Source organism: Nicotiana tomentosiformis, chromosome 7 (genome assembly GCF_000390325.3).
Source record: "Nicotiana tomentosiformis chromosome 7, ASM39032v3, whole genome shotgun sequence".
Taxonomy (NCBI): domain Eukaryota; kingdom Viridiplantae; phylum Streptophyta; class Magnoliopsida; order Solanales; family Solanaceae; genus Nicotiana; species Nicotiana tomentosiformis.
The window spans coordinates 6,096,925-6,169,013 of record NC_090818.1 but is presented as its reverse complement, the minus strand read 5'-3'; the positions used below and the strand labels follow the sequence as shown (position 1 = coordinate 6,169,013).

The 72,089-nt window shown below is 39.1% G+C and overlaps 3 protein-coding genes and 1 long non-coding RNA gene across 4 annotated transcripts; 2 read left to right on the top strand and 2 right to left on the bottom strand.

Annotated features, from left to right (window-relative positions):
- The first annotated feature begins 1,743 nt into the window (after positions 1 to 1,743).
- Positions 1,744 to 2,073, top strand: LOC138895206 (uncharacterized). The gene has a single exon (XM_070179872.1). It carries the CDS (start codon positions 1,744 to 1,746, stop codon positions 2,071 to 2,073), a length of 330 nt encoding a protein of 109 aa, XP_070035973.1.
- A 23,587-nt stretch (positions 2,074 to 25,660) lies between these two features.
- LOC138895205 (uncharacterized) lies at positions 25,661 to 32,319 on the top strand. Its single transcript, XM_070179871.1, has 4 exons — positions 25,661 to 25,918; positions 29,292 to 29,492; positions 29,772 to 29,896; positions 32,064 to 32,319. Exons 1-4 carry the CDS (start codon positions 25,661 to 25,663, stop codon positions 32,317 to 32,319), a joined length of 840 nt encoding a protein of 279 aa, XP_070035972.1.
- Positions 32,320 to 39,408: 7,089 nt separating this feature from the next.
- LOC117278018 (uncharacterized) lies at positions 39,409 to 42,094 on the bottom strand. The gene is made up of 2 exons (XR_004508329.2): positions 41,729 to 42,094; positions 39,409 to 41,117 (listed from the first exon to the last, which is right to left on the bottom strand). It is a non-coding gene; the product is annotated as an uncharacterized lncRNA (long non-coding RNA).
- A 649-nt stretch (positions 42,095 to 42,743) lies between these two features.
- LOC138895204 (uncharacterized) lies at positions 42,744 to 43,668 on the bottom strand. The gene is made up of 3 exons (XM_070179870.1): positions 43,516 to 43,668; positions 43,045 to 43,325; positions 42,744 to 42,891 (listed from the first exon to the last, which is right to left on the bottom strand). Exons 1-3 carry the CDS (start codon positions 43,666 to 43,668, stop codon positions 42,744 to 42,746), a joined length of 582 nt encoding a protein of 193 aa, XP_070035971.1.
- Between the last annotated feature and the right edge of the window lie 28,421 nt (positions 43,669 to 72,089).

The window sequence follows — 72,089 nt, the reverse complement described above, 5'->3', positions numbered from 1 at the left end:
ATCAACATATACCAACTGATAAGGTGGTAGTGTGTATATAACGCCGTAACCTTTCCCCATACCCCATATACATATAATATACGTGTATATAACACCATCTGGTCATGTGTCAATGTACGTGTATAAATGAATGCAATGCATACGGAAGTAAGTCAATAAGATCTTTCAAAAAGCAATAAGATCAATATGCCTTAGGTTAATAACATGAAATAAACTTTATTAACTTACGTATTTTTCTGAGACCCATGAATAGATGATATAATAATAGGACACATGGGGAATCAACAACATAGGCACCCCTAGTACTTCTATGAATAGAGGTATTTATGAAATTTGTATGTTTGCTCGTTTCGTTGTATCATATGGATCATGCCAAAAGGAAAGAAGGGATATCCTTAACATACCTTTGTTTCTTGGCTAGCAATAGCTCACGAGTTCCAATACACTCTACAATTGATAATCTATATTGTATAAATGGTTTGGATCACATTTGAATCAATAAACCAAGAATTGGATTCACTATGACATTTTATCGAACACTTAGGGTGCATAATCTTCATATGATCCTACAATGGCAATTCAACACTACTAGCTCTTCGCCTCTACTCACAACACAACCACCATCACAAGCAACTATACTTCACAATTTTCAGCCATAGGATACCTTAATAAGCCTCTCAAAACCATTCAACAACTACAACACTTCATCAATAAACAAACTATGATCCAAATGACCTCAAATACATGGAGACGAGTATGATATCACCTTGAACAATGAGGATAACAATGCATAAACGTATTTATAACTATATTTCCAGCTCGTCAACACAACCAAATCCTCCTCAAATATACTACAAGAACCTTTAGTTTTACATCAATAAGAATTTAAAGTGGATTTCTCCAAGTTAAAGATTAACTTATCTAGAAGGATTGTTGAATTATTACCTTAATTATTTGAAGAAAAGGGATAGGATGAGCTGGAGATAAGCCTTCCCAATGCCTTTACAAATAAAACCTCCAAACTAAGAGGAAAATTGCAAAATAATTGCCTTAAATAGAGTTGCATGTATGGTGCAATTGTAAGAGCTTCTAATTGATTGAGATGGTGCTTATAAGAATTGTATAGTTATAGCAGCTCCTAAAATGACTTCCTTCCCTTTTAATACTTGATATATATATCCATTTGTAATGGCTAAAGTGCCTTGGACGGTGGAAGAGGCAATGTTTGTCTTTACTTGCTAATAGAACTTTTACAAGGAATACATATATACACATAAACACCTCAATATTTCTCTACTAATTATAGGACCTATATTATGCTAATCATGTGTATTATGCATATTTACATGCTAGCATATATTATATTAACATCATAACCAATCCTCATTTTACTACGGGGTATAACATCGACGTAATACTGCGGGGGGGTAACATCGATGTAATAATGCGGGGTATAACATCGATGTAATACTGCGGGGTGTAACATCGACATAATACTGCAGGGTTTAACATTGACGTAATACTACGGGATGTAACATATACTGACCATCAAAGTCTCCAACATATGTTCAAGCAAAAAGACCTTAATTTGTGGTAGCGGAGACGGTCAGAGTTGCTAATAGACAATGATATCACCATACTATATATTCCGGGGAAGGAAAATGTAGTGGCCTATGCAATGAGTATAAAGGCCGAGAGCATAGGCAATTTGGCATATTTACCAGCAGTGGAGAGGCCACTAGCATGGATGTTCAGGCTTTGGCCAATCGGTTCGTGAGATTAGATGTTTCGGAGCGTAGCCAGGTTCTTGCTTGTGGTGTGGCACAATCATTATTGTTGGAGCGTATCAAGGCTTGCCAGTTTGATGATCCTCACTTGTTGGTATTGAAGGATCGGGTGAAGCCGGGTGGTGCTAAGGAGGTTGTGATTGGAGATGATGGTGCTATGTGGTTTCAGGGCCGGATTTCTGTTCCAAATGTCGATGGGTTGAGGGAGTTGATCCTTGAGGAGGTTCACAGTTCACGTTATTCCATTCACCTAGGTGTCACAAAAATGCACTGTGACTTGAAATAGGACAATTGGTGGTGAGGGATGAAGAAAGATATTGTTCCTTATGTCTCTCGGTGTTTGAATTATCAACAGGTGAAGTACGAGCATCAAAACCTGAGTGGGTCGATTCAGAGATTAGAGATACCGGAGTGGAAGTGGGAACTCATCACTATAGATTTTGTGGTAGCTTACCACTAACCTTGAGGAAATATGACGCAATCTAGGTTATTGTGGACCAGTTGACTAAGTCTGCACACTTCATTCCGGTAATGACTTCCTCTGCTTCAGAGTGGTTGGCTCATATTTACATTCGAGAGATTATCCCCTTGCACGGCATGCATATTTCCATCATATCTAATCGAGGCACGTAATTCACATCGCATTTTTTGAGAGTCGTGTAGTGTGAATTGGCACGTGGGCCGAGCTAAGTACCGCAGTTCATCCTTAGATAGATGGACAGTCCGAGCATACTATTCATATATTGGAGGAGATGTTTCAGGCATGCTCGATGGATATTGGGGGTCAGTGGGACCAGTTTTTACCTCTAGCTCAGTTCGCCTATGAGAACAAGTATCAGTCAAGCATCAAAATCACTCTATATGAGGCCTTCGATGTCATTCGCGGATTGGTTTGTTTGAGCTTAGAGAGGCTAGATTATTGGGCACTGATTTGGTCTATGATGTTATGGAGAAGGTTAAGGTGATTCAGGAGTGACTTTGTACAACTTAATCTAGGTAAAAGAGTTGTGCAGATCAGAAAGTTTAAGATTTGGCTTACATGGTGGGTGAGAAGGTTCTTCTCAGAGTGTTGCCTATGAAGGGCGTGATGCAGTTTGGGAAGAAAGGAAAGTTGAGCCCAGGGTTTATTGGCCCGTTTGAGATCTTGGAGAGAGTTGGAGAGGTTTCTTATTGGTTGGCATTGCCTCCTAGCCTAGCAGGGTTACATCCGGTATTTCATGTCTCCATGCTTCAAAAGTACTATGAGGGTAGATCATATGTTTTGGACTTCAGCACGATGTAGCTTGATGAGAAATTGACTTATAAAGAAGAGCCGGTGGCTATTCTGGACCGGCAGGTTCGAAATTTGAGATCCAAGAGTTTTCCATTTGTGAAGGTGCACTGGAGAGGTCAGCCGATTAAGGAGGCTACGTGGGAGCCCGAGTCTGATATGCGGAGTAGATACTCCCGCCTTCCTACCAGTCCAAGTACTTTTTTATGCCCGTTCAAGGACGAACGTTTCTTTTAGAGGTGGAGAATATGACAACCCAATAGGTCATTTTGAGTACTATCCTTAATATTTGTATTCCATGACCTCCCATAGCTTCATTTAATATTTATTGATTTTCGTGCGTGGTCCGTGTCTCTTTTCAAAAAGCCTTTATGTGAAATTTTGAAGAAAATGTGACTTTTGACTTAATATGATGCTAGAGTTAATAACGGTAAACATTTTTGATCGGTGTTTTGACGATTCAGGTAGGTTAGTATGATATATTTGGACTTGTATGCACATTTGGTTGGGGTGCGGGGTGACCCGAGTACAATTCAACGCATTTTGCGAAAGTTGGCAAAAAGTTGTGTTTTAAGTAGAATCTTGAGTTTTGATGATCGATTCTTGTTATTTGATGTTAATTTGATGATTTGAGGAAGCGAGCAAGTTTTTATGGATGTTACTTCACTTGTGTGCATGTTTGGTTTGGAGCCCGAGGGGCTAAGATGAGTTTCGGATGCATTGCGGATGAGTTTGGGACTGCTGCTTAGCAGTTGCTAGTGCAAACTTGCAGGTCTCGCATTTTTGAAGACCTGATCGCAATTGTAAGCCTCGCATTTGTGATGTCATGCTCGCAATTGCAAAAATGGGCTGGGTGATAGATTATTACAAAGAAATGTTTGCTCTGCGGTTGAAGAATGGACCGCAGAACAGATATGCGGCCCGAAAAATGGACCGCAAAAGTGATGCCAAAACCTGGGCCAGTCTGGACAGGTCTACGGCCAGGTCTGCGATCCGCAGATCACTTATGCGGTCACGAAATGGACCGCAGAATCACCCTTCAAAATTCTTCTTGCTAAATCTGCGACGGCAGGGCAGACCGCGAAACAGGTATGCGATCGCATAATGGACTGCAGAACAACCTTCAAAATTCAACAAATTTTCTGTTGAACTCTGCGATAGGTATGCGGCCCGCAGAGTGGTTCTGCGGTCGCGAACTTTACCGCATAACTACCTTCTTCTACTAAGGATTTACCATCAACTCCTCAGTGCATTCTTCAACCCAAAACTTGAATTCCTTAGTGCCACAAAACTTGAATTCCTTGGCCAAATTTTACGGTGCCTTACATCCTCCCCCACTTAGGATCATTCGTCCTCGAAGGAGTAGAGTCCACCCAAAATACCCAACATAATTCATCTCTTCTTTCACACATCACAATCCCCCAAATTTCACTAACCCCCAAATTGTTTTCAGAAATTTCAGCAGAGTCTCCCCCGTATTTGGGTCTAACCACCTGCCAGAGAATCACCAAAACCACTCCTAAATACACATCCACAATCCAACAAAGCATCACAATATATCAATAACACAAATCTCGACATAACCAGTATTACATTATCAAACGTTGTACCTTGATATGAATTGTACATATTTTAAGTCATAACCCATAGACAGTACCTTTAGAACCACAACCGTTTGGCTATATATACAAGTGATAATATCTTCTATCCACAACACTCCCGACCTTCGAGGCGACCTCCTCGACTCACAGATATAGCCATAGCACTTGACAGAGGAAATATCAACTTTCGGACTTATCTAACTAGGATGACAATTAAGGACCTCGCATAAGCCAATTATCCATTACCTTCACCTTTAATGGCTTCCACCGGAAGGATAGATAAAGGATTTCCAACTACCTTATTTGACGTAGATACATGAAGCACTGGGTGCATAGAGGACAATGATGGGGAAACATGATACTCATAGTTTGGCCTATTTCCATCAAGATTCCATAAGGCCCGATGTGTACTACACCTACTTTACCTTTATTACCAATTCACATAATATCTTCATGGAGAAAATCTGAAGAATAACCCGTTCACTTTCTTCAACTCTAAATCTCTATGTCGAACACCCGAATTGGACCCTTGGCGACCTTCAACCCCCTCCTCCTCCTTATACTACAATATTACTGAATGAATAAGACCATGGGATTTCCTACCTGAATATGTTTGATCATGGAATGATGCTTCATCTTTGGCATGTGTAAAACTACAACTCTCTAGAGATCTACTACAAATAGGAACAACGAGGTCAAAGTTTGAGCTGGAATTGTTCATCAATCCACCAAGAGGTTGAGCAGGGCATTTCAGGAGGTTATATTCTAAGAGATATGAGGGTGACCACCCATAGCGCTAACATGGTTAATCATTGTGTTGAGATCATCATTTCAACAAATGAGGCATAGAATTATCTAGTACACATTGATAATGAGGGAACTATGTACATGAACCTGAGATGTAAAAGAAGTGGGTCGTTTTAGACATGTGATATATGGGAGGCATGATCGGGAGGATAAAGACGTTAGCATAATTTATTCTTGGGAGACGATAAGTTATGAAAGGGATAGTAACAAATAGTTTATGCCACATGTGTCACGTTCGCCAATGGTAAGTCTTAAGGAGAAATAGCCAAGTACGTGGCACCCATTGCCTCCTTGAGTGTAGGGAAAATTAGATTAATTTGAAATGAGAAGATTCTTACACCATGAATGTTATAGAAGTTTCAAAAATACACGATGTTGCATTACTCTCTTAATAGTATTTAACACCAGGAATCTATGCCACAAGCCCACGAGGTTGGAAAAGAGGTTGAACACTTGTGAGATTATTATCATTCGGACAACTTAACCCTTCCCGATAGTTGATCCTATATGAGAGGATTAGAGATACGACAAAATTGTCTTTAAAATAAATATGCTCATGATATGTTCCAGAATCTGGAACATATACCTTAAGTGGGGGGGGGGATGGTCGCGGTAATTCGGTCTTGACGGAGAGCCTATTAAGGATCCTTATGAGAAAGGAAGTGTTACAACAACATATGGGAGGATGTGATCTCTCATGGTTATCCAACAAGTGTCGGGAAACCAGCAAAGTGAATTTACTAACTAAGGAACACAGTCAGAACACGTTGTAGAGGTGCAAGAAGAAAACAAACACTTATTATGAGCAGGACATGTTTCTGCTATAGTAACGCTCAAACTAAAATACTAGCCCACGTCATGGGCAACTACAATACTAGGAACAAAGTGAGTTACTCACTGAGGCATGATCTAGGTGGACATGAAGGTTATACTGAGATGGACGAACAATAGATATTCCTACAACGAATTTGTGAAAATCTCAAATTTTCGAGAAACTTTACGTAGACAAGTGACCATTTCAATTGAGATGTACCCATATGATTGGCGATGAGACATGCCCTTATGTTACTAGATAGTGAAAATGGTCTATGATAATATTCATAAAGGAGTAAAGTGACTGCTCGAATCATAGGAGCCACATACACAAGAGAGAAAGAGAGTGGCTCATAAAACATCTCAACACTAGGCTTCCTTATATTAGATTTGATATCGCATAGGTAAACATTATGACGGTGCATGCATAAGAACAAGTGAATAGATGTTATCCATTTGAATCAAAAGGTTCTGTAAGCAATTAATCAAGTATAGTCTGTTGTTGAGAATTTAGGGAAGCAAGTGGAAAGTATTAGCCTAGGGTTATAACTCAATTCCTTAAGATATTGTAAGTAAGAGAATTGTGATATAGTGGCTTCATGAATAATGTATCTCGTTAAGAGTAGGTACATTCAATGTTTTGTGATTTAGCGTCTTGTTAATACCATATCTATGCAGTCTCTCAATATAGATGTACATATACAATAAGGAAAAGTATGTGGTGTTCAGAATGATGTACTAAGGATCGACTTACTTGGTAACTTTAGATTGACGGGGCAGTGCCTTAACTGATGCCCCTCGACTCCACAGCCGTAACATACACTGATACCATAGTGACATACCCCCGAATGACACCTCCTACACTTCACGCAACATGGATGAGGTCCGCTAAACTGACTCGCCCCACCGACCTGATATTTACCCTTCTTGCATAATTCATAAACATGCCCCTTATCCTTCCTCCAGGCCACCATGGCGGGAGTAACAATCCCTTTACCGATTTGCTATGTGGTCCTTTGGAATTGCCCAACCTAGGGCATTTGTTCTTCCTGTGACCCCTCTTTCCACAACCATAGCATATTTCAAGAGTCATCCAACATCTCCCCATGTGGCGCTTCTTACAAATCAAACAATCTGGCTCATTGATACCAACAACCCTCTTTCGTTTCTTAGGTGCTCTCACCATATGATCCAGTGATGCGAGGACATTGATAAGAACAAGGACACTTCCCTTAGCTACAAGTTATTCCAATCCCTCCACGGCTCAACACATTCTCCCAACGAACTCTCGTGCAATCTCCCCTGGATTCAATGGCGAGGTTATTCCCTCCTTGCTGCTTCGAACTCGTGGATTACCCATCTGGAAAATGAGACATTCGAGAAAATTAGCTTCCTATCTTGAGCTCTTTCGCACGATCTGGAGTAACAAAGATGGGTGAAATTCCTAAATGAACAAATAGCCTCCTAATTATAGATGTGGTCGACAACATACCCAAAACAATCAAGCTATGATCTTGAATCAATTATGCAAAGCCAACCCTGGCTTGCACCCCAAAACCCGTCAAAACTCATAAATCCTGAACACCCATTCCAATACGAATCCAAATATGTGTGTTTCATCCAAATCCAACTCGAAATCGACCCTCAAATAATCAATTTTCACTCTCTAGAACCATAGTAATAAAACACCCCATATTCTACCTTTATTTCACATAAACTAGGTGTAATAATCCATGGGTAATCAATATCTAACTTCATAATCAAGTAAATTTCACTTACCCTTTCAATTATAGTGAAAAGTCACCCAAAATCGCCCCTAGCCGAGCTCCACAACTTTAAATAATGAAAAATAATCAAAACCCTTGTAGGATATATCATTCCCAGCGATTCCGCATTTGTGGACCAATAACTGCATCTGCGCATTCACTTAGAGCCAACCAACCGCATATGTGGTTCGCCTCCGCACCTGCGTCCGCTTTTGCGGACCACCCATCGCAGAAACGCATCCGCTCCTGAAAACCACTGCATATGCGGACTTCCCCTTGCCGGGCCCAATCTCGTATTTGAGCATTGAAGGCCACATTTGCAGCTTCGCAATTGTGACCACAATTCTGCAGATGCGAAAACACCAGAACTCAACACACAACAGCAATGCGAACACAATCCAACATGATCTGAAATTCATCCAAAACACCCCCGAGACCTCTGGACCCCATCCAATCACGCCAACAAGTCCTAAAATACAACACAAACCTACTCAAGGCCTTAAATCATACAAAACAATATCAAAACCATGAATCGCACCTCAATTCAAGCCTAAGAAACTAATGAACTTCCAACTTCCAAAAAATCATGCTAAACCACATCAAATCAACTCGGAATGACCTCAAATTTTGCATACAATTCCCCAATGACACAACCGACCAATTCCAGTTCCCAGAACTAATATCCACACCCGATATCATCAAATTTAACTCCCTATGAAACCTATGAACGTTTCAAAACTTCAACTTTTCAACTTTCGCCAATTCAAGACAAAACAACCTAGGAATCTCCAAATTCAAATCTGGATATAGGCCTAGGTCCATAATGACCATATGAACCTATTTGAACAATCAAAACACCATTTAGAGGTCGTCTACACAAAAGTCATACTCCGGTAAAATCTTACAACTTAAGCATCCAACTTTAAGACTGTGTGTCCCAATTCAATCCAGAACTTCCACGAAGCCAAACCAACCACCCCGCAAGTCACATAACAACAAATACACATATGTAAAGCATCAAATAGGGGAAACATGGATAAAATACTAAAAATGACTATCCAGGTCGTAACATTCTCCCCCTCTTAAACAAACATTCGTCCATGAACGAATCTAGAATCATACCACGGGTCTCAAAAAGGTAAGGATATTTGCTCTGCATATCCTAATCAGTCTCCCAAGTAGCCTCCTTGACTGGATGACCTCTCCAATGAATCTTCACCGATACTATATTCTTCAACCTCAACATTGGAACCTACCGGTCTAAGATTGCCACCTGAATAGAGAGTAACTGCTAACGAAGATCAAAGTTGGCCGTTGATGAACCACCTGCATCCATTGAAGATGCAGCGCCTCCAGCAAAAGGGACGTTATTACATGTTGAATAGTACTAGTATGTGAAGCTAAATGTCCCCTTTAGAAATAGAATGCCAATATAAGAAGGGGAAAACCATGGAAGCAACAAGTAACAATTAATGATATCCAAATGTCAAGTTATAACAGAAAAATTTTCAAAGTACGAAAATAATATTATTTTTGGTTGGGAGATATCGTGATTTTAGCACGGAGTTCGATCACGGCTCGATCGGCTAGGCCGTCTCACCCAAAGATATCCAATCACAGTCACAATCACAATCTCTACACAAAGTTGCCCTGCTGCCTCACCCCAATGTGTGCGGGTGGAGGTGTAATCACAATCATAATCTCTACACAAAGAGGACCTGCCGCCTCACCCAAATGTGTGAGGGTGGAGGTGTAATCACAATCATAATCTCTACACAAAGCGGCCATGCCGCCTCACCCCAAAGTGTGCAGGTGGAGGTATAATCACAATCACAATTTCTACAAAAAGCTGCCCTGCCGCCTCACCCCATAGGTGGAGGTGTAATCATAATCATAACCTTTCACACCATATATATATATAGCTTTATTAGTCCTTTCAACCGTTCACAAAATCATTATTTTCTTGTCTCTCTTGGTCATACGTATAATTCTTCATCCATGGCACGTTGGCCGCATTTCATATTTCACACATTCATTTATTTACTTTCAAAGACCACCATCATAGACGATACATATAGAATATTCCGAAAATCACAATTTTAGGTTTATTAGTAATGAAGGCTTTAAACACAATAGATTCCTTTTCCAAAGAATTGAGCAAAATGACTAGCAATTGAAGCACGAGTTAAAATTGTAAACGAATGACACACCACTTATTCTTGAAATACTTTTTTCCAAAAGGGCACTACACACTTTCAACTCATGAGTATGAAAAAAAAACTCAAATTACATTGGAAATATTTATTAAGGAGAGCATGGTAATTTACGATTGAAACACGAATACAAATCAAATCAACAACCCTGGCCACATTTTACATCTCACTCTCATTTCTTTCACTTTTAAGCATATTTAAGATTATCATCAATAAGACCATTTGGAATCAAGGACTTAAGCATAAATATGAACAATAGGGTCTTAAGCGCATTGGGTTTTGTTTCACAATTGGGCATAACAACTTGCAATTTAAGCATGATTTGAAATCATACTATCTCGACATATTGGTCACACTAGGATACATTCCCGACGGAGAACATAAGATGACAGGAGACTTTGGTGCACAATTTTAGTACATATCTTTCAACATAAGACTATTCGTAATAGTCAAATATATATATAAGGAATAACTCGGAACATGGGAATTAGGAACTTGGGCCAACCATACTTAAAACTTACGGGAACATCATAGAATTCGATTATAGCAACATATGGAAGGATGTGATCCATCATGGTAATCCAATAAGTGTCGGGAAACCAGCAAAGTGAATTTCCTAACTAAGGAACACAGTCAGAACATGTTGTAGAGGTGTAAGAAGAAAACGAACACTTGTTTTGAGTTGGACATGTTTCTACTATAATAACTCTCGAACGGCAATACCAGGCCACGTCATGGGCAACTAAAATACTAGTAACAAGTAAGCTACTCACTGAGGCATGATCTAGGTGGACATTAAGGTTATACTGAGATGGGCAAAACAATAGATATTCCTATGACGAATTTGTAGAAATCTCAAATTTTTGAGAAACTTTATGCAGAGAAGTGACCATTTCAATTGACATGTACCCATATGATCGGCGATGAGACATGCTCTTATGCTACTAGATAGTGAAAATGGTCTATGATAATATTCACAAAGGAGTAAAGTGACTGCTTGAACCATAGGAGCCACATACACATGAGAGAAAGAGAGTGGCTCAAGAAACATCTCAACACTAGGCTGCCTTATATTGGATTTGATACTACATAGGTAAACATTATGCCGGTGCATGCATAAGCACAAGTGAGTAGATGTTATCCATTTGAATCAAAAGGTTATGTAAGCAATTCATCAGGTATAGTCCGTTGTTGAGAATTTAGGGAAGCAAGTGGAAAGTATTAGCCTAGGGTTATAAATCAATTCCTTAAGATATTGTAAGTAAGAGAATTGTGATAAAGTGGCTTCATGAATAACGTGTCTCGTTAAGAGTAGGTACATGAAATGTTTTGTGATTTAGCGTCTTGTTAAGACCATATCTATGCAGTCTCTCAATATAGATGTACATATACAACAAGGAAAGGTATGTGGTGTTCGGAATGATGTACTAAGGATCGACTTACTTGGTAACTTTCGATTGACGGGGCAGTGCCTTAACAGATGCCCCTCGACTCCACAACTGTAACATACATTGGTACCATAGTGACATACCCCCGAATGACACCTCCTACACTTCATGCAACAAGGATGAGGTTTGCTAAACAGACTCGCCCCACCGACCTGATATTTACCCTTCTTGAATACTACATAAGCATGCCCCTTATCCTTCCTCCAGGCCACCATGGCGGGAGTAACAATCCCTGTACCGATTTGCTGTGTGGTCCTTTGGAATTGCCCAACCTAGGGCATTTGTTCTTCCTGTGACCCCTCTTTCCACAACCATAGCATATTTCAAGAGTCATCTAACATCTCCCGAAGTGGCGCTTCTTACAAATCAAACAATCTGGCTCATTGGTACCAACAACCCTATTTCATTTCTTAGGTGCTCTCACCACATGATGCAGTGGTGCGAGGACATTGAGAGGAACATGGACATTTCCCTTAGCAACAAGTTCTTCCAATCCCTCCACGGATCAACACATTATCCCAAAAAACTCTTGTGCACTCTCCCCCATATTAAATGGCAAGGTCATTCCCTCCTTGCTGCTTCGAACTCGTGGATTACCCATCTGGAAAATGAGACATTCGAGGAAATTAGCTTCTTATCTTGAGCTCTATCGAACAATCTGGAGTATCAAAGAAGGGTGGAATTCCTAAATATCCAAGTAGCCTCCTAATTATAGATGTGGTCGACAACATACCGATAAGAAGGACTCTACAAGACATGACTTCGAGACTTTACTCTGATACCGAGTTTGTTATGCCCCGACCTCAGGGAGCGCGACTGGCGCTCAACCGAGATACCCCGGTCAAGCAAGCCTATACAATGCCTCTTACCCAAACTCACCCTTGAATAAAGAGAAGATATATTTCATTAATTAACCATTGAGAGGATTTCATAAACAACACCAATTCCATTACATTAGTTGCTTCATTGATAATTCCCAAAATATATTACACATACTAATTTGAAGTTGATCATGTGATACAATTACAACATATCTAGTTTGACTCGTCCAACACCACTATATCTACGGAGCCACTAAGTATAACCGAATAGTAATATGGAAGTGTCAGCGATAAGGCCCCATCTATACCTCAAAACATAAAGTACAACGTCAGGTGACATACGGCCCGAAATAGAGTAAGGATCACCAAAACTCGCTGAATAGAGTGTAACTGCTAACGAAGATCCAAGCTTCCCGCTGATGAACCACCTGCATCCATTGAAGATGCAGTGCCCCTAGCAAAAGGGGCGTTAGTACATGTGCAATAATACTAGTATGTGAAGCTAAATGTCCTCTTTAGAAATAGAATGCCAATATAAGAAGGGGAAAACCATGGAAGCAACAAGTAACAATCAATGATATCCAAACGTCAAGTTATAACAGAAAAATTTTCAATGTACAAAAATATTATTATTTTTGGTTGGAGATCATTAGTATCGATATACCGCTGTGATTTTAGCACAGAGTCCGATCACGGCCCGATCGGCTAGGTCGTCTCGCCCAAAGACATCCAATTAAAGTCACAATCACAATCTCTACACAAAGCGGCCTTGTCGCCGTGCGGGTGGAGGTGTAATCAAAATCATAATCTCTACACAAAGTGCCCCTGCTGCCTCACCCTAATGTGTGCGGGTAAAATTGTAATTACAATCATAATCTCTACACAAAGCGGCCCTGCCGCATCACCCCAATGTATGCGGGTAGAGGTGTAATCACAATCATAATCTCTACACAAAGTGGCTCTGCCGCCTCACCCCAATGTGTGCGGGTATAGGTTTAATAACAATCACAATCTCTACATAAAGCGGCACTGCCGCCTCACCCTAATGTGTACGGGTGGGGGTGTAATCACAATCACAATCACCACCATGTATGCTGCATGGAGTCTGATCTCGACCCGATCTGCTAGGTTGTCTCACCACTATACTGTGTGGATTGATATCACCCTTTGCTAGCAATTATCTCATCCCAATTAAGCAAAATATTCTCATCACATCAATCTCATCCCAAATAAGGGGAATAATCACAACGCACTCCTACACTGGCACATGTATTTCCAGGGTTAGGTTATTTCAACCTACCCTTCCTCAGTGACTAACGATACTCCCAAAAACATTTTTATTTTGCATGAAAAGGAAATAGAAGTACATTACATTCATCTCATAACCTTTCACACCTTATATATAGCTTTATTAGTACTTTCAACCATTCACAACATTATTATTTCCTTTGCTCTCTTGGCCATACGTATGATTCTTCATTCATGGCACGTTGGCCGCATTTCATATTCCACACATTCATTTATTTACTTTCAAAGACCACCATCATAGACGATAAATATAGAATATTCCGAAAACCACCATTTTAGGTTTATTAGTAATGAAGACTTTAAACACAATAGATTTCTTTCCAATTAATGGAGCAAAATGACTAGCAATTGAAGCACGAGTTAAAATCGTAAACGAATGACACACCACTTGTTCTTGAAATACTTTTTTCGAAAAGGGCAATACAACTTTCAACTCATCAGTATGGAAAAAAACTAAAATATCATTGGAAATATTTATTAAGGAGAGCATGGTGATTTATGATTGAAACACGAATACAAATCAAATGAACAACCGTAGCCAAGTTTTACATCTCACTCTCATTTCTTTCACTTTTAAGCATATTTAAAGATCATCATCAATAAGAGCATTTAGAATCAAGGCCTTAAGAATAAATATGAACAATAGGGGTCTTAGGCGCATTGAGTTTTCTTTCACAATTGGGCATAATAACTTGCAGTTTAAACATGATTTGAAATCATACTATCTCGACATATTGGTCACACTAGGATACATTCCCGACGGAGAATACAAGATGATAAGAGCATTTGGTGCACATTTTTAGTACATATCTTTCAACATAAGCCTATTCGAAATAGTCAAATATATATATAAGGAATAACTCGGTACATGGGAATTAGGAACTTGGGCCAACCATACTTGAAACTTACGGGAAAATCATGAAATTCGATTCTAAGAGAGAAGTTTACCCAGCATACCTTGTTTGAGCTTTCCTTAAGTTACAACAACATCCCAATACTCATAGCAATAACAATCTATAGGAAGATAGCAAAAATCTGATAATAATTAGAAGGACTCTCATGGTGTAACTCTCTTAGGAATTTTGTCAAACATCTATTATGCAAAAATCGACTACAAGGCTCTATAATGGTAATCCCTTCCTCCCTCAACCAATTTCAACAAGAAACTACCCACAATAGTTCAACAGCCCCACATACTACCACCTAATGTCACATGCATGGCCTATCTCCAACTCCACAATCTACTTAGACACTAAACAAACTTGCATCGATGATGTAAGACAAGAACTTACCCAGATAGATGATGTTCTAGTGATTGGCTTCCATGATTCTTGAAGATTGGTGCAAGAATAAGTGATTAGAATGCTAGATCGTCTCCTTCACTCTCTAAAACACTCTTACTTCTCTCAAAAACCATCAGACATTTGCCTCAAAATGAGCCCTAAAGGCTATTTATCAAAATGGGGTCGGGTTATAAAAATATAAAAATGGACCCTCAGAACTCAAGTCTGCGATTGCAGAATGGACCGCGGAATAGATATGCGGCCCGCAAAATGGACTGCAAAAGTGATGCCAAAAACTAGGCTGGTCTGGACATGTCTGAGATCCGTAGACTAGTTATGCGGCCGTAAAATGGACCGCAGAATCACCCTTCGAAATATTTTATGCTAAATCTCCGACGGAGGTGCGGACTGCGAAACAAGTATGTGATTGCATAATGGGCCGCATAACAACCTTCAAAATTCAACAAATTTTCTACTAAAGTGAAACCGTTCATGTGAGGACTGTATGTTTCTACATGTATCTCTTCGAGTAATCTTCTTGCTTCTGTAACATCTATACACCTTAACAGACCCAAGTCCGGGGTCCTCCTGTACATGACTTCTCTGTTAATATAAAAGTGATTTGTTAGTCTTCTTAGCGCTCACTTCTGACCACTGGTGGCATTCTCTAAGTATTCGCTTACTTTGAGGATCCTTTTGATGTCATAGTACCAAGGCATACTAGCTAGCTCTTCATTTACATAGAAACATTAAGCATGTTGATCTCAAACCTCTATCCAAATGGGGTCAATGTAATTCTTGTCTGGATGATGGATCATAGATGACAAGTTTGCAAGAGTGTCAACGAACTCATTCTGGATTCTAGGAACATGTTTAAATTTGATCTTGGTGAACCTCTTACACAACTCCTTTACGCAGTATAACTACATAAGTATTTTTATATTCTTGGTGGTCCATTCGCCCTGAACTTGGTGTATCAGCAAAAAAGAATCTCCTATGACCAAAAGTTCCTTGATGTTCATGTTAACTACCATCCTGATTCCGAGGATACATGCTTCATATTCTGCCATAATATTTGTGCAAGGGAACATTATCTCGGTTGATACCGGGTAATGCTGTCCTGATTCAGAAATTAGGACTCCCCCAATCCCTACTCCTTTGAAATTTTCTGCTATGTCGAAAAACATTCTCCATTATGGGTATGACTCTGCAATGTCCTCCCTTGCGAACAATACTCCTTCATAAGGGAAGTATGTGGCGAGTGGCTTGTAATCCTTGCCCACCGGGTTCTCCGTTAGATAATCGGCCAATGCTTGTCCATTGAAATATTTTTGCTTCACATACACAATGTCAATTTCACCGAGAAGAATCTTCCACTTTGCCAACTTTCCTGTAGGCATTGACTTCTAGAAGATATACTTGAGTGGGTCGAGTCGGGATATCAGATGTGTGGTATATGCTGACAGGTAGTGCCTTAACTTCTGAGCGATCTAGGTCAAAGCGTAGTAGGTCCGTTCTAACAAGGCATATCTGGACTCATATGGTGTGGATTTCTTGCTCAAGTAATATATAGCTTCCTCCCTTTTTATAGTCTTGTCATGTTGTCCCAACACACATCTGAATGCGTTATCCAAGACGAAAATGTATAGTAGCAGCGGCTTTCCTGGTTCGGGAGGAACTAACACTGGAGGATTACACATACTCCTTGATCCCGTCGAAAGCTTTCTGATATTCTTCTGCCCACTTTGTAGCAGCATATTTCTTCAACGACATGAAAATAGGCTCACAAATTACTGGTTACTCGGCTATGAACCTACATATGTAGTTTAATCTATCGAGGAAACTCATCACATTATCCTTGCTTGTGGGTGAAGGAAAGTCTTGAATGGCTTTGATCTTTGAAGGGTCGAGCTCTATCCCTTTCACGCTGTCGATGAAACATAACAATTTTCCTGCGGGGACTCTGAATGCACACTTCACATAATTCAACTTCAAATTGTACCTCCGCAAGCATTAAATGAACTTCTTCAAATTACTCAAATGATCTGCACTCTCCTGAGACTTGATGATGATGTCATCCACATATAACTCAATTTCCATGTAGATCATGTTGTGAAAGAGGGTCATCAGGGCCCTCATGTAGGTAGCGTCGGCGTTCTTGAGACCAAACGTCATGAACCTATAATAATAAACTCCTAGGCATGGTGAACGTTGTTCTCTCTGTGTCTTCTTCGTGCATAAGAATCTGATGGTATCAGGCGAAACAATCCACGAATGATTGTAACTCTTGCTTCGCACATTTGTTGATATGGATATGAATGTTGAGTAGAGAAAAATCATCCTTTGGACTGGATTTGTTCAGATCTCGATTGTCAACACATATCCTAATCTTCCCATTCTTCTTCGGTACTAGTACGATGTTTGCCAACCATATCTGCTTGGTGACTTCTTTTATCCTTAGACTCAAATCTGGCTTGAATTTTCTGGGTTTCTGCTTGACAGGTGGCCTGACAGGATCGGTGGCTGTTGACAGCCAATTTTTACCCGCCTTTTTTAAATTAATTTATTTATACTTAATAATTTGCAATAAATATTTTGAAAATATTTTCGATTTATAAATACCTATTTTATAAAATTAACTAAATATCAATAGTTTTGAAATTGATAATTTAGCATTAGTATTATGTAACTACAAATATATCTATTATTATTAAAATAACTTTTATATACATCACATAGGCTTTATAATTAATTTAATGAATTACTTCTGAATTTTTAGTTAATTAGACTACTATGTTAATAATTCCAAATTAGTATTTCATTTTAGAAAACAAAGTATTTTATCAATAATTAATTACAATAATTAGTAGTATATTTTATAATTATATTTTACTATATTTTATTAAAAATAATTAAGTTTATTTAAATTAATTTCAAAGAGATTAAAAACTAAATGGCTATAATTGCAATTGCACTGCTAAAAATAAATTGGCCATTTTCTAAATTAAAATTGGCCCAAACACAAGCCCAATCCGTAATTAACCCAGTCCAGGTACACCCTTATTTTCCACCTTGGCAATCCACAACCTCCTCTCTAAGCCAATCCTCTCATGCCACGTCACCTCCCCATAACACTCACAAAAGAAGCACAGTGAATCCAAGTCGCCCGTTTCTTAGATCAACGACTCACAATTTATCTCCATTTTCTCTTTAATTTAAAACACGCATTAGATCTCATCCCGACCGTCAAAATACAATAATACGACGGCCATCAAAATTCCTCTTCAAAACCCCTTAAGTGCCTGAATTATCAGGGTCGTTGATCATCAGATCCAACGACCCGGATCTCGTCTCCCTAACTTCACCTAAGAGACGACCCTAATTCCCTCTAACCCTAAATCATTTCCACTCAAACTCGGTCGCCCCTCCTTTCCCTTTTTTCTCTATTCTCTCAACTCCCATCACCCTAATCAGTCAAGAAAACCATGTACAAATTCATGCAAGGTCTCAACTCGCCCAGAAATCATCCTTACTGTCTCCTGCATCCGTGATTCCTGCTGAACCTTTCCTCTTTCACCGATCAAATTTGAAATCCCCAAATTCGAACCCTAAGACGCACAAATGAAATTTCGAATATCCAGATTTCTTTGTACTCTGTTAAATAGGAGCATGCATGAGCACACTTCAGAGCCTCATCATGATAATTCGAGGTCCGGAGGTCAAATGCAATGACCTCTAGACATTGGGGCTTTACTCGATGGTCCTTTCCCTCAAACGGCCAATTTCCACTCAGTTTGTTACTGGTTGAATTGCCAAGTATGAATTGTTCTGTTATTGAGTGATGTTGTTAATAATGCATTAATGGTTGACTGTTTTATATGCCTGTTAATGATGTATGGTTGTTAAGTATGTTCTAAGATCATGAATTTCCTTTGGTATTGATATTAGAATTATGTAATGATTCCTATGAATATTTGATGACCTATCTCTGTTTTTAAGTCTTAAGAACAACCTAATAACTCTCAAACTATCCTGATATTTGGTTTCTATTGGATTTCCTTGATGTTCTGTTAAGTATTGACATGATACAAACTTGCCTTAAGTATCATCTGTATTTGTAGTATCTCACTTGAAAAATCAGACTTAAACAAATATGAGCCTATTAGTGATATGATAAGATTGTCATCTTGATTTGGGAATGCCAGTTTATAATATCTGAACTTAATACTTCATTAATATTGTCAACTCTTAAAATACCATTGACTCTCTGATAAGTTTATGGCTGTTTGATCATACTGTATAAGCATGTTTTGAGCAGACTAGATTCGTGTACCATCTTTGTGTGTGTATTTTGAAGATTAATACATATTTGACTTATGTCACGAGGTTTGTGTAGGTTCTGGTATTCTATTTGTTATGTTAAGATGCTAAAACCATGTTCCACTATATTTGAAATCCTATACCTGACATACTTGGCTGATTTCTCCAATGTGATAATACCCCTACCCCTTTCTTGAATTCCATATAGTTACACTATTAGCTTGAGGATGAAAACACCTTCATTTTTGAAATAATGTGACTCCATACTAAAGTTCCCATGTATATGTGATCCTGCACTCATCTTGATTCATCGATATTTTTGCTTGTCTTCCATAACCATGCACATGTCTGTGTTATCCTTAGAACTTCATTGAGCTTACATGAATGAAGCAGACCTAGCTTGTCAACTTTGAATTAACCTTTTGTTGATACTAGTTGATTATACCATCATGTTTTGTTCTCCATAAGGATTAGTATGAATTAGAAGGTTCTTAGAAAGAAGTAATCATGTCCTGAACTTTAGAGTAAAACAAGACTGTTAGTTTAAGATTGTGTTAATACTCTTTTAGAGGCTTAATCTGAGTTATGAATCTGTAACTTTGATAATAGCTTTAGAAGTTCTAACTGTAGTTTTTAATCTACAATTCTGTAAAATACTCTTTAGAAGTTATAATTGTAATTGCTAATGGTATCTCTCTCAGCACCTTCTAAAGAATTCAATTGAAGTGGTTAACTTACATCTCTGTTAATATCCTCAGAGGTTTCAGCTAAAATTGTTAGCTTGTATATATGCTAGAAGTTAAGACTTAGGCTATTAAGAAAATGTGTCTATGTCCAGAAAGTTCATATGTTTAAGCCATGCACTTACTTCATTCTTGAGATGTAGGACCTAAGTGCTTGGGTTCCTAGCAATAATCTGATGATGCCTTTATCTCTATGTGTGTATGAAGTTTATTTCTTTTGAGCATTCCTAGTATATAATTCACATTGGATCATGTACTTGTTAGATGGTGGTTACATTAGGATGATTAGTTGTCTTCTGATCCTATAGTACTTTGTATTAACTGTTATAAAAATGTACATACACTTCTGTGGTATGGTATCATTGTGACATTGGGATTTACATTGAAATGCCTCATTGGCACTTAAACCTGTAGGGAAGATTGAGTGTGAGTAGTTAGGGGTATTTGGAAGTAGAGTTTTATTCTTGGTTGAGCTACTCACTTTAGCACAAGCACTGTCCTGGGCCTTAAGACCCTTGAGAACTTTGAAGTGTCAGGGGTCCAAAGAGAGCTTTAGCCATGAATAAAGCTCTACCCTTAGCCTCTAATCTATTGACATATATTATTCCCTTTAAGTTTAGTGTTTAATGATAATGAAAAATTCTCAATGTGAATCACTTTGCCATATGTGACCCCCACATTAGTGTAATTCTTATAATCTAAATTATCATTTATTGTTATAATTTGTTTAGGACATTACTAGTTTGTTTCATGCATAATTATATGCATAGAGTAGCATATCTAATGACCTTCTTTCTTTTTGAACATGTATTATAATTGGGCCTGGCCAGTTCCCAAAGAACTCAGGCCCAAACCCTATACCACCGCATTTGGGAGGTGTAAAGTCTGTTGATGTTTGTTCCTACTATCTGCTGGGCCTGCCTCTAATAGGCCCAAAACCAGAGTCCATCCTTTCCCTTTACATCTTTACTGCTTTACTGCATTTTGCTGTCTTTATTTCTCTCATGTATACAACATCTATCATATTATATTGAATGCTTTACCTTTCCTCTTTGAATTATGTAGATAATCTATTAGACTTAGTAATAGATAGTCTTATTTCCTTAATTACACATTTTTATATTAATCCCTACTAACAATTTTTATGAAGTCCTTTTGGGATCAAAACAGCTTTAGCAAAAGGCGATAATCCTCTCTTTTCAAAAAACCGGAATCTAAAATTGGTCTTCTAAAGTGTGCTTTTATACAAAATTAAACCAAATATCGTCGCCCAGTCAAATGATTTTCTTCAAAAATGAAGTTTGAGAAGCAAGGTATATCTTAAACCTAGTTTTTTACAATATTTTAGTTCATTAGTGTTACACAAATAGCCATAATCATTTAAATAAAAAAGTGTTTACAACTTAACCCTATCTCTTTTTTTTAAACACAAACATTATGTGCAATACCTTAAAAGCTTTCAATCATATGTATATATGACATTATCTTCAAAGCTTTTCTCTAAATCTATGACCTTTAAAAACCACACACCCTCTTTTCAAGTATTAAGTATGCCGCCTCTCTAATACTAGTTAAGATGAATACAAACAACTAACCCTTTAAACCTAGTCAAAGTCCTATGGAGCTACCTCAGGTAGATTTTAAGGGATGCCTAAAACCTTCTCCTTAGAAGAACAAGAAACCTTACCCAAAATCTCACCGGTTAGCAGACCAATAAAGAATATGACTTTAGTAGTTAAATAGGTACCCTAGTATACCTTTAAATATTAGATGGCGACACACTTTCATAAACAACGGAGAAACCACAAGTTGACTCTTGTTTTGACTAGTACAAAATAGGGTGAAAAAACATGGCGACTCTGTTATGGAATCACACTTAGGTTCTGACCTTAGTAGACTTAGACTAGACTTAGAACTTAGATTTGTTTGTACACTGCTTTACCTATATTTAAATTGCAATTATATGCTTACCTGCCTTACTTTCTCATTATGCCTGCCTACTTACCATGCATGTTAATGTTACATCGCTATTTGTTACCACTTTATATATACGGTCATCACATTTCTTTCTATCGAGTCTTGGTCGTACACTATGACACACAATGGCACGGGAGGGTTGTCTTTTACACCCCTCCGAACCTTCTTTACAAAATTCGTTAGTTTCAGAGAAAGGCTTTGTCAGGTCAACTGACATAACTTTTTGCAGTCTTCAGCCTAATTCAAAAGTAGGAAACACTCTACTCTAGAAAATAGAGGTCATATTGCATAAACCTTAGGTGAATCGGTCCTTGGCATGGACATATGATTAGGAAAGCCACCATAATGTCAACGGGTCATGCAACTAACGACATGACTTCAATGGAAGGATGAACAAACACGACGAGACTCTTAAAGAGCCGAAGCAAACACGTATCAAACCATTTCTTTACCCACTTCAGAAATGGAAATCAACCAAAACATCCCCAACATCAATATGGTGATAGGAAAACCACACAAGCTAAAGCAGTGGTGGAAGAATATACACCGAGAACACAGAGATGAAATCCAGAAACATATAGGAGAACTGACCTCTTTTCTAAATATCCAAGCTGACAATGTGCTTACTCGCCTGCCGATAGTATTCTGGGACCCGGCCAAGGTGATGTTAAAGTTTGTTGATTGTGAGTTAGTGCCAACATTAGATAAAGTTACCAGTTTCATGGAGTTGGCATTTACAAGGAGGAGACCAATATTTCATAGAGTTATAGGTTTCTCGATGCTCTGGGTTATTCAAACAGTCGTTGTTTGAGAAACATCGAGGACAGATGGGTAAGTCTAGATCAAATGTTCGATAGGTCCGGACATCGTGAAAGCTATGAATGGTACTTGGGAGAATTTTAGTGTGATCAGGCAACATTGAAGAGTCTCAGGCCCATAGCTTTCTCTTCGGTGCTATTGGGACTATTGGTTTTCCCACAAAGAAAAGGCTGGATCAATATCAACTTGTTACCCGTGGTTCTAACGAGATTTAGAGGCAACCTTCAAGACACTCTGGTACCGATGATGTTAACTGATATTCTAAGGGCTTCGTCTGCATGCGCACTAGGGTATGATTTCTTTAAGGGCTGTAACATGCTGCTTCAAATCTAGGCCACATAGCATTTCTTTCAGTGAAAGGCCACAGTCGACTACTTTGTGGGCACATCAACATGATCCGAAGCCACAACGAGAGGATGCGATATTGGGTTTCCCCACACGGGCAAGAAGATTGGAGAGAGATGCTGACTAACCTAAGCAGAGAATGGGTCAATTGGAAGCTGTCATGGCTAGGTTGAAGGGCAATACGAAGGACTCCTCAGAAATAGTTTATTGAGCTAATAGAACTTGAGGGAATCCAACCATACTCTCCCCTACGGGTTCACATACAATTCAGGTTGATTCAAGATGTGCCTCTCTAGACGAGGAAAATTCTATATGAGGACGAGTACAACGGGCAGATCCCAATACTGAGGATAATAAGGCTCCAAGAAGAGTGGAATGATCTGGTCATAATGCAATTGGTCAAAACCCGTGGTGCACTCCGGAATATTATGTCTGCATCAACGAGGAAGACGAGCTAGCCCGACCAAGCAGGGAAGGTATAGCATGGCTGGAAAAGGCAGTGGCGGCTTTAGAAATATATCATGAGAACCTTACACATTATCTTTTGACCACCTCCATGCACCGCCAAGTGGTCCCAGGGTCCATTGTTCACATGGTGCCACCACTAAAGATGATGACTGAGTAGTGGATTGCATCCAGATACAATCCGAGACATAGCCGGAGGAAGACCTAGAGGAAGAATCTGAGACCAATGATGATGGAGAGGAATTTAAAGAATATCTAGAGGAAGAACCGAAAGAAGAAGAGGAGACGTGGAATGATTCTAGGGATGGTTACTAGAAGTTGGTTGATTTTCCCTCCTTCCCCACTTTGTTTCTTTATCCTCAGTTATCTTGTTTTCCCTAAGGGCAAGTTGTTCAAGGCCATGCAGTTATGTGAATGCTAGAAACAATGATGTAACCTCTGCTCCTGCTTATCTCAATTCAAACACTATCAATGAAAACAAAATTTGTTTCGGATCTGAATATGTCAAATCTGATTGTTTGTCAAATATTCAGGATTTAGGCCTACCTTCGGCAAAGAGAGGTCCCACAAATTCTAGGAAAACGAGCTTGCCTAAATGCATGAACTAGATGCTTTAGGTGACCTTTTACTCGTATTAATGATGAAACTAACTTTTGTTTCTTTTTCTTTTTCTTTCATTTCTTACTTCATTATGTATCCCCAAACGAAAAGTTGGTTTGTGTCGACCCAAAACTGGCGTAACCACCGTAAAACCTAAGACTGAAGGGAAAGATGTCTACCACTGATAACCTGACCGAACTTGCTCTGGTAATAGCCGATAGCCCGGGGCGATCGGGAGAGAAGGACGATACAAGGAATGATGAACATGTGGCTAGGATCGCCCAAGAGATGGAATCTTTAAGGGAGGATGTACAACATATCAGGGAACTGGCACATCTAGCCGTGAAAATGCTCCCAAAACCACCTCATTTTCCTTTTCTAGATTCAATCCCTGACCACTTTCCTTCAACTATTCGCCAGACTACCACTCAAATCATATCTCCAGTAACCCCTGCAAACCCGCAAAATCCTCCTATCCACACTCCCTACCTACCACATTACGTTCGAATGTCAAAAAACCCACCCGTTACTACCAACGCAATTCACACATCTTCTTGTGACGAAGTCACCTTTACCACTCACCAATCCCAGTACATAACCGTGGCACATACCGCTGCACCTGAGCGATATGTTCCTCCAGTATATTCCATTTTTGAACCTACCTTTACAGCGCCTGTCACGGTTATGTTGCCTTATGAGATTGAACAATACATCGAGATGGAAAGGGAAGCTAGGAGGAAGGAGGAGGAATCAGTGTCCGAGTAGTTACAAATCTTGAGAAAACAAATGAAGAACCTCCAAGTCGCTTGGGGAAGTGAAAGTCTAGACTATGGGGATCTGTGTATCCATCTTGATGTAGATATGCCAGTAGGGTACATGCCTCTAAAGTTCGATATCTTTGAGGGGACATGTGATCACCCTGCACATTTAAGGGCATATTGTGACAAGTTAGTTTGAGTTGGGAAAAATGAGAAGTTGAGCATGAAGTTGTTCCTAAGAAGCCTGATAGGGGAAGCACTTACCTGGTATACTCGACAAGTTCCACGGAACTGGAGGATATGGCGGAAGATTTCATGAATAGCGTCCGATTCAACACAAATATCACTCCCGAAAGGTTCGCACTGGTAAACCTGCAGAAGAAGTCATCCGAGTCATTCCAAAAATATGCACGCCTATGGAGATCAGAGGCCGAGAGGGCACAACCTCCGTTGGATGATACTGAGTTGACCAAGTATTTCATCAGGGCCTAGGAAGGGATTTACTTTGAGAAACTGATGGGCATGATGGGACAGAAATTCCCCAAACTGGTCAAAATGGGAGATTTCCTAGAAGAAGGTATAAAATCCGGCAAAGTACAATCCATGGATGCACTGCAAGCAGCTAGCAAGGCAATCCAATTAGGGTCAATAGGTAGCAGAAAGAAGAAAAAGGAAGATGTATCAGTAGCCGTCCCTTATTATCAACCCATCCCACATCATGGAAACACATCTTATTCCCCAAGCAACCATTCACCACCACCGGCTTATGCTCCAGTTACCAACACAAAGCCATATTACAATCCCCAACCTCAATATAACCCGCGTTGAACCCATAACAATCCACACCCACCAAAACCATATGCTCCTGTCCAAACCACCACTCATCAAAACCAAGCTATTTATGCACCCCGACTTCGCCCGAATTTTGAAGAGAGAGGTCCCAAAAATTACCCCCCGATTGCTGAACCTCTGGCTCAACTATTTGAAAGATTGAGGAGAACATGTTTAATACATCCAGTAGAATAAAGGGTTCCTGAGAATCCCTCAAAGTATTTTGATGCAACTAAAAGGTGCGTGTACCATTAAAACATGCTTGGGCATGATACTGAAGATTGTTTCAAGCTGAAAAATGAAATTGAATCATTGATTAAATGCAGAGAAATTCAGTGCACTCTGGCTCCGCCCAATGTGAACCGCAATCCGCTGCCAAATCATCAGAATCAAGGGGTTAACATGATCACCTTGGATGAAGAATACGATTTGAAAGGAACCATTTTCACGATAGGAAACACATGCATCAAAGGACTCCGATGATCACAGTACAATTGAGATATTTGGTGATGGTTCAAACTTACCAACAACAACGTACCGCTGCTACCTGAGATGAAGAGGATCGGGAATACAAAACTATCTCGTGGATATATCAGCAAAAGGGAAAATCAAAGATAACAGATTCCGCGGTAGCCTACGGTATGACTAGGTCGGGGAGATGCTACGGTCTTGAGGATGAAAACTGAGGGAATCTGGGAAGGTAGAAGATTCTGTGATGAAACATAATAGATCCCGAGGCCGCATAGTTTTGGAAAAGGATGTCAACCAAAGAGTACTCCGTGGAGGAACAATTAAAGAATACTTCATCATAAATATCAATCATGGATTTACTGATGAGTTCTAACAGTTATAAAGATGCCCTGATAAAAGTGTAAAGTGGGGTAAGTATGCCAAGCAATACCACCAGTGAGGCACTGGCAACAACCATTGGGAAAATGGTCGATGAAAATATGATCACCTTTCGAAGAGATGAGCTTCCTAGCGAAGGCATGGGCCACAATGATGGTAGGCTATAATCTCGTGTTTTAGTTGCTTATTGCACTCCAATTCACTGTACTTTATTTGTGTTCGAGAGTTAATTGGTAGTGTTTTGCACTTATTGTGTGTTTTATGCCTTGTAGGAGTGATTTGGAGCTATGTAGATGTTGTGGAGCTAATTCGTGCTATTTGGAGCTTTGAAGTCTAAGTAAAAGCCCAAGAGATTAAGCCAGGATCATGTTCGAGGGTCGAGGAGCAAGTCTGGATGTCAAAAATCAAGCAAAAACCCGTACTCTAAGAGAACTCCGCAACAATGTCTTTGGGTAGCCTGTTGAATTGTGATGCTCTCTATATTTCCCCACTAATGCCCCGCATGGCACGTCGCTCCATGGGACATGCCTGTGTAAGGTTTACAGAGCCAATGTCCTATTTCGGCTAGGAGAAGGTGGTTTCATCTGGGCACGACCCTACTTGGTATAAATACATGGAAAAATGTTATTTTATGGGCTTTTGACATATCTTCCACCTAAGGAGGCTAAAGAGGAGTTGGAAGAACACAAGCAATAGGATTTCATCATTCCTTTCTCACTCAAGACCCAGGTTTGGATTGAATTTATGTTTTCCTATACTTAACTTTTATTTCTGATGAATTGCTCCATATCTATGGAGAGTAGTTCCCTGTAAGGTTTGATGGATTTGGTGTATTGATGATTGTTTGTGGATTATAACTCTAGTTTGTCTATTGAATCGTTTTTGGATGAATTAATTGTTGCATCTATAGTCACTTGTTCAAATAATCGAGAGATGCATAACTTGTGATATCTTTGCACTATATTGTTAATTGAATTCATTAATTCTTCTTAGTAATCAAAAGAGGCTAGGTGAATCATTGCTTAAACCTAGTTAGGAGGATAATCTAGAGAGGTTCTCCTAAAGACCAATCCACTACGCATTCTTGCATATCTTCAAGTGCTTAAACTGGTTCATCTTGTGAGGTTAAAACTTAATCGAGAGAAGAGTTTTTGCTGAACGTTTGAAATAATAATTGAGTGAATTCGAGAGACTCACTTGAACATTAGAAGTCAATTATCTAGAGTTAGATCCCAAACAATTATCCGGCACCTATCCTATTAAAACCCTATTTTCTCCCATTGATAACCTTCTTTGCTTATTCCTTGTTTTGATTGTCATTAGTCAATAGCTTTAGATTCTTAGTTAATTTGAGTTAGACATCTTATAAATCTCAAATGTTGATCCTCTTGAATAGCAATCAATCTAGAAACTGCAATAATACTTTTTAAATCGAATCCATATGGATATGATATTATACTATACGATATTTGATTTGCGAGAGTAATTTAAGTGTGTGTTTTGAGCTTGTCAAATTTTGGCGTCGTTGCCGGGGATTGGCAATCAATAGTGTTTGAAATAGTTTGTTGTGCTAATTCAAGATTTTGTTTTTTCAATTTTCTCTTTTTATGTTTGGTGTTTGTTGACTGTGAGCAGGTTACAGGTTTAGATTGATGCATGACTCGAGCTTCTGCGAAAGAAGTGCTACCATATGAGCCCGAGATAGAAAAAAACTACAACAGCTGAGGAAGGAAACAAATCTCATCGAGACGTTAGAAAAGGTTGGACAATCCTCAACCAAAGAGACTATGGTTGGAAACGGTGAAGATAATGCAGATTTGTCTACAAGAGAGGCAACCCAACATTGAGAAAAAGCTGCACGGGATGCTGAGTTTGAGAGGCACGGATTATCTATGAAGAAGAGAGGGGTCGGAGAATTGCTCAAAATCAACCCTTGGCTGCAGACCAGTTCGGAAATATAGCTCCCATGACTGGGAGATCACTAGGTGACTATGCTAGACCGGTCTACAATCAAGGCTTATTTAGTGTTAGACCACCAATTGCAGCTAACAACTTTGAATTAAAGCAAGGGCTGCTTCAAACCCTTCAGAATTATTGTGTCTTCAGAGGGAAGATGAACAAAGATCCAAATACACATCTAATAGATTTCGAGGAGATTAGGAATATATTTCAATACAATTGTGTATCAAAAGATGTAGTGTACTTAAGGGCATTCCCCTCCACACTCAAAGATGATGCAAAGAAGTGGCTTCGAAGCATGCCCACGGGATCGATTAGAACATGGGAGGAGATTACCAAAACATTCCTTGATAAATATTTCTCATTAGCTAAGACGGGCAAGTTTAGAAGAGAAATCCATAACTTCTGCTAGAAAGTGACCGAGACTGTTTTTGAAGCATGGGAGAGATTTATGGAGATAGTTAGAAAGTGTCAACACAGTGGAATTGAACTCTGGATGCAACTATAGGACTTTTGGGATGGATTGACACCGGTCGCATGTAGAACATTGAGCAATACAGCTGGAGGCCCTTTGATGAAGAAGACTCCAGAGGAGATAGTTACCATTCCTGATGAGTTATTTGAAGAAGCTAATCAGTGGCCCTCTGAGAGTGCTGAAAGAAGAAGATCAACTGGTGTTCACCAAGTTGATGCCACTACATATGTGCAGGCACATCTTGATGCTATGGCTAAATAAATACGAAAGCTGACCTTGGCCACATTACAAAGTGAGCCTTACACAGCGTGTGATATATGTGGAAGAAGACACCCTACTCATGAGTGTCAAGCCTCAATTGAGGAAGTAAATGCCGTGGGAAATTACAACTTTAATTCAATGGGTCAGAAGCACCCTGGTTTTGAAGGAGTTAACCTAGGGGAAACTGCAAATGCATGGCAACAAAATAATCCCAGATTTCAGGGACAATGAGCTTATGGGTTCATGAATCAGCTGAGGCAGCAGTTTCAGCCTCAACAGCCCAATCAGCCTGGTCTAGAAGATCTCATGAAGGCATTCATTGTGAAAACTAATGAAAGATTTGATGTACAAGGGGAAACAATTCGAAATTTAGAGAAGTAAGTGGGATGGATTGATACTATCTGAGAGGGTTTCAGGCACTCTCCCTGCTGATACTGATAGAAATCCCAAAGAAACAGTGAATGTTGTAACCCTGAGAAGTGGGCAAGTGTTGAATGACCCCACCCCGATCCAAAAAGATATGATACTTGAAAAAGAAAGTAGGGAGCGGCTGAAAAGTGATGACAACAAGAAGAAGAAGTGCCCGATGAAAGCTGAGAAAAAGAAGAAGCAAGAAAACCAAAAAGGGAGGAACATGAGGAGGGAAAGCATATGCATACGCTACCTTTCCCGCAAAAGCTATATAGAGAAAAGCTAGACAAGCAGTTTGAGAGATTTCTGCATGTGCTAAAACAGGTTCATATAAACATACCATTCATAGAAGTGCTCTCACAAATGCCCTCTCATGCTAAATTCTTGAAGGATATTCTTACGAAGAAGAGGAAAGTAGAGGAGACCTCAGTGCTAAAGCTCACAAAGCATTGCAGTGCGATATTGAAAAATAAAATCCCACAAAAGTGTATAGATACAGGGAATTTTACTATACCTTGCTCTTTAGGAACTATTAATTTTGATAAGTCTTTATGTGATTCTGGTGCCTCAATTACTTTAATGCCTCTATCTATTTACAAGAAACTAGAGAAGGAGATTCAAGAGATAAGGTCGGCCCCAATATCGTTGCAGCTGGCAGACTAAATGACTTTAATACCCGAGGGGATAGTGGATGATGTTTTAGTTTGGGTGACTTTAATACCCGAGAGACTCACTTGAACATTAGAAGTGAATTATCTAGAGTAGATCCCAAACAATTATCCTGCACCTATCAAGTCAAAATACTATCTTCTCCCATTGATAACCTTCTTTGTTTATTCCTTGTTTCGATTGTCATTAGTCAATAGCTTTAGATTTTTAGTTAATTTTAGTTAGACACATAATAAATCTCAATTGTTGATCCTCTTGGATAGCAATCAACCTAGAAACTACAAGAATACTATTTAAATCTAATCCCTGTGGATATAATATTATACTGTACTATATTTGATTAGCGAGCGTAATTTAAGTGTGTGTTTCGAGCTCATCACACAACAAAGCTCTACACGCCACTGTCAAATGTATAGACAAGGTAGTGTCTTGAGTACTGGTTGATGGAAGATCAAGAGTCAACATCTACCCGCTCTCTACTCTACAAGAGTTGGGTATCCACCTGACAAAAGTCAAGGAAAGTCGTGTGAGAGTAAGGGCCTCTGACGGATCGCAAAAAGATGTCATAGGAGAAATTTATTTGGCTTCGCAGATCGGACCAATTGAGGTTTCCATATTATCTTAAGTCATGGATATTTCCTCTTCATACAACTTACTACTGGGAAGACCCTGTATACACATGGCAGGGGCCGTCCCATCCACCCTACACCATTTCATGAAATTCAAGTTGGGTTGTCAAGAGATCATGGTCCACGGCGAATGGAGCTAATCAGCTTATCTAGAACACACAGTCCCATTCATAGAAGGGCTAGATGGGTTCGCTTTCCATGCGGTTTAGATCATGCAGACTACTGAAATAGAAGAAACTGAGTAAAACTTGCAAATGCAATCGCTATATAGATCAAAGACGGCCATGAGGGATATGATAAAATACATATATAGATCGAAAACCGGGCTGTGAGCCTGATCAGATGGGATAACTGAACATATTGAGCCAAATGGGTAGAAAGGAAGACCCGGCATAAGGTATCATCCTCCAATTAGGAAGACTTGTACCGATATCTCTGTGAAAAAGGCTTTTGTGCTAGAGCATGTTTCAGGTACGGGCCAAAACTCAGCGCCATAGGACGATATCGTCAATGGGATGGGAAGGCTATTCGTGACCATGATTGAGGAATGCCGCGAAGGAATTGATATCAAGACACCGACCATTCGGAATGCTGAACCAGGAGAAGACCTACGGAATTGGACTGCCAACCCGTCTTTGGTTTGCCAGGAGTCTTGGTAGTGTGGAATTTAAAAAGTTTTGAAAAAAGCGTCCGGTCAATTGAAGCCTGAACCGTGTCTGTACCTTTTTATCATTTTCTTCTTTGAACGCTGAGTCATTCCCCTTTTGATGAAATAAAAAGAATTACTTTCATAAAATTATTACAGCTTTATTTATACTTAGTTTTTTTTTTTCAGTAATCAAAATGATAAAAACCCGCATTTCATAATTGTGGCATGTAACGAAACCCTCAAGCAAAACGATCCAGATTACGAGGAATACAACAAGAGTGTGATGCCATACAATCTCCAACAAGAGATCGAACAATTGGAAAGCCAAAAAAAGCCTAATATTGAAGAATTAAAGGTGGTCAACCTCGAAAATCCAGGAAGACGTAAAAGAAACCCGAATCAGCATCCATCTAAAGGCAGAACAAAAGGAAGAAATGGTTGAGCTCCTCCGACAAAACATCGATGTGTTGGCATGGCAATATGATGACATGTATGGATTTAGTACTGACATCATCTCACATCGATTGCCTACCGATCCAGCTAGACCACCAGTCAAGCAAAAACCTAGAAAATTCAAGCCTAACATAAGTTTAGGATAAAAGAAGAAGTAACCAAGAAAATAGAGGCGAATGTAGTTAGGGTCACCAATTATCCCACTTTGTTAGCAAATATCGTCCCAGTACCTAAGAAAGATGGGAAGATCACGATATGTGTGGATTCCCGAGATCTCAACAAAGCTAGCCTGAAGGACGATTTCCCTTTACTAAACATCCATATCCTCATCGACAACTATGCGAAGCATGGATATTTTCGCAGGATACCACCAGATCCTGATGCACGAAAAAAATGCAGAAAAGACAGTCTTCACTACACCTTGGGGAGTTTACTGCTACAGATGATGCCATTCGTCTCAAAAATGCTGGTGCTACATACACGAGGGCCATGAAGACCCTCTTTCATGGTATGATTTCAAAGTGGTTGTGACCATGGTAGGCTCATAAAGAGATATCGGTTGGAGACTAAGAAGGTGGGTTATCTCTTGCGAGAAGGTTTGAGGTTGTTTGATTCTTGTGAGGGATTCTATGAAAAGTTTTCCTTCCACCCATTGGGATGTATGTGCAACGATCAGAGTTTAGATCACTTGAGGAAGTTCGCACGACTGTCACAAGGATGAGTATGCACTTAGTAGAGTCTTTGGAGTATTTTCTGACTAGTGTTACATGAACTTATGAAGTACTCAGCTAGATAACAACGCATGCTCATGGAATGATATGAAATAATAAGTATTGTGGGTTAGTAAATGATGCGTTTGTGGCTCCATGCCAAGTAGGGGAGTCTACTATCGACGAACGGGTCATTTGGGCATGTGTTGTTATAATCTTGGACTTGGGTGCACTGTGGATTGGATGTAATGTGAGAAGGTTGTCATTGAGGAGGATTTGTACCTAAGACTTACTAGATGCATGATGTTTTATACCTTATGGATATATGGGGGTTGCGGAGTGGTTCAGGTTTTATATTAGTTGTGGGTGTAGTGCTCAAGAAAGAGGGATTTCTTGTGGGTGTAGTGCTCATAGAGGGCCTTGCATATGGTATTAGACTTTAGATGGATATAGAGGCCGAGACTGAGACTTCTTTCACTCAGGTGGTTGAGATTGCTAGGAGGATAGAGCATATTTGTGGTCAGGGGAGAGAGGCGACATTTGATAAGACGCCTCATCATTTTGGTAGTTTCAGCGGTGCCTCATCTGGAAACAGTGATTCTTTTGGCAAAGGCCATTCCATTAGGCCGGTTTAGTCAGAACTACATGTCTCTCATGGTACTTTAGGTGGCAATGGTACTCGTGGTTCTCACCCAGGGCAGTCATTGTATAGTGCACCTCCAACTCAGTGTTCTATTAGTGCACCTCAATACATGGTATCTATGATGGTCATTCGGGTTGTCAGGCATAGTTCCAAGTTCAGCAGCAATGCAAGGCGAAGGGTAGTGAGAGAGTTTTTGGAGGTGTTCTCTATATATTTGCCGGGTATTATGATCGACAAGGATATTGACTTTTGCATTGATTTGGTTTTAGGCACTCAGCCTGTTTCCATTCCACCAAATTGTATGGCACTAGCTGAGTTTAAGGAATTGAATAAGCAATTCCAAGATTTTCTTGATAAAGGGGTTCATTAAATTGAGTGTCTCTCCTTGGGGTGCGCTGGTATTGTTTGTGAAGAATAAGGATAGTTCTATGAGGATGTGCATAGATTATCGGTAGTTGAACGAGGTCACTATCAGGAACAATTATCCACTTCCTCGTATTAGTGATTTGTTTGATCAGCTTTAGGGAGACAAGGTGTTCTCCAAGATTTATTTGAGATCTGGCTATCATCACGTGAAGATTAAGGCCTAATATAACTTTTAGAACTCGTTATCGTCAGTATGAGTTCTTGATGATGTCATTTGGGTTGACGAATGCTCTAGCGGCTTTCATGGGTTTGATGAATCAAGTGTTCAATCCTAATCTGGATTCCTTTGTGATTGTGTTTATTGATGATATTCTGATTTACTCTCGTAGTAGAGAGGAGCACGAGCATCACTTGTGTAACGGCCCGACTGGTCAATTTGTGTATCTGAGCCCCATTCCCCTATTTGACGCTACTTGTATGGTTCTTTATTGTTTTGTAACCTTCAGGGTTGGTTGGTTTGGCTTTTGGAAAGGTTTGTAGTGAGTTGGCACACTTACTCTCATTTTAGAAACTTATGTTGCTAGAGTTTACCAAGGTTTGACTTTTGAGTAAACAATATGAGAATCGGGATTTGATGGTTCTAGTAGGTTCATATGGTGATTTTGGACTTAGGTGTATATTTAGAATTTTACTCGGAGGTTCCGATAAGGTTTTGGACCCATTGCAAAAAGTTGGCAACTTGAAGATTTGGAGAGTTCATAGGTTTGATCGGGAGTTGACTTTGGGGTTACCGGGATTCGGTTGGTGTTTTGAGGCTTTGGATAGATTCATTTAGTTGATTGTAAATTGTGTGCAAAAGTTTGGTTGGAATCTGAAATGGTTAGGCATGATTAGGACATGTTTGGTGATGTCGGACGGTTTGGAACATAAGAGATTGATTTTGATCGTCAATTCTTAATTTTGATGTTATTTGTAGTGTTTTGAGAATTTGGGTAAGTTTGAATTGGGTATATGGACTTGTTGGTGTTAATGGACGGGGTCCCAGGGGCTCAGGTGTATTTTGAACAATTTCCTCATGGTTTGGAGTTGTGCTTCGCGATCACGGAGCTAGTCTCGCGATTACGGAGAAGGGGAGGGGGCATGAGTTTTTTGTTCATCGCTTTCATGACATGGTTCTCGCATTTGTGTGGTGTCTTGTGTAGGAGGACGCATGATCGCATACGAGTGATCGCTTTTGCAATTGGGTTGAGTCATGCGGGAGTTTGTCTCCATGTTTTCACAGATGGTCCCGCATTCACGTAGAGGCGTGGCCTGGTTGGGAGAGTTAGCCTACGATTGTTACAACCCAAACCACCACTGGTCATTATGGTACTTAACCCACTTTCTAGACAAGAAAAACATGAAGCGATAACGAAACATAATAACAAATGCACAACAAATGAGTCAGAAAGTCGAATAAACATTGATAGAAACTAAGTGAATACATCAAACCCCAGAACTGGTAACACTGATTCATGAGCTCTAACATATGAATACAAGCCTGCTAATATAGTATACTATTTGAAATAATAACAATAATGAGAGATAGAAAGATACGTTGTGGACTGCGATCAGGATGCAGCTCTACCTCAAGTATCAACAACAACGACTACGACTCTCAATGATCAGCTGGGTCCAACTCTTGGATCTGTACAACTAAGTGCAGAGTCTAGTATGAATACGACCGACCATATTTACTTAGTAAGTATCATAACTAGTCTTGATGAGGTAGTGGCGAGAGTGGCCAATGATACTCACTAATCAAACATGTATAGCTCATGAATATATGCATGCACAACAACAGTTCCAAGTCTAAGCATAGAGTACAGGTAAGGCCAACGGTGCATATAGAGAAGATATATACATGCATTGTAAACAACTAATGATTCAACACATAGAGAAGATTTGCTTGTATAAGATGTCAAATTACACAATTCGACATATAGAGAAGATATTTTTCGTGATGCAATCCACCAAGTAAAGCAACATATAGAGAAAATATGCATAGAAAGATATGTACACATTGATAAATTAACATATAGAGAAGATATGCGATTAAATAATGTATACATCAAAGGAGTTTTCATATAGAGAAGATACACAAAACCCAAACACTAATCAGTTTTCTTTATACCACGTGTAAGTCGTCAAGAGAGAAACATGAGAGTACAACCCTAGGGGTATGGATCCTTGATAATGCCCAAGACATACCCTAAGATGGGATAGGTAATGGTCGATGGAAGTATAATATAACTGATGAGAGTCGGGGTCGAACCACAAGCAGTTTGAATGGGTGTTAAGGTAAATACTTAAGCAAGCAACCCAATATATCTTAAACTGACTTTCAACTAAACTTGGTTTTGTAACAGTATTAATTGTACTAAGAGTTATCTAAGAGACAATTTATCAAACACTTAATATGTGAGAGTTTAACTAAGATGTAACAAATAGAGAAAGGCCTAGAGTGGAAATCCTAACCTTGGTATAAACCTAATCGGTGAAATCTAATATGCTTGATGGATTGATCAGGGTTGTTATGACTCTCAAATATAAAGTTCTCTCTAAATACGTCTCGATTAAAGAGTGATTATGGCCAAATTAGCTTTCTTATGTTTAAATAGGTAGCTATAAGAACAATTGATTGTGAGCCCAAGTAGGGTTATTGCTATCTCTAGTCCAAATCAATTAATTAAACCAATCAATCCCTCAACTAGTCCAATTTCTTGTTAGCTAAGTTTTCCTTAACCTAGTTCCTCTTTCACAAGTAAGAACAAAGTTAAAAAGGCATGAATCAATGTGTGCAAGCACTAATTCAAGTCTAAAGTATGAAAATGGCTAAATAACAATAAACCCAATCATAAACAATCATACTATTAATAACCCATAATATTCTCACACTATGGTTAGATTAAAACCCTAGATAAAAATCTTGCTACTCATAATGAAATAAAGAAAAGTAAAACTAAAAGATGAAATCAAAGACATAATACTAAAACAAAAGAAAGATGAAATGATCTTCTTCAAATTATAGCTCAAACTTGCTCCAAATAGCTAAAACTATGAACCCACAGCTGCTACAGTAAAAAATATACCTAAAATTGCTAAAACTGTCTATTTATATCACTTTGAAAGTTTTCCCAAAAATGCTCTTAAGGTTGGATTGCGGCTGCGCAAGTATGATTGCGGCCCACACTTCCTACAATTGATGGCTTGATTTGTTGATCTGCAGTGATGTGGTCGCACTAAAGGTATTGCGGCTGCACTTATCTATTGTGGTCCGCACTCAAATGATTGCTGCAGCAAATCTACGCTTTCAAAATTGGGCAAAATGTCATGCCTCCAATCTTCTAACTTTTAGCAAGTGGATGCATTTGCGGACCAAAGTGCTACCGCACCTTTTCATTGTGGTTTGCAATCATCGGTTCAATATTTGGTTGATCCACTTAGGCTTCAGAAGCTGGGGTTGCGGTAGCAATGTCAAGATTGCGGTCTGCACAAATCCATTATGGACCGCCCTGGGCTCTTTTTCTCGACTTGTTCTTTCAATTCATTTTTAATCCCTTTTTACTGCTCCACTCACCAAAAACCTGTAATTCAACACTTTTCATTATAACTTTGGCATTAAATAGCATCTTTTGGATGCAAAACTATAGTAAAAAAGTGGCATCATGTTGTATAAATCTACACTTATCAACTCCCCCAAACATAAGTCATTATTTGTCCTCAAGCAACTAAATTAACACTCATATCCTCATCACCCATACTTCTATAAGGGCGCCAATCACAAGTCATTTAAAACTCAGTTGGTACCAACAATTACCCATAATACTCATGCATCTCGACAAGGTTTCAAATTTTAAAAGGATACATTCTCACCATCTCATGCAATTTAAGTATGATATTTGAGCCTCAAAGGTTATATTTATTTATTATGAACCCTTGTTTATTCATGTTCATCATGGTAGGCTCCAAACTCTTCCTCCATCCATTCGCATTGATCGTTTCAACAATATCACTCAATTTCTAATGTAATAAGGGTTTCACTCTTCCCTGACAAAGAACAGTTACAAGTTAAACTTCAAGAACCATAGGCTTGCCCCTCATCTACAACTCCACTTATGTAAGCATGCTCGGTTCAAAATTGAATATGACTTCTTTTGAATTGTAGAAGGCTTTTGGTTTGGGGTATGATATAATTAGCCCAAGTTTCCTCATAGAACATAACAGATAGAACTCTTGAAGTTTGTTCTTCCTCTTAGAATCTAGAGAGACTTATCATCTCTTTATGTCATCAATTTCATTCACTTTCTTCTTTGATTTTCCTTTGGTATTTTCTCGAAGCTATAGAGACTTGGCATCACTCTGTGTCATCAATTTGCTTCTAACTTTTTCTTCTTTTGCCTTTTTAGGCCCTTTTTATCTTCATTGTCCATAATTCTTTGTTTTTCAACATGAAGATTTCCTTTTTATTTATTTTCTTTCTTTTGGTGCCTTGGTATCTCCATAGCTTTCACATCATAATTTTTCCATTCTCCCCCAAACTTAGGCTTTGAGCCCATTTAGTCACTATAGGTGCTTAGGAAGGTTCGAGCATCAAGAAAATATGTGAAAATAAAGGGCGGAAAGGTTGCAACGAGAATGCCCAAAAACCAAGCTAGAGGTTCAAAAGAGTTGACTAGGGAGAATGCTCAAAGGTTGGCAACTGAAAGCTCAAACGGTCCAAGGAAAGCCTTAAATCATGTTCCAAACCAAACATACTCAAACATTTCACTTTGAAGAACATTTGGGGCAAGTTCTAGAATATCAACTCAAGTACTTGAATCTGTACAAGATTATTCCTCACCTCACGTAAAAATAGACCGTGAAAAAAGATAGAGTCTCAGACCCACAATGACCACAATCATTTCACAAGATCTCTATGGCTTAGACAACCAGTCAATAACTTTAAAACATAACCCAACAGACTCAAGGTCAGATTACTAGAATCACCACCTCAAAAATGATTAAAACACTTGTCTCAAACCATAGGCATAAAGTTAAGTATGTTGGTACCGCATGAGGCACAAATAACCTATTTTCAAGGGACAGCTCATTCAGTTCTTTTATTAATTACTAGTTACTACTAATACTACTTAAACATGCAATGGCTAATTCCCATAAAATAGTTGTCATACTATCCATCATCGGGGAAAAGTCACCCGGTTCAAACAAGAAGTTACCTTTGGAAAGAACCATGGTATTAAGAAATTAAATGCTTATTCAACATATCGAAATGAAAATATGACTATAAAAAGTACCAAAATACAACTACTATATACTATTGAATGTATCAAAATACCAAGAAACTATCAAATGGCATCATCAAATTATTACAACCCATGTCAAATCAAAATCCTCCACCCCCCAAAAATGAAAAGTAAGCATTGTCCCCAATGCTTATAAATACAATAAAAGGACAAAGAGGAGTGAAAAGACTCCCTAAGTACCCTTAGTAGATGGTGTGTTATCTTGAGGCTCAGTTTGCATAGGCTCATCTAACTGAATGGTACCATTATATGCAGGAGCTGCCTGGGTGGAAAACATATCTCTCACTGTGACAGTAGTGTTGGAAGGTAGGCAAGGCTCCTCAATATGAGTTGCAGTGGCATCTTGATGGGTTTATACTAGTGGTGGCTGGGCTGGGCCTATCAGCATATCAAAGGGCAAGTCACAGGAAGCCATCTACTTTACCTCAGCTCTAATGCATCAACTTCCTTCTTGGTGTCCTAGGACTTCCACGGCTTCTTCACTTGCTTGGCAATAGTTTCAATCACCGATCCATGTTGAACCACTAAATCCATGATCACTTATTGGTTGTCAAACAACTGCCGAATCTACTCAAAAGTGAATGAATGGAAGGTGGAGTGGACTACCCAGACAGTGTTGGAGTGGCTCCATCTTTGCATCAAGCAAGTATCTCGTAATGGTGTTGGGAAACCCAATGAGGAGTTTGGTTGACGTGTTGTCTCCAAAATCTGTGCAGACATTAGTTCCCCAACATTGATAGGGTATTCCCCCACTATATAAGAAATTAGAACAACATACTCCAAAGTTATATGGTTGTCATTCAAACTTGGCTCAAGCCTGCAACATACAAAGGTGTGCCGTCCTTTAGCTTCGAAGCTCAAAGTGTTTCTATAAATTTTCATTTCAGCGGCTATCCATGGAGGTGAATTGTTAGGTGATAGAATTTTTACCAGCCAAGGATGAGCCATATCCTTCTCCTCTAATTTAGACAAGTATTCAGTTAGTTCCAAATCATCAAGGCCTAGGTAAACACTCAATGTCTTTTAATCAAACCAAACTTTCAAATTTCGTACATTAGTGACTTTGGATCCCTTTAGGATTCTCCCCGTGTTTGCATAGAACTCATGTAAGAGATGTTCTTGCATGTCAAACAATGGCTAGGTGAAAGACATCCACCCTTTTCTTTTAGTGAACTACTCCATGTAAGATAGATTGTACTGAGCCACATCTTTGGTACTGATTGTTCTCTCATAAGTTCTTGATTGCTCATTCCAGCTCTTTCTGTAGTCGAAGTATGCGTTCCAACTGAGAAATCAATCTTCCCTCTGAAAATCTTTCTTAAATCTGTCTTGACCATCTCTAGTCCTAACAGCATGGATACCATCATTACAGTCCTCCTCAATAGGAAACTTCACTCTACCTTTGTCAATGTTAGGTTCATGACTTGAGCTGTTGTCATCCCCTGAAGTGGAGGTTTGGGATTAGGACTCAGATTGCCCCTCTTATTGAGCTTGCTGCTTATTTTGTTCCTCAAACTGAGTAATTGATTTCCCTCAGAAGCTTCCCTAGAAGGGGAGTCAGAGTCTTATCAAGAAACCCCTCTCCCTCGACCCGCAACATTCTTCTTGGCTATTAATTTATGTACAGAAGTAGCAAACCAACTCTACCTCTGCCCCCTATTGCCTATGGATCCACGTCGACTTTCAGAAACTTCACTATTTCCCCTTGATTGCACCATTTTGCCTGTGTGAGCATAAAGAAGCATAACATGGTGAGTATCACATCGCATAACTTAAATTTGAGTATCAAAAACTAGTTAGAACCTCAAAAGAATCAACAATATTGCATGATTACAGCTTGCATCAGAAATGGGGTTGGGAGAAATTTGCGGTCCGCATAAGAGGAGTGTGGTCCATAACTCAAGAATTGTGGTTCGCACAAAGAGTGTGGTTTACAATTCAAGCATTGTGATCCGCACTAGAAGAGTGCGGTCCGCACTTTGTGAGATCAAAGGGTGTGAAGTCTCTGATGGTGTGATGATGGTAGCAAGCAGACCATTTTATGGACCGCATTATGGTCACACAATTAGAGTGCAGTTTGCATCGCTGTAGCACTTCCTAGAGGAGAATTCATCAAGAGCCCTAATTCCTCAATTCTTGTTGTTCAACCATAATGCAATACATAAAGTCACAAAAGAAGTGTATCATGCATGATTAGATATTAGTTCCCCATAATTACCCTATATGTATGTGGTTCATCCCAAGAAGTCAAGAAATTAAAACTAAGATAAAACTTAACCAAAGACCACAAACCTAAGAAACAAAGAAATATGATTGGAAACATTTGGGGCATACCGTAGAATGATGATTAACCAAGAAGAAGGATGAATTAGTGCAACGATTGGGTGATGCAACTTGATGAAAATCCTCCTAAGCCGATCGCGTTCTTGTTCAGATGGTGTGGGGAAGTAAAAGATGAAAAATGGAAACTTATTTACTTTTAAAGTGACCCACGGTTCAGGTCGAAACTAGGGTAGTGCGGCTGCAATGGTGCAATGTGGTTCGTACTCGGTTACCTGGAGCCCTCTTTAGGGTATATTTCCATTTTGCAATCCTCACTTTGGAAGTGCGGCCACAATCTTCACCTTCTCAATCTTATGTTTAAGAGCTACTTTTGCGATCAGCAGTAGAAAGTGTGCGGTCACAATGGTCAACGCACTATTATCCGCCTGTCAATTCTAAAAGTTCAGAGAGTTCAAAGTTTTCAATTTGTGCCCGTGGACTTAGTGGCTCCTGCAATGGATCCTTGCGGTCAGCAATTCCAATTGTGTGATCCACAATTCTAGTTGTGCGGCCACAATTCAATGATTGCCTTATTTCTATTATAACACTTGTACTCACTCATACCTACAATCCTCGCAATAACTAAAACCACATCAAATCTAACAAAGATACTTAACTCATGTTTGACCATAGATTTTGGCTTCATTATTTCAAATTGTTTTGAAAATACATTGTTTGTTTATGATATATGATCATATTTTTGAAAAAAATATTTCACAAATTTTCAAGTTCCCAAAAACTAGTTTATGGCAGTGTTTGGGTGAAACATTTTGTTCCACTCACATAACTCCAACTTTTGTTCAAATAAAATGCATGTCCAAACACAACTTCAACTTTCAAAAATTATTTTTTACCACAATTTCATAACTCTTTTTTCAAGTTTGAATCAAACCTATGCTCAAACTCCAGCTTAAAAATACAACAAAGGGAAATCCAAGTAGAAAAGAAAAAGAACAAGTAATGAAACTTGGGGTGCCTCTCAAGAAGCGCCTTATTTAATGTCGTGGTACGAGGCAATGCCAATTCACTAGCTTGTGAAGTAATGCTTCAACCGATGACTATTGACTCGAAAACTTTCATCCTTCTTATTCTTCAATTCCATTGCACCATATGGAGTCACACTCACTACTTCAAACGATACATTTTGATTTAAGCTTCCAGGAAATATCTTCAATCTTGAATTGAATAACAACACTAGATCACCAGATTTGAACTCCTTGTTGAAAATATACTTGTCATGAAGATATTTCATCTTTTCCTGATATAATGTCGAACTTTCATAAGCACGATGCCGGAATTTATCCAACTCATTCAAATATGCAACTCACAAGTTAGTGTCTACATCCCAATAAAGATTAAACTTCTTTAAGGCCCATATTGCCTTATTCTCCAATTTCCCCAGAAGATGACAAGCTTTGCCAAATACTAACCGGTATGAGGACATCTCGATAGGTGTCTTGTAAACCGCTCTATATGCCCAGAGAGTATCATCTAGATTCTTGGAGCAATATGTTTGATTAGAATTAACCGACTTTGACAAGATATTCTTTATCTCCCAATTAGACACTTTCACTTGCCTACTAGCATGCAGATGAGAAGGAGATTTCACCTTGTGAGTGATATCATATTTTTCAAGAAACTTATCAAAAGCCTTGTTGCGAAAATACGACCCTCCATCACTTATGATTACTCAAGGAGTCCCGAACCTTGTGAATATATATGTTCTTCCTCAAGAAAAACACCACACTCCTAGCCTCATTGTTAGGTAAAAACTTTCACCCACTTAGAGACATAATAACCGCAACCGAAATATAGGTGTTACCAATGGAACTCATGAATGGACCCATGATATCAATACACCAAATGACAAAGATGTCAATCTCTAAAACAGTTGTAAGGGGCATATCATGTTTCTTTGAAATTCCACCAGCTCGTTGGCATTCATCACACATTTTCACTAAATCACTTGCATCTTTGTAAAGAGTAGGCCAATAGAATCCACGACTTAGGACCTTTTCTGCCGTTCTTGATCCCCCCCATGGTGACCACCATGAGGTGAAGAATGACAAGCCACGAGAATATCGCTTTGCACCTCATCTGGTTCATATCACCTAATCACTCCATCTGTGCAAATCCGAAAAAGATATGGTTCATCCCAATAGTAGTCCTTGAAATCTCTTTTAAGCCTCTTCCTTTGGTTTAAAGTGAACTCTTCCGTGATTGATACCTCCAGCAATATAATTAGCCAAATCCAAAAACCATGGTACCTATTTTGTGGACAAGTGTTGCTATCGGGGAAAGATTCATTGATTTCAAGGCCATCATGTGGCCTCCTCTCCTCCTCCAAACGAGAAAAGTGTTCTCCACTTGGTTTTCATTCCCCTTCTTATGTTGGATCTCAATATCAAATTCTTGCAATTGAAACACCTATCTCATCAACCTTGCTTTGGATTCATTTTGGCTTAAACGATATCTAAGTGTCGCATGATCCGTGTGCACAATGATCTTGTCACCCATCAAGTAAGGACAGACCTTTTCAATAGTAAACACAATAGCAAGTAATTACTATTCTGTAACCGTGTAGTTGACTTGGTCACTATTCATGGTCATAATAGTATAGTAGATCGGGTGAGAAATTTTATTGATTCTTTACCCAAACACTATCTCAACCGCTACATCACTTTTGCCACACATGAGCACAAATGGTAAGCTCCCATCTGGGGACATAAAGATACGAGTTGTCGTCAACTTGATCTTCAACCTCTTCAGAACCCCTCATGCAGTCAGCATTCTAGCACCATCCTCCAACTTGATCTTGTGTATATAAAAAGCGGGGCTTATACCCTAAATGTCCGCCAAAGTCCACCCAATAGATTTCTTCCTCTTTTGTAGAACTGCAAATGTGAAATCCACATGCACGTTGGTCAAACAAGAAGAAGGAATAACTGATAAATTAGAACAAGGATCAAGAAACTCATAATGGCTTCAACTCCAAAGTGAGTGGCTCTTCAATTGAAGGCTTTGTAGGAGGAGTCTTCTTAATTTCAAGATCCAATGATAACTTTAGGTGCGCATAGTTGTAAGGCTCCTGCCACGCCCCAAAATCGAGGAGCGCGACCGACGCTCAACCGAGTGAACCCAGTCGAGCAAGCCTACGTTACATCAATGGCCCATAAATGTTTTTATTTTATTTTTTTCTTTTTCACTCGTGATGGGTACATAGCTTCATAAATATTCATGAATATAAATACATGATGAAACTCAAAACTTAAGTATATGACCCACAGTGTACATGGAGCTTCTATGACAATAGATACCTAAGTACAAAATACCAACGAGACTCGAGTGCCCACTGGAATTGTAGCAGGCTCACCATAATCTGATGCACTGAAGATCCCTACCAAAGATCGATATCATCCTGTTGAAGTATACCTGCATCCATTAAAAGATGCAGCACCCCCGGCAAAAGGGACGTTAGTACTGTCGAATAGTACTAGTATGTATAACTAAACACCCTCTCAATAGAACAATTAATATTACAAGGAGGAATAATCACAAAATCAATGAAAGTCTCGAACAATACCAAAACATCAAGTAGGTTGAAATATCAAGCCTTATTATACTTGCATCATTCGAAACTTCTTTTAGGTTCAACTGAGCCATATGATCTATACGCGGAATACATAATATAAAGTAATTGAAACAACATGTACAAACAAGGCCAATGAAAATGGCTCATAATGTCTGCGTTGACAATGCATCTTACTTGATCGTCCATATCCCTCTCTTATCTTACCCATATGCATTTCATAGACCGTCCCTAGTGTTCATATATCATCTTATACACCTATGCGTTTCATAGACCGTTCATAGGATTCCAAACACAATACACCTATATGTCTCATAGACCGTTCGCAGGATTCACATATAACATACGATACACCTATGCGTTTCATAGACCGTTTAGAGTGTTAACTTACACAATACACCTATGCGTTTAATAGACGGTTCATAGTGTTTACATATACCATACACATGTGCATTTCATAGACCGTTCACAGTGTTTACTTACACAATACACATGTGCGTTTCATAGACTGTTCACACTGTTTACTTACACAGTACACCTGTGCATTTCATAGACCGTTCACAGTGTTTACATATACCATACACCTGTGCATTTCATAGACCGTTCACAGTGTTTACTTACACAATACACCTGTGTGTTTCATAGACCGTTCACAGTATTTACTTACACTATATACCTGTGCGTTTCATAGACCGTTCACAGTGTTTACTTACACAATACACATGTGCGTTTCATAGACCGTTCACAGTGTTTACTTACACAATACACCAGTGCATTTCATAGACCGTCCATAGGGTTAATAACATGATATACCTATGCGTTTCATAGACCTTCCATAGGGTTCATAACACATCATTATACATATAACCATGTATAAACTCAAAGCAACATGATTAACATAACATTAAGGTCGTAAGTTCCCGGATCATTGGAACACTTCATTTTTATGCCCATCATGGAGAAACATAGAACATTACATTAACACATGCATGGTGAATCAATAAGTCAATTTCAATGGCACAGAAGCCCAATTACCTTTCTTAAGGTTCATCATCATTTAATATAGGACATCTCCCTTCCATCTCGTTATTCACTCACTTGACATCTTGAGGTCATTAGCTAAGTTCATGATTCTTGAGGACTTAATATCGAAGTCATTTACATACATTATTTCAGAAGCATACAACTATAGTTGAAACCATTTGGGACATACAACACCTCATAATTCTCATTTGGGCGAACAACCACATTTCATCTTCATACTATCACTTCTTTAGTACTTTCTATTACATACAACGTCATTATTTCATTGGTTCCCTTTTTTGCCATACATATTATTCTTCATTCATGGCACGGTGACCGTATCTTATATTCCATACTTTCATTTCATTACTTTCAATACTCATCATCAAATTTCACACATCATTTCATTTCATTGGCTCTATTGGCCACAATCAAAACTTTCATTATTGGCACGGTGTCTACACTTTATATCCCCAACTTACTACTTTCACTTTCAAGCATCTTTATAAACTATCGACAACAAAGAATCTCAAATCACAACTTTTAGTACACCTATGAGCAGATAAGAGTCTTGTGTACATTGAGGCTTCTTACACAATTTGGCATAATAGCCTTCACTTGAAACGCTACTTGGAGTCATAATATTTTTATACCCAACTCATGCTTTGAACATATTCCCGAAGGATAACATCATATGATAAGAGTATCCTAAATACATTTGAATATATACCTTTCAACACAAAGCTTATTTGGAATAATTGATTTTTAAAGAATAACTCGGGACTTACAAGAGCATCATGGAATTCAATTCTATGAAAGAAGTTTAGCCAGCATACCTCGCTTTGAGCTTTCCTTATATTATTATAACATTCCAGAAATTCTAGAAATCCCAATCTATTTTGAGACTTAACAAAATTGAACCATAATTAGGAAGATATTCATGGTCTCGGCTCGTTTGAGCATTTTATCAAACACTAGGTGTGCAAATTTAACTACAAGGTTCTTCTATAAAATTTCCTTCACTCGACAACCCAATCTTTACTTATTTGAGCTCAACAATCTTCCCACAAACCTTATCAGTACAAGCATGTATAAATAATACTCTTATACCCAAGAATCATAATCCAAATCAACCATCTTTTACCCAAATTCGAAATTGGAAACTAGGGTATGGAACCTTACCTCTTAGATGAATATCTTGTGATTAGCTTCCTTGATTCTTAAAGATTGGTGCAAGATTGGATGATTATAATGTTAGGTTTCCTCCTTCTCTCTCTAAAATGCTCTTACCTCTCTCTAAAACCCTCAGAAAAACACCCAAAAATAAGCCCCAAAGGCTATTTATCAAAATGGGGTCGGGTTATAAAAATAGAAAAATTAACCCTCCGAAAGCAGGTCTACGGTCGCATAATGGACGGCAGAATGGGTATGCGGGTCATAAAATGCACCGACAAATTGATGGCCAGAAATGTGCTTCACTGCATAGGTCTGCGACCATTTTGCGGTCGCATAACTACTTCTGCGATCGCATAATGGTTCTGCGATCACATAATTGGTCGCAGAATTGTATTTTTCCAGCCTTTGGTAATTCGGTCATAAATTTTTGTAGTACTATCAAAATGACAAACGGTTTGAAGCGTTGGACATTAGACTCAAAGGGATTTAATTTGATAGGTAATTCACCATATAACTCTTCATATCAAGAGAGGTATGCTCGTTTGAAGTTTGGTCTTGTGCGAACTCACTTGAAACTTTATTCTATCATTAAATTTTCAACTTGCCTTAGCCTTTGGGGTTCTTCTTAGATCATAAACCATTCTTAGTGAACTTCATACATATATTACCAAGATCAATTGATATCATTCTTATAATAGTCCTTGTCTGCACATAAAATAATATAATTAGCGCACATCAAATTTCTTACTAGCGCTCATGTACTTCGAAATTTTTCGGGGTGTTACATTCTCCCCCACTTAAGAACATTCTTTCTCGAATGTTTTACAAGTCCATTCTAAGAATAGAGTTACCATCATTTTACCTCCAACCATTATACATAGGCACTTATGACTACATGGGTCTTATACTTCCTATCCAAAATCTCAACTTACTTAGTGCCCTTAAAAATTTGGCTATCTTTACAAATTCTTAAAAATTTCGGCAGAGTTTCCCCTGTAACTAGGCCTATCCACCTGTCAGAAAATTCCAGAAATCAATCCTAAACATCATATAGATAAAACCACTTTTCCCCATATATATATATATGAAATCAACAACTATGACTCTCGAGGCCAACATTATGTTCTTTCTTACCTTTGGTCGTATCATTGGCTTTTTCTTCGTCCATTACGAGGACAATTGGGTTCCTCATACATTATAACTGTCATGTGCGCCATTCCTTTAATCCTCATGCCTTTCTTATTTCGTAGCATGATGTACTATATTTCTTGGTATTAACCAGGGAACTCTGAGACTAACTTGGAACGATAACGCACGATCGAGGATAGAAAAAGAGAAACATTTCCTAAATGTCGTTGTAGCCTCCCTATTATAAGTGTGGCCGGAAACACACCGATAAGAGGGACTCTACTGACACAGCTCCATGACACCTTAGGGCTCCTTAACCTGGCTCTGATACCAAGTTTGTCACGCCCCAAAATCGAGGAGTGTGACCGGCGCTCAACCGAGTGAACCCAGTCGAGCAAGACTACATTACATCAACCTCTCATCATAACTCATGCATGATTTATCAACACATAATTAGATCATGACTTTCATATTGAATACATTTGGCTCAATGGCCCATAAAAATTTTTATTTTATTTTTTTTTCTTTTTCACTCGTGATGGTACATAGCTTCATAAATATTCGTGAACATAAATACATGATGAAACTCAAAACTTAAGTATATGACCCACAATGTACATGGAGCTTCTATGACAATAGATACCTAAGTACAAAATACCAACGAGACTCGAGTGCCCACTGGAATTGTAGCAGGCTCACCATAATCTGATGCACTGAAGATCCCTACCAAAGATCGATATCATCCTGTTGAAGTATACCTGCATCCATTAAAAGATGCAGCACCCCCGGCAAAAGGGACGTTAGTACTGTCGAATAGTACTAGTATGTACAACTAAATACCCTCTCAATAGAACAATTAATATTACAAGGAGGAATAATCACAAAATCAATGAAAGTCTCGAACAATACCAAAACATCAAGTAGGTTGAAATATCAAGCCTTATTATACTTGCATCATTCGAAACTTCTTTTAGGTTCAACTGAGCCATATGATCTACACGCGGAACACATAATACAAAGTAATTGAAATAACATGTACAAACAAGGCCAATGAAAATGGCTCATAATGTCTGCGTTGACAATGCGTCTTACTTGACCGTCCATATCCCTCTCTTATCTTACCCATATGCATTTCATAGACCGTCCCTAGTGTTGACATATCATATTATACACCTATGAGTTTCATAGACCGTTCATAGGATTCCAAACACAATACACCTATACATCTCATAGACATGTGCGTTTCAAAGACCGTTCACAGTGTTTACTTACACAATACACATGTGCGTTTCATAGACGCTCACACTGTTTACTTACACAATACACCTGTGCGTTTCATAGACCGTTCACAGTGATTACATATACCATACACCTGTGCATTTCATAGACCGTTCACAGTGTTTACTTACACAATACACTTGTGTGTTTCATAGACCGTTCACAGTATTTACTTACACTATATACCTGTGCGTTTCATAGACCGTTCACAGTGTTTACTTACACAATACACATGTGCGTTTCATAGACCGTTCACAGTGTTTACTTACACAATACACCAGTGCGTTTCATAGACCGTCCATAGGGTTAATAACATGATATACCTATGCGTTTCATAGACCTTCCGTAGGGTTCATAACACATCATTATACATATAACCATGTATAAACTCAAAGCGACATGATTAACATAACATTAAGGTCGTAAGTTCCAGGATCATTGGAACACTTCATTTTTATGCCCATCATGGAGAAACATAGAACATTACATTAACACATGCATGGTGAATCATTAAGTCAATTTCAATGGCACATAAGCCCAATTACCTTTCTTAAGGTTCATCATCATTTAACATAGGACATCTCCCTTCCATCTCGTTATTCACTCACTTGACATCTTGAGGTCATTAGCTAAGTTCATGATTCTTGAGGACTTAACATCGAAGTCATTTACATACATTATTTCAGAAGCATACAACTATAGTTGAAACCATTTGGGACATACAACACCTCATAATTCTCATTTAGGCGAACAACCACATTTCATCTTCATATTTCATTGGTTCCCTTTTTGCCATACATATTATTCTTCATTCTTGGCACGGTGACCGTATCTTATATTCCATACTTTCATTTCATTACTTTCAATACTCATCATCAAATTTCACACATCATTTCATTTCATTGGCTCTATTGGCCACAATCAAAACTTTCATTATTGGCACGGTGTCTACACTTTATATCCCCAACTCACTACTTTCACTTTCAAGCATCTTTATAAATTATCGACAACAAAGAATCTTAAATCACAACTTTTAGTACACCTATGAGCAGATAAGAGTCTTATGTACATTGAGTCTTCTTACACAATTTGGCATAATAGCCTTCACTTGAAACGCTACTTGGAGTCATAATATTTTTATACCCAACTCATGCCTTGAACACATTCCCGAAGGATAACATCATATGATAAGAGTATCCTAAATACATTTGAATATGTACCTTTCAACACAAAGCTTATTTGGAATAATTGATTTATAAAGAATAACTCGGGACTTACAAGAGCATCATGGAATTCAATTCTATGAAAGAAGTTTAGCCATCATACCTCGCTTTGAGCTTTTCTTATATTACTACAATGTTCCGAAAATTCTAGCAATCCCAATCTATTTTGAGACTTAACAAAATTGAACCATAATTAGGAAGATATTCATGGTCTCAGCTCGTTTGAGCATTTTATTAAACACTAGGTGTGCAAATTTAACTACAAGGTTCCTCTATAAGATTTTCTTCACTCCACAACCCAATCTTTACTTATTTGAGCTCAACAATCTTCCCACAAATCTTATTTGTACAAGCATGTATAAATAATACTCTTATACCCAAGAATCATACTCCAAATCAGCCATCTTTTACCCAAATTCGAAATTGGAAACTTGGGTATGGAACCTTATCTCTTAGATAAAAATCTTGTGATTAGCTTCCTTGATTCTTGAAGATTGGTGCAAGATTGGATGATTATAATGTTAGGTTCCCTTCTTCTCTCTCTAAAATTCTCTTACCTCTCTCTAAAACTCTCAGAAAAATATTCCAAAATAAGCCCGAAAGGCTATTTATCAAAATGGAGTCGGGTTATAAAAAAAGAAAAATTAACCCTCCGAAAGCAGATTTGCGGTCGCATAATAGACCGCAGAATGGGTATGCGGGTTGCAAAATACACCAAAAAATCGATGCCCAGAAATGGGCTTCCCTGGACAGGTCTGCGACCATTTTGCGGTCGCATAACTACTTCTGCGCACGCATAATGGTTCTGCGATCGCAAAATTCGTCGCAGAATCGAATTTTTCCAGCCTTGGATAATTTGGTCATAACTTCTTGTAGTAATATCCAAATGACAAACGGTTTGAATCATTGGATACTAGACTCAAAGGGCTTTAATTTGATAGTTAATATACCATATAAACCTTTATATCAAGAGAGTTATACTCATTTGAAATTAGGTCTTGTGCGAACTCACTTGAATCTTTATTCTATCATGAAATTTTCATCTTGCCTTAGCCTTGGGGTTCTTCTTATCCCATAATCCATTCTTAGTGCACTTAATACAAATATTATCAAGATAAATTGATATTATTCTTATAATAGTCCTTGTCTGCACATAAAATAATATAATTAGCGCACATCAACTTTCTTACTAGCGCTCATGTACTTTGAAATTTTTCAGGGTGTCACAACTCCATCCCTTGCAAGAAGTTAACACATTCCATGAAATCATCCATTTCTTCATCATCAAAGTTTTGCAAAACAGCTTCTAACATGTCACCCATGTTGATTGTGGCACCAATGTCATAAATCATGACATCAGTCACCAAATCCAGAAAAGAGAACACCCTATTGCTATTTTGTTGTTGCATAGACTTGCACACATGAAATATTACTTGCTTATCACCAACCTGTAAATAAGTTCTCCGGCTTCCATATCACAATGGGATTTTCTCGTAGCAAGTAATGGCCTCCCAAGAATATTTGGCACTTCATAGTCTACCTCACAATCAAGAATAACAAAGTCCGTTGGAAGAATGAATTTATCGACTTGAATCAATACATCTTCAATCACTCCCAATGGTCTCTTCATTGTGTGGCCGTCCATTTGTAACCTAATGGATGTGGGTCTTGATTTTCCAATCCCCAAATTTTTGAAAACTGAGTAGGTCATCAAGTTGATACTCGCCCCTAAATCACATAAGGCCTTTGAAAAATTGGCCAATAGTACAAGAAATTGTGAAAGCACTAGGATCCTCCAATTTGGGAGACATGAAATGAACAATTGCACTAACTTGATGAGTGACCTTGATTTCTTCAATGTTTATTGATCTCTTCTTGGCCACAATATCTTTCATGAAATTGGTATAGCATGGCATTTTCTCCGGCGCTTTCACCAATGGCACATTAATAGATAAACACTTCATCATTTGGATGAACTTTGTAAATTGATTCTCATCATTTTTCTTAGCAATCCTTTGGGCATAAGTAGGGGAGGATTTGGAAAAGATGCCTTGGCCTTTTGTATTACCGGCTTCGGTACGTCAATTATATATTCCCCAGACGGGTACACCTCCTCTTTACTCTCTACCACATTATCATCATTGTCAATTCGGATATCATCATTTACTTGAGCATCATCATGTGGAACATCTTCCTCTTGTAGAATTTGGTCTTCATTCACAATTATCTTTCCACTTTGATTGGGTACATTCCCACTGTTTCCACTTCTCGTGACAAAAGTCATAGCATGCCTCGTGTTATTACCACCACTACCGTGTCACTTGGTAATGAACCTTTACGCCTAGTATTAAAGGTTTGAGAAATCTGCTCCATTTGGACTTCAAGATTATATAGCTAACATCGTAAACGCCTCGGCAACAACGCCAAAAATTAATAACGCCTAAGACACACCCTAAGATGGGATATGTAACGGTTGTTTGCAATATATTATACCAAAAAAGAGTCGGGGTGGAACCACAAGGAATTTTAATGAGTGCTAAGATAAATACTTAAGTAAACAATTCAATATATCTTAGATTAACATTCAACAAAACTTTGTTTAGTAACACTATTAATTATGCTAATAATTATCTAAGAGACATTTATCAAACATTTAATATGTTATAGTTTATCTAAGTTGTAAGAAATAGAGAAAGGCCTAGAGTTGTAGTCCTAAGCTATGTGTAAACCTAATGGGTGAAATCTAATATGCTTGGTTGATTTATTAGGGTTGTTATGACTCTCAAATCTAAAGTGCTCACTCAATACCTCTCGATTAAAGAGTGATTATGCCCAAATTAGCTTTCTTAATTCTAAATGGGTAGCGATACGAATAATTTATTTTGAGCCCGAGTTGGATTATTGCTATCTCTAGTTTAAATTCGTTAATTAAACCAATCAATACCGCAACTAGTCCAATTTCTTGATATCCAAGTTTTCCTAAACCTAGTTGCTCTTCCTCAAGTAAGAATAAAGTCAAAAAGGTATGAATCAATATTTGCAACCAATAATTCCAGTTTAAAGCATGAAAATTGAATAATATAACAATAAACCCAATCATAAACAAGAATATTATTAGTAACCAATACGATTCACACACAAGGGTTGGATTACAATCCTAGATAACAGTCTAACTACTCATAATAAAAGAAATAAAAGTGAAAATAAAAAATGAAATCAAAGACATAATACTAAAATAAAAGAAAGATGAAATGGTCCTCTCCAAATTATAGCTCAAACTTGATCCCAATAGCTAAAACTAAGAACCCACAACTGCTACAGTGAAAGATACCTAAAATTGCTAAAAACATGTCACGACCCCAATTTTCATCCGTAGGATATTGTGATAGCACCTAGTCTCTAGGGCTAGATAAGCCTAACATTCATGCAAAAATAACTGAAATAATGATTTAAGTCTGAGTAACTCAACAACTAATATAAAGAAAACTCTGTAACTCAGCATATACAACTTCCCAAAACTCAGCGAATAAAAGTCACAAGCTCTATAAGATGGTACTGAACATCCCTATACATCAGTGTCTATAAAAGGATAAGGAAATAAAATAGACTAGATAGAGGGGGACTCCGAGTCATGCGAACGCTGGCAAGTATACCTTGAAGTCTCCGAACTAAGCTTGTTGCACCCTATTTTGCACTAGTCAAAACAAAATTGAACTTGTGGTTTCTCTGTTGTTGATAAAAGAGAGTCGCCAGCTAATATTTAAAGGTATACTAGGGTACCTATTTAATTATTAAGTCACATTATTTATTATTCTGCTAACCGGTGAGATTATAGGTAAGGGTTCTTGTTCTTCTAAGGGGAAGGTTTTAGGCACTCCGTCAAACCTACCTGAGGTAGCTCCATAGGACTTAGACTAGACTTGGGATCAATAATTTGCACTATGCTTTAATTAATATTAAAGAGTACGGCTTACTGTATACCTAAGGGAGAGTATAATAAAAGAGCGTGAGACCTTTAAATGTATGTGAATTTATAAAGGAGTCTAAAGATATGTTGGTGGATATAATTGAAAGAGTTTTGAAATGTGTATGTAAATGGTTATATTTATAAAGCATGTGAAAAGAGGTAAAGTTATGAAAACACTTTGTTTAGAGAATGGGTATTCATGTAACTCTAAGAGATGTTTGTAGGAAAGTGAAACTAAAATATACCTTACATTCTGAAATCTTAAATATTTGACTTGAGAAATGGTTTTGAAATTCTTGTTGGGCAGTAGCACTTTAATCTTTTGAAAGAGTCGATTTTCTAGACTTGCGATTCCGATCTGATTTTCTATGTTATGCGCTTCAAAATCTTGGTAACAAAAGTAGATGAGCAAAACATAATATGATATAAAAAAATACAATTAGCGAAATGGGGATTAATTACTAACTGATTCTTTTAGTCATATGTTTTTAGCTCTTGCCTAAGTTTTATATGACATTAAAGCATAAAATAAAGTATGTGATCTAATATATGAGTGGTATATACATGTGAGATAGAACAATAACAAAGATATAATAAATGCAACGAGACAGTGGGCTAAACTAGTGAAGCAGTAAACTGAACTAACGAGGCAGTAATCAATAATAAAGGAGTTGAGGGAGAGAGGACTGGACTCTGGAAATTGGGCCTCAAGAAGGCAGGCCCAGCAGTAAAGAAATGGCAGTAGATGACTCCGGACTCCTAATGCAGCAATACTGGGCTTGGGCCGGAGTTCCTTAGGAACTCAGCATGCCAAAACAAATATACATGTCCAAGAAAAAGTTAAAGTCATTAGATACATGTTCTATATATATTCAACCATGCACCAGACATATAAACAGATGGTCGAAGCAAAAATGCAATATACTATCAATACTATAATACTATGAGAAAACTCATACAAATGTAATGGTTATACATGGTAAATAATTTATATTGAAAACCTTTCGTTGTCATTAAACACTAAGCCCCAAGAGAACCAAAAGTGTCAATGAATTAAAGGCTAAGGAGGGAGTTCTTCTCAAGGTCGATGTCCCCTTTGAATCCCCTGACACTTCAAAGTTCCCAAGAGACTCAAGGCCCAGGGCAATGCTTGTGCCAGGGAGAGTAGCCCAACCTAGAGTTAAACTCCACTCCCAAATACCCCTAACCACTAACAACTTATTTTTCCCTATGGGTTTAAATGCCAATGAGCCCCTTTCAATGTAAACTAAATTCTATGATATACCCTACCATAAAAGTATACTTTTCTCCTAGCAGAATAATATAGGGACACACAAACAATCCTTATGACTACTTATGAATACCAAATGAGCAATACACACATCAAGTAAATCTAAAGGTCAGACTTCGAGCACATATAAGAGAGAAACAGAAACATCATGGTATACTGTTAAATGTCTAACACAGGGGAAATACATTAAAAGGAAAGGTAAAGAATGCTGAATTTAGGTGTGCAGCAACCCAAAAAATGTAAATATTTCTACCCTGATAGACTAATTATAGATTGATTAGCTTAGGTCTTGCCACTAGCACACGCATAGTTTAATAACACTATTTGGAACCTTTTAAAAGGGCATCAATAAGGGTTCAAACAAACAGTTACAACTAACCACTTTTACAAAAGTTATCAGAGATATCACTAACATGATCAACATTCTCAATATAACTACAAGTTCACAGATTTGAATAAGGAATTCCTAAGGTGCTCAACCGGATCACATTCATAAGAGTATTAACCTTAAATAAACTATTATGGATAGGTAGTGTCAATAAAATACTTCTCATATGATTTAAAGATCTGATTCAGGTTAGGTTGACAGTAAGGAGAGGACTGAGTACTATTTTAAAACAAAGGCATGGAATCATGAAGCCAAAATTGGGAAACATATAACATCAACTATGCACATATACTTTAATGATTTTTACAAAGGCTGGGTAAGCTTTACAAATTCAGCAATGCCATGAGGAGGTTAAAGACAAAGAAAGCGCTATGTCAAAATAAGTTTAACTCTGATATACAAACAGAGATTTTATATATAAACATGAGACAACTATGTTCAGATTAAATACAGTTACTCTTCAACTGTAACAAACAAAACCCATTACCTATTGTTATGAAAATGGGTAACTTAATCTTAACAAAGTATGTACAGAAGGATTATTGGTATTCCCAAGAATTCGTGTTAGTAAAACTATCTCATATATGTGCAGCCAATCAATTAGACATAAGATTATCATAATAAAGAAGAATCAGAGAGCTATTCTCAGAATTAACAGACACATGTATAGAGGAAGAGAGCATTTAAAACACTTGCATTTCTCAGACTTCAGATAAATGGTGAAGGGTGTAAACTATGACCTCTCAGATTTTGTCCTAATGAGGATTATCAGACAGTGCTTTCGACCACAAGACAACATGATGCAGGAAAACAGTGTATAAAGATGAAGATTATAATAAATATCATAATAGAACTATTGACTGAAACCTGAAGTTTGAACAAGAATGGGAGTCATTAGAGAAAATTTAGGAAGTTTAATCGTATTAGCTATTTTAAAGTTATTAAGGCTCATAATGGAAACTTAATCATGTAGACTGTTTAGGCTCATAAGTGCAAGTCATTAAAGCCACATAACAATTTAATCAATACCAATCAAAGAGATTCAGAAAAAATATGATGCATGACCACAGATCAACAACACTTTAATATGAACTAGGATAAGACTTTAATATGAACTGGGATAACATGTACATAGCATTCAAGTAAAGCAATTAGAAGAGACGAGGGTAAATGCGCACTGACCTTTCTTAGGGCAGCAAACCAAATAGAACTTGTTTAGCCGTTAGAACAAGAGAACTCAGACATTTCAACCAAATAAATACCTTAGAGCAAAATCAGAATTCGAGTACGAGCTTAACCTTAATCGAAGAAATTCTACAACTACCATACTGATTTTGCCTTTACTAAGTATTCTTGGTGTATTCTTTTTCAGTGTTAGGTGGTAGTGTAGATGATTTAGGTGAGAACATTAAAGGCCCTATTTATGGTGTCATTAAGGCTCTAGGGTCTCAACGGATTCAAAATCATGAGTGAAAAGTGACAAAAGATTGATGATGATAGCAAAATCGAGTGAATAATCTCAGAGACAGAGGGGAAAAATCATGAACAAGTTTACCTGAGTGAAGAAGGTTGATCGTTAAAGGCAAAACCCATCGGTCAAAGTTCCAATGTCCAGAGGTCATTGCATTTGACCTCTGGACTTCGAATAATCATGATGAGGCTTTGCAATGTGCTCATGCTTTCTCTGATTTAACAAAACATGAAGGAAATCTGGAGATATGAAGTTGCATTTTTGAGTCTGCGGTTTCAGATTAGGGGTTGCAAATTTAATCAACGAAATTGGAAACTGAAATCAACTGGTTTCAAAACCTAGGGACAAAGCAGACGAATCTGTAAGTTGGATTTGAAAGAACGAAGGAGAAATAAGGCTAGCGACGTTTTGAGGTTAGTCTTCCAGGATTGGTTTTTGAATTTTGAGTGCTGAGATAGGAAATAGCAGGCTGGATTCGCGGATAGAGAGACAAAAGAGATGATCCTGAGTGATTTCGAGTGACCTTGCACAAATTTGTGCAAGGTTTTAGAGTTTGATGGTTGAGGCAGATAAGAGAAAAGAGAGAGAAAAGGGAAAGAGAGGCGGCCAGGTCTTTGAGTGAATGATTAGGGTTTGGGAGAATAAGGGTACGTCTCCAGGTTAAAGACGATAGATAGAACCTGAGCCATTGGATTTGAAGATCAACGGCCCTGATAATTTGATCATTTAGGATTTTTAGGGGGAATTTTTGGTGTCCGTTAGATGATGCAATTTTGGACGGTGGGGATGAGATCTCTGGGGAGGGTGTTTAAAATCAATAGAAATTCTGCGATAAAAATGTGAACCGTTGATCAGATGGATCAACGGCTCAGTTGCGAGTGTTTTTTTGTGAGAGGTAAGGGAGGGTGGCATGGCACATATTGATTGGTACAAAGAGAGTGGCCCAGATTGCCACATTGGAATAAAGATGGGATATTTGGACTGGGTATATTTCAGGTTTTGCTAGCACGTTTGGGCCAAAAATAATTTGAAAGATGGCCATTTTGCATTTAATTGAGAATTGCAATTGTAGCCTTTTGTCCTTTAATCCATTTTTGAAATTAATTTAAATAAACTTAACAATTTTCAATAAAATGTGGTAAAATTATATTTATTATATATACTACTAATTATTTATACAAATACTTTGTTTTCTAAATTGTAACACTAATTTCGGAATACCAACATAGTAACCTAATTTAAAAGAAATTAAGGAGTAATTTATCAAATTAATTATAGAACCTATGTAATGTATATATACAGGTTATTTTAATAGTAAATATATTTTTAATTACGTAATATTAATAATACGTGATAAATTTTAAATCTAATAGTTAATTAATTTGTATAAGATAAGTATTTTTTGCTAGAAAACACTTTAAAATATTTATTGTAAATTATTAAGTATAAATAAATTAATTTAAAATGGGAGGTTCAAAATTGGCAGTCAACAGAGCTCGCCTCACTGGTGCCTGGGCTGGTAGGAGGTGCCTGAATCTGCACAAAAAGATATGCAAAAGTGTAGCATGAGTACACCACAAAGGTACCTAGTACGTGCCAAGCCTAACTTGGGTAGAGTAGTGACGAGGTCAGGTCAAGGCCCTACTGGAATAAATAAGAAAACGAAGAGGTATAACAGTGAAATAATGACAACAATAGAAACGAGACAATAAAGAAATACACCGAGAATAGCCACACTGAACTAAGATAAATAATGCATCACGGAAGGAAATAAGGAATGTTATGACATGGAACAATGCAACAAAACACAAGTGAAGTAATAGAAAGTATCAACAAGAGCCACTACCGATGTACCACCTCGTAGCCTCAAATCACAAATCAATTCACAATCTTTTATTATATCACCGCGGGAGCCTTGTATTTAGTTTTGAAAATCATCTTCCCGAAATAACTTCCCGCGTTTTAGCCCACCTTATAACACCGCATGGCTTCAACTAGTTCCCCTACTGGCAACACGCGTATCAAGCCCACCTTGTCTCACGGCATACGTTTCAACCCCAAACCTTATACCACTGCATGCGTATCAATATCACAACGTATCACAAATCACACCTCAAGTGCCCAATATCACAACTTGCCAATGAAATCAACAATAACGGTATTTTTACAATAAATAGCTCACGACTCAACCACAATATGCACAACAGACTTAACAATAATAACCAGAAATGAATAACTCAACACGAATAGTATTTCACACTTTATAACATTGCCTCAATACGAATAACGACCTTTATAACTCAATACCAATTTCAACAACAAATTATTCCGAGAATAACAACTTCAAATAAAGGATTCACGGTTAAATAATGAATGAGGAATGGAGGAAACAACAACTTCAACTAAACATGTAGAAAAATTAACAAGTAAGAGATAAGACAAGTAGAGCATGTGAAGATAGCCTAATGATGATGAATATAACATGTTAAGGTAACTTAATTAAAGGCATAAAAGGAATCTACATAGCTAAAATCGGTCATTTTCCACATTTAGCCCGTGTACACACTCGTCACCTTGGGTACATGGCTTCCACACATCACAATTATCACAAAACAATACCAATCCTTAGGGGTAATTCCCCAACACAAAGTTAGGCAAGACACTTACCTCAAAATACGCTAACTCAATACACTAGTAGGCCTTTCCCTCGATTATCCAACTCTGAAATGCTCAAATCTAGCTAAAACAACTCCATACCATAAATATAAACTATTGGAAACTAATTCGAACAATAAAGTTACGATCATTACAAAGAAACAAAAAGTCAACTCAAAAAGTCAATATGGGCCCTCGTCTCGGAACCCGGCCAAAATTAAAAAATCAGAACCCATTCGATAATGAGTCCAACTATACAAGAATTACTCAAATCCAGCATCAAATCGCCGTTCAAATTCTCAAAATTTAGCCTAAGAAGTTTTCATAATTTCCCCCCAAATTTACAACTCAAATCACTAGTAAAATGATGAAAATAACTATCGATTCATGAAATATAGTCAAAACTGAGTTAGAATCACTTACTCCAATGATTTCCTTGAAAAACACTCAAAATATCGCCACAAACCGGGCTCTCTAGGTCCAAAAATGAAAATGAGATCAAATCCTCGAAAATCCGTATTTTTGAACAACCATTTCTTTCCTGCGACTAGGAGGTCCGCTTCTGCGAAACCGCTCTTGCGGAACAATGAAGTGCACATGCGCATGCCACTCAAACCATCCCCTCCGCTGCTGGGAGAAAACACCCGCATCTACACACGCGCGCCTGCGAGGGAAATATGGCACCGACGACCAATGCCCGCTCCTACGCTTCCGTCCATCGCAGAAGCGACTTTGCTTCTACAGAGACCTTCCCACTTCTGCGATCCCAACGTCCCCCACTAACAACTGCACCTGCGACCACACCCAACGCAAGGTGCAATCACACCAGAAGCAGCAGTGCTTTAGCTATGCTTAAGGTCAAACATTGATCTGTTAACCATCCGAAATCCACTCGAGGCTTCTGGGACCTCAAGCAAATATACCAACAAGTACCAAAACACATGCCGGACCTACTCGAGGCCAAAAATAACATCAAACAACATCGATCCGACAAATCGCAACCCAATTAAAGTCTATTGAAACTACGAACTTCTGCATTCCAAAACTAATGCCGATGTATACCAAAATAACTCCGATTAACTTCAAATTTTGCATATAAGCCATAAATGATATGACAGACCTATTCCAACTTCCGGAATCATAATCCAATCCCGTTATAAATAAAGTCAACTCTCGATCAAGCTTTCCAACCTTCCAAACCTTCAACCTTCTAACTTTTGCCAATTCACGCCGAAACGACCTACAGTTAGTTCTTTCAACTTAATGCTAAGTCCGCATATTAATTACGCGGCCGCAAAATGGACCGTAGAATATCCCTCCGAAAATCATCATGCTGGTTCTAAGAATGATGTGCGGCCCACAAAACGATTATGCGGTAGCATAGTTGACCGCAAAACAAGCTCCAAAATTTGCCAATTAATCTGCTTCACTCAGCGGCGGATCTGCGGTTGCATAATAAACCGCAAAAATGCCCAGTTTTGCAACAATTTTTCTTCAACTCCCAAGCGCTTTGTTCAACCCAAAAAGCTCATACTGTGGCGAGCTTGATTATATTCTACAACCCTCAAATACAATACTTTACCTCGCCACCACGAAACTCCACGTTTTAGGTGAAATTTGTATAGGTCCTTACATCCTCCTCCGCTTAGGATCATTCATCTTCGAATAAAAGTCAAAATCCGCCATTAGCATCCAATGTGACCCAACTGTCCCTTCACACACCAGCAATTCCAAATTTTGACTATCTCCCTAAATTTCCAAAACCTTTGCCAGAGTCTACCTTGTAACTGGGCCTATCCACCTGCCAGCAAATCCAAGAACCATTCCTAACAGCATAATCATAACACAACGATGTAAAACAGCATGGAAACAATACCGGCCACAACGCCATAAATATTACATTACCAAAAATGAGTATCTTTAACATAAGCGGTGCAGGAGAAACATACTTCATAGTAGGTAAACTCTTAATATTTTCATAGAACACAACTACCTAAATACATATCTATTCAAACAGATGAGGGTACATCTTCTTCATCTCTTCCTCGGCCTCCCAAGTGGCCTCTTCCACCTGTTGGTTTCGCCATAGCACTTTTACGGAGGCAATTTCTTTATTTCTCAGCTTTCGGACTTGCCTATAAATAATGAAAACTGGAATCTCTTCATAAGTCAATTCCTCATTAACCTCAGTAGTCTCAACCGGAACACCCAATCATCATCTTGGAACTCAAAATCCCTACGACATACATCTGAATAGGACATTTGACGACTCTGGGCAGTTTTCTACCATTCCTTAATGATCTTAACCATCTCCATAGTCTGATGCACGAGGTCTGGCCCTATCAACTCCGCTTTCCCAATCTCGAACCACCCCATGGGAGATCTACATATCCTACCATATAGAGCCTCGAACTATGCCATCTGAATCCTAGCATGATAACTATTGTTGTAGGAACATTCTATGTGTTTTAAATGATCATCCCAACTACCCTTGAAGTAAAGAACATAAGCGTGCAACATATCCTCAAGCGTCTGAATGGCCCGCTCTGCTTTCCCGTCGGTCTGTGGATGGAAAGTTGTACTAAGACTCACCTGGGTACCCAACTTTGCTGAAATGTCTTCCAAATGTTAGTTGTGAATTGTGCCCCTCAATCAGAGATAATAGCAACTGGAGTTCCATGCAACCTGTCTATTTTCTTGATATACAACTGAGCATATTGTTCCGCTGTGTCGGTAGCCTTAACAGGTAAGAAGTGTGTTGTTTTGTGAGTCAATCCACAATCACCCAAATCGAGTCAAACTTGCAAGGAGTGCGAGGTAGTCCTACCACAAAGTCCATATTGATCATCTCCCACTTCCACATTGGAATCTCGATGTTTTGTGCCAACCCGCCGGGCCTTTGGTATTGGGCCTTCACTTGCTGACAACTTGGACATGTTTCCACAAGTCCGCTACATTCCTCTTCATATCATTCCACCAGTATACTTCCTTAAGGTCATGATACATCTTTGTAGAGCCTGGGAGCATGAAATACCTAGAAGTGTGTGCCTCGATCATGATTCTTGCCCGGAGACCATCTACATTTGGAACACATAATTGCCCTTGGTACCTTAGCGTATCATCATCCTTGCCAATAGAAAAATCCATAGTCTGATGTTTATGAATCCCCTACTTCAATTGTACCAACAATGGATTGTCGTACTACTTCTCCTTGACTTCCACAACAAGCGATGATTCGGTCCTATTTTGCACAATTACCCCTCCTTCACTAGAGTCCGTAAGGCGAACCCCCATACTAGCTAACCGATGAACTTCATTGCCCAACAACCTTTGATATGCCTCCAAGTGAGCCAAGCTACCCATAGATTTTTGGCTAAGAGCATCCGCCATAACATTAGCCTTTCCCGGATGATAGAGAATATCAATGTCATAGTCTTTGAGTAACTCAAGCCATCTTCTCTACCTCAGATTCAATTCCTTCTATTTGAAAATATATTGAAGGATCTTATAGTTCGTGAATATATCCACATGGACCCTATACAAATAATGATGCCAAATCATCAATGCAAAAACCACTGCCGCGAGTTGTAAGTTATGTGTTGGATAGTTTTTTCTCATGATTCTTGAGTTTCCTAGAAGCATAAGCGATCACCTTGTCATGTTGCATCAATACACACCCTAGTCCGATTCTCGAAACATCACAATATACCCTCCGGTAAGGTCAACACCGGTGCCTTAGTCAATCTTGATTTCAACTCCTGGAAGCTCTTTTCACAGGCATCTGACCATTGAAAGTTAACTGCCTTCTGCATCAATTTAATCAATGAAGAGGCAAGAGTAGAGAACCCCTCCACAAACTTCAGGTAATACCTAGCTAAGCCTAAGAAACTGCGAATCTCTATTGGAGTTGTAGGCCTCGTCCAATTCTTCACAGCTACGATCTTATGTGGATCAACATTAATTCCTTCTCTGGAGATGACATGACCCAAGAATGTGACAGATTCAAGCATATATTCACACTTCAAAAACTTCGCATACAACTTTTGTTGATATAGAGTTTGCAGAACTTCCCTGAGATGATCGGCATGGTCCTCTCGACTTCGTGAATATACAAGAATATCGCCCATGAAAACTATCACAAAGGAGTAAAGAAAAGGCTTGAAGACTCGATTCATAAGATCCATGAAAGCTGTTGGGGCATTTGTTACCCCAAAGGACATTACCAGAAATTCAAATTGCCCATATCGGGTCCTGAAAGTTGTTTTCGGAATATCCTGTTCCCTACAATTGGTCAAAAACATCATCTATCCTTGGCAGTGGGTACTTATTCTTGATCGTGACCTTGTTGAGCTGCCGATAGTCAATACACATTCTTAGTGACCCATCTTTATTCCTTACAAAGAGAACCGGTGCGCCCCAAGGTAACATATTCGGCTGGATGAAACCCTTCTCTAACAAGTCCTTTAACTGCTCTTTCAGTTCCTTCAACTCTGCCGGTGCTATTTTGTAGGGTGGAATAGATATAGGCAGCGTTCCTGGCATCACATCAATCCCAAAATCAATCTCCCTGTCTTGTGGGATTCCAAGGAGCTCATCAGGAAAGACCTCCGGAAATTCATTCAGCACTGGCACGAACTCAAGTGTAGGTGCCTCAACTTAGGTTTCTGTAACCCGGACTAAGTGGTAAATACACCCCTTGTTGATCATCTTCCTGGCCTTAAGATAGGAAATAAACCTACCCTTCGGCACCACATCATCCCCCTTCCATTCAATAATTGGCTCATTTGGAAATTCAAACTGAAGGATTCTGGTTCGGCAATCAAGCTTAGCAAAACATGAATAAAGACAATCCATCTCCATTATTACATCAAAATCAACCATCCCCAATTCAATGAGATTGGCCATGGTATCCCGACCACGCACCGTGACAACAGAATCCCTATAAACCCGCGCGGCCACAATCAACTCACCAATCGGAGTACATACAGAGAACGGCTCATGAAGTTGTTCTGGTTCTATCCCAAATTCCATAGAAATATAAGGAGTGACATAGGACAAAGTGGAACCGCAATCAATAAGGGCATATACATCACGAGATTGGACAGTCAATATACCTGTGACAACATCTAGAGAAGCCTCTTAACTCTGGCGACCCCTCATAGCATAGAAACGATTGGGTCCTCCCGAACTTTGTGCACCACCCCTAGCTGCACCACTCCCTGTGGGTGCTGGAGTGCCAAGAGCTAGAGAAAGTACTGGGATGTCGTAGCTACAGAACTGGCTAGCTGCGCTATACCCCTGCCTATACTCTGGCGGGACGAACGAAAATCCCTCTAAGTATGACCCCTGATACCGCACCCATATCATATGGGTTGGTCCATGAAGCAGGCCCCAAAATATATGTTCCCGCACCCAGGGAATGGGGACTCCGCTGCTATTGGAATCTCCCTCCAGGCTGACCCTGCTGGTAGGATCCCATGTTGCCTTGAATGGGCCTGAAATGGCTCCATTGTTGCTGACTGGGCCCTGATGGCTATGCACTAACTGAAGACTGAGCAAAGGACTGGGATGGACCTTACGACCCTCCCCTGAATGCTGTCCTACCACCACCACCACCGGAAGAACCACCAATGTTGCTAGCGGACCAGGCCTTATTGCAACCCTCTCGCTCCATTCTATTATTCAATTTGCGGGTCTCTGTAGCTTGAGCAAACGCCACCATATTCCCATAGTTCATATCAGAATTCAAGGAAGTTGTATGTCACGACCCTAAACTCAAACCTATCGTGATGGCGCCTATCGATGGTACTAGGCCAGCCAACTCCCACAATACTACAACAATTCATTCAAAGATATGCCAAAAGGCATCTTGTATAGCAGAATTACATAAAAGAAACAAGGGTTGAACTCAAAAATAGAAATGCATAATCAAAAGCCCCAAATATCGGGGTGTCACTGAGTCACGAGCAACTACTAAAAACAGGTCCGACAGCAACAAGACTAACATAGTATGGGAAAAGTCCAAAATACAACTAATGGGAAGATAAAGAAGACGAAAACAAGGTTGCGATCGCCGGGCAGCTACCTTGCTAACTCCAATGATCAGCTACAGGAATATCAGCAGCCGCTACCGTGACCAAAAATGCCTGGATCTGCACACAAGGTGCAAGGAGTAACGTGAGTACACCAACTCAATAAGCAAGAGAAGTAAATGAAGGCTGAGAAGTAGTGATGAGCTAAATGCAAGTACCGTTCATATCACAAGAATTTAGTAAAGTGCGGCATGCTATGCAACCAAAGTTTAAGTCAAGTTAGTTTGTTTAAATCAAGTTCAAGTAAGACAATCAGAAATATATTTCAATAGTTCTCAAATAAGGACGCAAAGCAACTATGAACATGGATGATGAAATCATGTACTGCCCCTCGGGCTAACATCACTCAGTCCTCTCAATCACTCATGCCTCACAATTGCTCAGCACTCGGCACTCGACACTCGCACTCAATAGGTACCTGCGCTCACTGGGGGTGTTCAGACTCTGGAGGGGCTCCTACAGCCCAAGCGCTATAATCTGCACGGACAACTCACGTGCTGCATGGATAACTCACGTGCTATAATATCATATCAGAATCCCCTTGGACAACTCACTTGCTAAGGTACAATACCTCACAAACAGGCCCTCGTCCACACTCAGTCATAAACCTCTCCAGTCTCTCGGGCTCTCAGAAATCAAAGAAATCCCCCCAAACAACATTAACATGATGCAACAAATAGAATAACAGAGATTGAGCTATGATGTAAGAATGCATGAACATGACTGAGTACGGGATATCAACTAAAATAGTGAGAGGATAGCAATAAACGACTTTTAAGGGTCCAAACAATACTGGCATAAGGCCTAGACGTGGTATCTAGCATGATTTACAGTAAATCTTTCTAAAGCACATAAAGAGCATATAGCTACAACAGGTTGTTCAACTTTACAGTTGCTATGGGAAGGACCAAGTCACAAATCCACAATGATGCACACCCATATGCCTGTCACCTAGCATGTGTTTCACCTCCCAATAGTCACATGACACAAAAATCCGGGGTTTCATAAACTCAGGACTAGATTTACAACCGTTACTTACCTCAATCCGAGCAAATCTCTACTCCGCAATGCCCTTGCCTATCGTATCAGCCTCCGAACGTCCCGAATCTTGCCACACGCAGTACAATACAATTAATATATGCTAAAGGAATCAATTCCATATGAAAACTACTATATTTGACTCAAAACCCGAAATCGACTCAAATCCGACCCCCGGGCTCACGTCTCGAAATCTGACAAAAGTCACAAAACCTGAAAGCCCATTCACTCACGAGTCTAACCATACAAAATTCATCAAAATACGACATCATTTGGTCCCTCAAATCCTCAATTTACACTCTCAAAAATACCAAGCCTTAACCCCCAAATTTCACTTCAAAACCCCACTAATTATAAGAGAATTCAATGGGAAATAACCCGGAATCACCATGAGGCCCTCGGGACATCAACCAAACATACCTACATATCCCACAACATCATACAAACTTAGAAAAATCATCAAATCGCTCAAAACAACATCAAAACACCAAATTACATTCGGATTCAAGCCTAAGGACTTCTAAACTTCTATATTCCACAAATGACGCCGAAACATACCAAACCACATCCGAATGACCTCAAATTTTACACACACGTCACAAATGATTCCATGAACCTACTCAAATTTCCGAAAATCCATTCCGACCTCGATATGAAATTTTCCACTGCCGATCGAAATCGCCAAATTTCTAACTTTCGCCAATTCAAGCCTAATTCCACTACGGACCTCCAAATCACATTCCGGATGCGCTCCTAAGTCCAAAATATCCTAATGAAGCTAATAGAACCATCATAATTCACTTCCGAGATCGTTTACATATAAGTCAACATCCGGTTGACTTTTCTAACATAAGCTTCTAAATAAGAGATTAAGTGTCTCAATCCATTCCGAAACCACTCCGGACCCGAACCAACTAACCCGTTATATCATAACATAGCTGAAAAGCACAAAAAGAAGGAGAAATGGGGAAAATAGGGCTATAACTCTCGAAACGACCGGTCGGGTCGTTACATCCTCCCCCTCTTAAACAAACATTCATCCTCGAACGGGTCTAGAAACATACCTAGAGCCTCAAATAGGTGTGAATATCTTCTTTGCATATCCCGCTCGGTCTCCCAGGTGGCCGCTTCCACAAGCTGACCTCTCCACTGCACCATCACCGAAGCTATGTCATTTGACCTCAACATCCGCACTTGCCGATCCAAAATGCCCACCGGCTCCACATCATAAGTCATATCACCCTCCAACTGAACCGTGATGAAGTATAAAACATGGGATGGATCACCGAGCATGGAAACATGAAACATGAAACACTGGATGCACACTCGACAAGCTGGGTGGCAAAGCAAGCTTATAAGCCACCTCCCCTATCCTCTGAAGCACCTCAAAAGCCCAATGAACCGCGGGCTCAACTTGCCCCTTTTACCAAACCTCATAACACCCTTCATGGGTGATACCTTCAGCAAAACCTTCTCCCCAACCATAAACGACACATCACGGACCTTCCTATCCGCATACCTCTCCTGCCTAGACTTCGTCGTGCGAAGCCGCTCCTGAATCAATTTCTCCTTATCTAATTCATCCTGGACCAAGTATGTACCCAAAAGCCTAGCATCACCCGGCTCAAACTACCATACTGGAGATCTACACCTCCTCCCATATAAAGCCTCGTACGGAGCCATCTGAATGCTCGACTGATAGCTATTGTTATATGCAAACTCCGCGAGCGGCAGGAACGATCCCATGAACCCCCAAAGTAAATGACAAAAGTGCGCATAATGTCCTCCAATATCTGAATAGTGCGCTCGGAATGCCCGTCCATCTGAGGGTGAAAAGTTGTGCTCAACTAAACTTGAATACCCAACTCTCACTGCACGGCCCTCTAAAATTATGACGTAGACTGAGTGACCCTATCTGAAATGATGAAAAGTGGGACACCATGCAGGCGAACAATCTCTCGGATGTAAATCTACGGCAACCGCTCTGAAGAGTAAGTAGTACCAACTGGAATGAAGTGCACGGAATTGTTCAGCCGATCCACAAATACCCAAATAGCATCAAACTTCCTCGAAGTTCGTGGGAGCCCAACTACGAAGTCCATGGTCATGTGCTCCCACTTCCACTCTGGGATCTCCAACATCTGAAGCAAGCCACCCGGTCTCTGATGCTCATACTTAACTTGCTGACAGTTGAGACACCGAGCCACAGACCCAACTATATCCTTATTCATCTGCCTCCACCAATAGGGCTGCCTCAAATCCTGGTACAACTTCGCGTGGGGCTGTGGGGCTCCTCAAGGATCAACTCCCTGTGCCCATCTACATTAAGCACACATATCTGGGCCTGCATCCTCAGCATGCCGTCATCACCAATGGTTACATCCCTAGCATAACCTCGCCAAACCTTATCTTGAAGAACGAGCAGGTGGGGGTCATCATACTGACGCTCCCTGATACGGTCATAAAGAGAAGACCTGGAGACCACATAAGCCAATACTCGATTCGGCTCTGAAATATCCAATCTGACAAGCTGGCCTGCTAAGGCCTGAACATCCAATGCCAAGGGTCTCTCTGCTGCTGGGAGATATGCTAAACTCCCCAAACTCTCTGCCCGACGACTCAAAGCATCGGCCACCACATTGGCCTTATCCGGATGATACAAAATAGTGATATCGTAGTCCTTAAGAAGATAAAACAATCTCCGTTGACACAAGTTAAGATCCTTCTACTTCAACAGATACTGCAAACTCCGGTGATCAGTATAGATCTCACAATGAACCCCATACAAATAATGACGCCAAATCTTCAAGGCGTGAACAATGGTTGCTAACTCATGATCATGGACAGGATAGTTCTTCTCAGGGGTCTTCAACTGGCACGAAGCATAGGTAATCACCCTACCCTCCTGTATCAGAACACATCCAATACCTACCCTCGAGGCATCACAATACATAATGTAAGAACCTGAGGCTGATAGCAGAACAAACACTGGAGCTATGGTCAAAGCAGTCTTGAGCTTCAGAAAAATCTCCTCACACCCATCCGAGGAGCACCCTTTTGGGTCAATTTGGTCAAGGGCGATGCAATAGACGAGAAACCCTAAACAAACCGACGGTAATAACCAACCAACCCAAGAAAGCTTCGAATCTCTGTAGCTGAGGACGGTCTAGGCCAACTCTGAACCGCCTCTATCTTCTTCGGATCTACCTGAATACCCTCACTGGACACCACGTGCCAAAAGAATGCTACGGAACCGAGCTAGAACTCATACTTGGAGAACTTTGCATGAAGCTTCTCCTCCCTCAATCTCTGTAATACAATTCTAAAGTGCTGGGCATGCTCCTCCTGGCTAAGAGAGTACACCAGGATATCATCAATGAATACAATAATGAATGAGTCTAAATAGGGTAGGAATACACTATTCATCAAATGCATGAACACTGCTGGGGCAATTGTTAGCCCAAAAGATATCACTAAGAACTCATAATGGCCATATCGGGTCCTGAAAGCTGTCTTAAGAATGTCCGAATCCCGAATCTTCAACTGGTGATAACCGGACCTCAAATCAATCTTGGAGAACACCCTCGCTCCCTAAAGCTGGTCAAATAAATCATCAATACGAGGTAAAGAATACTTGTTCTTGACTGTGACCTTGTTCAACTGGCTGTAATCAATACACATCCTCATGGAACCATCCTTCTTATTTACAAATAGAACCGGTGCACCCCAAGGTGACACACTAGGCCGAATAAACCCCGTATCAAGGAGTTCCTAAAGTTGTTCCTTTAACTCCTTCAACTCCTTCAACTCCGTCGATACCATACGATGCGGTGAAATATAAATGGGCTAAGTGCCCGGCACCAAATCAATACCGAAGTCAATATCCATGCCAGGCGGCATGCCTGGCAGGTCTGCAGGAAACATATCCGGGAAATCACGCACCACCGGAACAGAATCAATGGCAGGATTCTCTGCACTAACATCCCGCACAAAATCCAAATAGGATAGACAACCCTTCTCAACCATACATTATGCCTTCAAGTATGAAATCACC

What these genes read in the sequence shown, in the direction of transcription:
- LOC138895206 (XM_070179872.1), top strand. Translation starts at nt 1,744, where the DNA reads ATGGATGTTCAGGCTTTGGCCAATCGGTTCGTGAGATTAGATGTTTCG.
- LOC138895205 (XM_070179871.1), top strand. Translation starts at nt 25,661, where the DNA reads ATGGGCATGATGGGACAGAAATTCCCCAAACTGGTCAAAATGGGAGAT. An exon ending in ATGCCACTACATATGTGCAG is followed by an intron (nt 29,493 to 29,771) that starts GCACATCTTGAT and finishes TTCATGAATCAG; the next exon opens with CTGAGGCAGCAGTTTCAGCC. An exon ending in ACAATTCGAAATTTAGAGAA is followed by an intron (nt 29,897 to 32,063) that starts GTAAGTGGGATG and finishes TTTTTTTTTCAG; the next exon opens with TAATCAAAATGATAAAAACC.
- LOC138895204 (XM_070179870.1), bottom strand. Translation starts at nt 43,668, where the DNA reads ATGTGTGATGAATGCCAACGAGCTGGTGGAATTTCAAAGAAACATGAT. An exon ending in ACACCTATATTTCGGTTGCG is followed by an intron (nt 43,326 to 43,515) that starts GTTATTATGTCT and finishes ATCACTCACAAG; the next exon opens with GTGAAATCTCCTTCTCATCT. An exon ending in TGGGATGTAGACACTAACTT is followed by an intron (nt 42,892 to 43,044) that starts GTGAGTTGCATA and finishes ATTCAATTCAAG; the next exon opens with ATTGAAGATATTTCCTGGAA.